Source organism: Nomascus leucogenys, chromosome 18 (genome assembly GCF_006542625.1).
Source record: "Nomascus leucogenys isolate Asia chromosome 18, Asia_NLE_v1, whole genome shotgun sequence".
NCBI classification, from domain to species: Eukaryota; Metazoa; Chordata; class Mammalia; order Primates; family Hylobatidae; genus Nomascus; species Nomascus leucogenys.
Genome location: NC_044398.1, coordinates 25270596 through 25341516, shown reverse-complemented (window position 1 = coordinate 25341516; position 70921 = coordinate 25270596). Strand labels below are relative to the sequence as shown.

The 70921-nt window shown below is 48.0% G+C and overlaps 2 protein-coding genes across 3 annotated transcripts; one reads left to right on the top strand and one right to left on the bottom strand.

Moving 5' to 3' along the window:
* Positions 1 to 42724: 42724 nt before the first annotated feature.
* COMTD1 (catechol-O-methyltransferase domain containing 1) lies at positions 42725 to 44829 on the top strand. 2 transcript variants are annotated; one of them, XM_003271286.4, is made up of 7 exons: positions 42725 to 42954; positions 43075 to 43202; positions 43448 to 43553; positions 43642 to 43760; positions 43828 to 43882; positions 44073 to 44206; positions 44575 to 44829. In XM_003271286.4, exons 1-7 carry the CDS (start codon positions 42861 to 42863, stop codon positions 44725 to 44727), a joined length of 789 nt encoding a protein of 262 aa, XP_003271334.1. In that variant the 5' UTR covers positions 42725 to 42860; the 3' UTR covers positions 44728 to 44829. The 2 variants fall into 2 exon arrangements, with proteins under 2 accessions (XP_003271334.1, XP_030653464.1); XM_030797604.1 differs by lacking the exons at positions 42725 to 42954; positions 43075 to 43202 and having other exon boundaries at positions 43214 to 43553; positions 44073 to 44829.
* Positions 44830 to 47631: 2802 nt separating this feature from the next.
* Positions 47632 to 68456, bottom strand: VDAC2 (voltage dependent anion channel 2). Its single transcript, XM_003271284.3, has 10 exons — positions 68054 to 68456; positions 67803 to 67858; positions 66694 to 66762; positions 64916 to 64965; positions 59756 to 59908; positions 59613 to 59665; positions 57999 to 58226; positions 56570 to 56720; positions 49325 to 49382; positions 47632 to 48189 (listed from the first exon to the last, which is right to left on the bottom strand). The coding sequence occupies exons 2-10, from the start codon at positions 67831 to 67833 to the stop codon at positions 48098 to 48100; spliced, it is 885 nt and encodes a 294-aa protein (XP_003271332.2). The 5' UTR covers positions 67834 to 67858; positions 68054 to 68456; the 3' UTR covers positions 47632 to 48097.
* Between the last annotated feature and the right edge of the window lie 2465 nt (positions 68457 to 70921).

Genomic DNA, 70921 nt, shown 5'->3' with positions numbered 1-70921 from the left:
GGACAACTATGGGCACAGAGATGTACATCCTGTCATATAAAGTGACTCTTCTTCCAGCCACCTCAGTCTCCTCCAGCACAGCTAGCCTCTCAGTTTATCAGCACTATTGCTGAAAGCAAAAGAGCATCAAGGGCCTTCCATTTATATCAAGGAAGAGTAACAGACTGATTCCCCTTTCCCTCCCAGCCAAAACAACTAAAACACCATACAAAATATAGGAAATCATTTTCTTATCTTTTCTTTTCTTTTTTTCTTTTTTTTTTTTGAGACTGGGTCTCACTCTGTCACCCGGGTCACCCAGGCTGGAGTGCAGTGGCACAATCACAGCTCACTGCAACCTCCGCCTCCAAGGCTCAAGTAATCCTCCCACCTCAGCCTCCTGAGTAACTGGGATTACAGGGGTGTACCACCATGCTCAGCTAGTATTTTTGTACAGATAGGGTTTCCTGAATATTCCTTTATCTACTAAGGAAATTGAATTTGTAGTTATAAACTTCCCCACAAAGAAAAGCACACACAGACACACACACATACACACAGAAAACTACAGGCCCAGATGACTTCTCTGGTGAATCCAACCAAACGTTGAAGGAAGAAATGACACCAATTCTACGCACTCTTCCAGAAAATCGAGGAGGAGATAATACTTCTAATCTCATTCTATGAGGCCAGCATCATTCTGATACCAAAAGGAGAAAAGTATTGACCAATATATTAATACTTCATGAACCTTGATGCAAAAATTATTAACAAAATTTTAGATAATGTAATTATTGTGTACAATCATTGTACATACTGTAATTTTAGCAAATTACAATATATAAAAATGATAATACATTATGACCAGGTTTTATTCCAGGGATTCAAGGTTGATTTAACATTCAAAAATCAATTAATGTAATATACCGTATTAACAAAAGGAAGGACAAAAGCCAGCTGATTACCTTAATAGATGCAGAAAACAAATGACAAAATTCAACACCCAGTCATGATGGAAATTCTCTACAGAATAGAAATAAAAAGAACTTCCTCGACCTGATGAAGGGCCCTGTAAAGCTCACAGTTAGCATCACACTTCGTGGTGAAAGACTGAATGCTCTTCCCTTAAGATCTGGAATCAGGGCAGGGCACAGTGGTGGCTCACACCTATAATCCCAGCACTTTGGGAGGCCAGGGCAGGCGGATTACCTGAGGTCGGGAGTTCCAGACCAGCCTGGCCAACATGGTGAAAACCCATCTCTACTAAAAATACAAAAATTAGCTGGGGGTGGTGGCAGGCGCCTGTAATCCCAGCTACTCGGGAGGCTGAGACCGGAGAATCGCTTGAACTCAGGGGGCGGAGGTTGCAGTGAGCTGAGATCATGCCATTGCACTCCAGGCTGGGCAACAGAGTGAGACTCCGTCTCAAAAAAAAATAAAAATAGGCCGGGTGCAGAGGCTCATGCCTGTAATCCCAGCACTTTGGGAGGCCAAGGTGGGCAGACCATGAGGTCAGGAGTTCGAGACCAACCTGACCAACATGATGAAACCCCATCTCTACTAAAAATACAAAAATTAGCTGGGCGTGGTGGTGTGTGCCTGTAATCCCGGCTACTGGGTAAGCCGAGGCAGGAGAATGGCTTGAACCCAGGAGGCAGAGTGAGCTGAGATCGTGCCACTGCACTCCAGCCTGGGTGACAGAGTAAGACTCCATCTCAAAAATAAATAAATAAAAATAATTTTTTAAAAAAACACTGTTAATGCAACAAAAAGATAAGTCATAGATTGGGAAAATGTTTGCATATCACATATCTGATACAGGACTTGTAGCCAGAGTATATAAAGAACTCTCAAAATTCAATAATAAGAAAACAAACAACCCAATATGAAAATAATCAGCAAAAGATTGGAACAGACACTTTATGAAAAAATATTTACAAACGGCAAATGGTTATTAGAGAAATGCAAATTATAATCTCAATGATACCACTACATACCTATTAAAATAATTAAAATGTAAAAGACTGACCATACCACGTGTTGGTGAGGATGTGGAGGAACTGGGCCTCGTACACTGATGCTAGGAATGTAAAACGATGCCATCGCCTCTAATTGGGACTCTGAGCCCGGGCGATTTCTGGTGCTGGCGCGGCTCCAAGAAGGCACCCGCATGAGCCTCAGAACCCAGCACGGTTGCTCCCAGCACCGCAGTGCGCACCTCAGGGAGGGCAAAGCTGGCGCATCCCCGCCACCACTCTTCCACCTGCTCGGTGGAGAAGGGCAGATGAGAGGGTCCAGGTCGAAATCTAGCTAGCCCTGGGCCTCCAAGCAGGAAAAGGACTACACTGAGCAGGGGGGCCAGGGCAGGCCGCAGGCAGCCTCCGCAGGAGCCCGGCCAACACCTGGGAGACCCGGGGCCACCAAAGGGCAGCAAAATCAGGGGCGCTGCCGAGACCCGGAAACCCACCACAACTCCAGGAAGGAAACCAAGGGGCCGACACAAAAAACCGGGAAGGAGGGAGAGGAGGGCATCGGAGTGCTCAGAGGAGGAGCAGCTTCCTCCTGGGCCTGGGACTGCTCTGCTGGCTCCCGCTGCCCCCTCCCTTCCCCCAGGCCCACCTCCCCACCGCTTCACCCTGCCCTCTCACCACCTCCCCCTGCGCCGCGCAGCAGCCGCTGCAGGGCCCCTGGCGGCCGACTGGGGAGCAGTTCTCTGGCCTCAGTTCCCAGCCACCTCGCCCGCCCATGCACACACTTGCGCCACACCTTGCGTCCCACTTAGCCACACCCTGCCCCTGCTGCGTCCCCACTCGCATGTCAGTAGGGACATTGTTCTCTGGGCTTTTGGTTTGGGGACCCCCCCACTCTGCTTCTCCACTGTTCCCTTTGGTTTCCCAGAGAGGGGCCTGGGAGGGCTCCCCTGGCCTTAAAAGGAGCCCAAGCCCCTCTCATTCTGGCGTGCCCTACTCCACTGTCCTGGCAGCAACAGGTGTGGCCAGTGGAGTGGGACGCTTGGCCCCCAGGATGCCCCCAGCCAACTTGTGTCTTTGTCACCACGTGGAGCTCACACCTATTTTTCTTCCTTCCCTCCTTTTGCTAGTCCCTGCACTCCTTTGCACGGCCTGCTTTGGGGTACAGAAAGGAAGGCAGGAGGGGTTTGAGCCACCTACCCTTCTTCACAGGGGCCCCAGCCCCCTTGCCCTCAGTCTGGGATTCGAGTCTCTATTGCAGTGATGCAGATGCAGGGTCACCTATTGTCCAGGTGAGGCCCGGGCTGCCTGTGGCAGCCACCTGAGGTGAGCTGGGGCCACGCCCCAACCCTACCTGCTTCCCCCACTCAGCCTGTTTCTCCCTCCTCAGATGGGGTGCCAATAACAAAGAGCTCGGCCTTCGCGAGCCCCACCCCCAGGCTCCCGTTCACAAACTACCTCTAGACAGTTGTGTTTTTTGTTCAGTGTTTCATTCTTAACATCTATCATGGCTGCTGCTCCCAGCACCAAATGTCCATCCTCATTACCTCTTATTCTGCTCACATTCCCCTCCCCCAAGATACTCTTCTCAGGCAAGAGGGGCTGCATGTGTCAGGCTGCTTATGGACCCCCTCAGTCCCAGGGAAGATGGGCCGGGACCCTCAGATGCTGCAGCAGAGTGACAAAGGGGACTGAACTGAACATAACAGGTACAGGGGCTGCCTTCCCCGGTTCTGTCAGGGAGTGGGTAGGTCCCAGGCCAGGGACCCCCTCTGGTTTCCTATTTGCAGTTACTTGAATTTTCAAAATATCCTTTTCTGGAAAAAAAAAGATACAACCACTTTGGAAAACAACTTAACAATGTCTTTAAATGTACATCTAACAGGCTGGACATGGTGGTGCACACCTGTAATCCCAGTTTCTTGGGAGGCTGAGGCAGGAGAATCTCTTGAATCCGGGAGGCAGAGGCTGCAGTGAGCCGAGATCGCACTACTGCACTCTAGCCTGGGTGACAGAGCAAGACTCCATCTCGAAAAAATAAATAAATAAATAAATAAATATAATATATATTATATAAATATATATAATATATAATATAAATTATATAATATATAATATATAATATAAATATATAATATATTATATATTATATAAATATATATAATATATGAATATATAATATATTATATGAATATATATAATATATTATATGAATATATATAATATATTATATAAATATATATATATAATGATCCAGTCCACTGGTAGATATTTGATTTGCCTGAGAGAAATGAAAACTTATATTCTCACAAAGATTTGTAGATGAATGTTTATAGCAGCTTTATTTGTAATAGACAAAAACTGGGAACAACCTAAATTTCCGTCAACAGATGAATGAATAAATATGTGTGAAAAGAACAAAGTGCCAAAGAGATATTTGTACACCCATGTCCAGAGCAGCATTATTCACATAGCCAAAAAGTGGCAGCACCCCAGGTGTCCACTCACAGATGAATGGATAAGAAAAATGTTGTGTATATATATATATATAATGGAATATTATTTAGCCTTAAAAAGGAAAGAAGTTCTGACACATGCCACAGCACAGATGAACCTGGAAGGCCTTATGCTAAGTGAAATAAGCCAGACACAAAAAGACAAATACTGCATGATTCCACTTTTCTGAGGGACCTAGAGTAGTCAAATTCAGAGAGACAGAAAGTAGAATGGTGGTTGCTGGGGCTGGGGGGAAGGAGGACGGGGAGTTATTGTTTAATGGGTTTAATCAGTTTTGCAAGATGAAAAGAGTTATGTGGATAAATGGTGGCAATGGTTGTACAAGCATGTGGATATATTTAAGTGTATTAGACTAGACACTTAAAATGTTAAGATGGTAAATTTTATATTATCCGTATTTTACCACAATTAAACTTAGCCCTCCACTGGCCGGGCGCAGTGGCTCACGCCTGTAATCCCAACAGTTCGGGAAGCTGAGGCAGGTGGATCACCTAAGGTTGGGAGTTTGCAACCAGCCTGACCAACATGGAGAAAACCTGTCTCTACTAAAAATACAAAATTAGCCGGGAGTGGTGGTGCATGTCTGCAATCCCAGCTACTCGGGAGGCTGAGGCAGGAGAATCGCTTGAACCTGGGAGGCAGAGGTTGTGGTGAGCCGAGATTGTGCCATTGCACTCCAGCCTGGGCAACAAGAGCAAAACTCCGTCTCAAAAAAAAAAAAAAAATTAGCCCTCCACGGCAGACATTTATGCTGCAAATGAGTTAGAGAAAAATTAAGAAGTATTTTACACCAAAAAAAAAATTTTTTGGCTGGGCGTGGTGACTCGTGCCTGTAATCCCGGCACTTTGAGAGGCCAAGGCGGGCAGATCACTTGAGATCAGGACTTCGAGACCAGCCTGGCCAACATGGTGAAACCCCACTCTACTAAAAATACAAAAATTAGCCAAGCAGTGGTGCATGCCTGTAATCCCAGCTACTTGGGAGGTTGAGGCAGGAGAATCATTTGAACCCAGGAGGCAGAGGTTGCAGGGTTGCAATGAGTGTAGATCACACTATTGCACTCCAGCCCGGGTGAAAAAGCAAGACTCTGTCAAAAAAAAAAAAAAAAATTAAATGCCAGGGGAAGAAAGAGATTTCTTACACCCTGAAAGAACCTAGACAGCTTCCTGGAGGAGGTGTCATTTGGTTGAGATTCAGGAAGGAGAGTAGGATTTACCTTGAGAAAAGGAATTGGGTATCCCAGGCAAAGGACGGCTTGAGCAAAGGCCAGGAGGCTGGAGTGAACACTCTCCAGCCCACTCCAACCTCCTGGGGTCAGAGAGCTGGCATCCGAGGAACACCCTGAGTTGGGGGTATGAAGTTGAAAAGTAGACGGGGCCTACCCTCGAGGGCCTCCCAGCCTCTGTTGGAGAAGAGAGACATTTGTAAACATCACTCCCAACTGAGCCAGACCCACAGCGCCACAGCTGCATCATGATGGCCACTCAGGAAGGGAGAGACTTGAGGTCAGCCCTGGACAGTCATCAAAAAATAAACATGTCCCTGGACATTCAGGAAACGCCCAGCCGAAGCTGTGTCCAGGCGGGGCTGTTTGCTTATTTGTGACTTTCCTGCTTTCCATCACCCTGTCAGCAGCCACCCTACCCCCATCCTCACTCTGATGCCCAGTCCAGCCTGGCCTCAGTCATTGGCTTCAGAAGAAAACCAGTTCCTATGTCCAGACATGGTGGCTTATGCCTGTAATCCTAGCACTTTGGGAGGCTGAGGCAGGAGGATCACTTGAGCTCAGATTTTCAAGACCAGCTTGGGCAACATAGAGAGAACTCATCTCTTAAAAATAAAAATAAAAAGAAGAAAACCGGTTCCTGAGAAGATAGGCAGGAGAGGAAGCAGCACAGTATGTGTGGGGTCGGTGGGTGAGTGTTGTGTCAGAGTGCATTTGCACAGACATAGGTCTGGCCATGTGTGTGATGGAATGCAGGTGTGTTTGCCCACATGTGCAGGCACGGGTCTGTGCGTATGTGTGTGCACACGTGGGTGTCGTACTATGGTAAGTGGGGGTCTGGATGAAGCAGTGTGGACCCTGGGCCCAGCTGGACTGGGTTGAAATCTAACTCCAACAAGTTACTTTGCCTTTCTCTGCCTCAGTTTCTACATTTGCTAAATGGGGAAAATAATATTACTGGTCTCACAGTTGTTGTAAGGATTGAAATCATTCAAGAAGGCACTTGATCAATGGTGCTGGTGCATAGAAAGTGCTTAATAAGTGTTAGCATTAACATTTGTCATGTATCCATGTGCATATGCATGAGAGAGACGGGATGTGTATGCGTGTGTGCACACATGTGGGTTATGAGTATGGACATGTGGGCAGCTTTGCAGAGACTGCATGAGCGTTTCGAGGGTACATGTGCTGGGATTCTGGAAACAGCCACCACAAGCAGCCTGGTGCCCTCCCAAGGAGCCCAGGACCACCCTCACCACAGAGGAAAGCCAGTTCTTTGGGCAGCCTACTTCCCCGCAGCCCTCTGCCCTGAGGAGGAGGCCCCAAGAGCTGGTCTGATTTCTTCTTGCTTTGGGCTGCTTAAGTCTTCTGTTGTCTTTCCATTTCCTCAGGCTGCAAGAGTGTGGAGATTTTTTTCTATCGAAGGCCAGTGACCCCCAAAAGAAATCAAGCAGGGGATATATGCAAAAATCAACTTAATCTGGGGTCTGTTTTTCCTTGAAAAATAACAAAGGAACCCAACTCCTCTGCTTTTTAAATCAAGAACAGTAAGTGGCACCAATGCTTAAAAAAAAAAAAAGTTCTCATATTATATATTATGTGAAATTGCTTTATAAAGGGTAAAGCACTTTACAGATGTGAGGAAGTCTTATCCTTTCAGAGGCAAAGCGCACCCCACCAGGGCAAGGGAGGAGCCAGTAAAGGGGGAAAGAGAGATTAAGAGGAAAAGCTGTCAGCCTGGCACTGGGTGGTTCGTTGAGGATCCAGTCTTCAATACTGATAAACAGACAACCATATTGAACTGCTCTGATTCACAAACCTTTAGAATTTAAATTCTAGATGGGGAGCCAGGCACGGTGGCTCACACCTGTAATCCCAGCACTTTGGGAGGCTGAGGCAGGTGGATCACGAGGTCTGGAGATTGAGACCATCCTGGCTAACACGGTGAAACCTCGTCTCTACTAAAAATACAAAAAATTAGCCGGGCGAGGTGGCAGGTGCCTGTAGTCCCAGCTACTTGGGAGGCTGAGGCAGGAGACTGGCGTGAACCTGGGGGGCAGAGCCTGCAGTGAGCCAAGATCACGCCACTGCACTCCAGCCTGGGTGACAGAGCAAGACTCTCTCAAAAAAAAAAAAAAAAAAAAGAAAGAAAAAGAAAAAAAAGAATTTAAATTCTAGATGGAAACACAGTGGGCTTTGGACTCAGGCTGGCCTGGATTCAAGTCCTAGCTTTGCTGTCACCAGCAGGGCCACTGCATTAAACACTGTGTCCCTGGAGTTGTGCAACCCAGGGACCCGCTGACCAGGTATGTGAATTGAGCTGTAGTTGGATCAGTGGTGACCCCCACAAAGGATATGTCTGTGTCCTAATCCCAGAACCTGTGAATATTACCTTCTATGGTGAAAGATGCGAATAATCAAATAACTTAAGAAGAGTTTATCCTGGTTTATCTGTGTGGGTCATAAATACAATGACAAGTGTCCTTATGAGAGGAGGCAGAGAGCAAGTGGAGACAGACAAGAAGAAAAGATGTGGACACACAGAGGAGAAGGTGATGTGAAGACAGAGGCAGAGATTGGAGTAATGCAGCCACAAGCCCAGGAAAGCCAGGGCTACCAGAAACTGGAAGAGCATAGCAAAGGATTCTCCCCTAACGCTGCTGGAAGGAGTAGAACCAGGCTGACACCTTCATTTCAGACTTCTAGCCTCCAGAACTGTAAGAGAATAAATTTCTGTTGTTTTAAGCCTCCCAATTTGTGGCAATTTGTTACAGCAACCACAGGAAGATAACACCAGGGGAAATTAGTGAATTTGTCTAAATCTGGGAATAATGATCACTCCTCTCTCCTAGAGGTTTTATTGAGGATAAAATAAGGAATGCACAGGCCAGGCATGGTGGCTCACAGCTATAATCCCAGCGCCTTGGGAGGCCAAAGTGGGAGGATGTCTTGAGCCCAGGAATTCAAGACCAGCCTGGGCAACATAGTGACACCCCATCTCTACAAAAAAATTTTTTAAGTAACCAGACCTGTTGGCATGCCCCTGTGGTCCCAGCTACTCGGGAGGCTTGAGCTCAGGAGTTTGAGGCTGCAGTGAGCTATGATCACACCACTGCACTCAAGCCTGGGCAACAGAGCAAGAGACCCTGTCTCTTAAAAAAAAAAAAAGAAAGAAAAAAAGATTTTCATTCCTGAAGGGACTTGGGGGAAAATCAAAAGAAAAAGAAAAAAAAGTTAGATAGGCAGATGAATGTACAGTTAGCTGTGGAGCTCGGAGGTCCTGTTTGAAGATTCAGCGAGGCAATGTTGACCCTTCAGTTGTGTCCCAGCATGCTATATGCTGGGGATTCATGGTGAGCAGGACTCAGTATCTGCACCACAACGAGAGTTTTGAGCTTTATGTCTGCCTCTGAGGCCTCACAGCCTGAGTCTCAGCCTTCCTCACCTCCTGACTCCTGGCAACAGTCTAGAGTTGCCCAGTTTCCTTGTCTCAAAATGTCCACCAATATCCATTCTACCCGTTTCTTCCTTTTAGGAACAGCAACTGCTGAACTCAGCAGGACTTACTGCTATCCAACTAGAGACTTCATTTCCCAGCCTCCCTTGCAGCTGGGGGAGGGGTGGCCATCTAAGTAAGTCCTGACCAATGAGGTGTGAGAGGAAGTGATGACGCTCTTGAAAGGAAGCTGCTTGGGGGCCCCTGCCAGAAATCTCCAAGGTGGATGGGGGAGAAGCCCTTCTAGCCTCGCAGATGAAGGGGGTCTAGTGCTGTGCTGCCAGATACTGGAGATACTAGCCATGTGTGGCTACTTAAATTAATAAAAGTTAAATAAAATTTAAGCTCTTCCTTTCTCCGCCATCATGGTGTGTGAAGTTGACTGTTTCTCGCCATGTCTTCTCACAAGACTTTTCAGGGTCAGGTGATTCCTGGCCAAGAAACAAAAGCAAAATCGTCCCATTCCCCAGTGGATTCAGATGAAAACTGGTAATAAAATCAGGCACAACTCCAAGAGGAGACATTGGAGAAGAACCAAGCAAGGCCTGCAAGGAATTGCACATGAGATGGCACACATATTAATACTGGATCAAGGTCACTATCTTACACTATCAAGCTGACAAGGTCACCGCTATCTAGACAGTCAGACATGTTTGACTGGGAAAATGTGTTTTCTCTTTGTTTATATGTGCTGCACTAGTAGGCTGGTTCAGAAATAAGTATGTGAAACCCTTTTGTTTGAATAAATAAATCTATAGTAAAATTTAAATAAAATGTAAACCTCAATTTCTCAGTCACATTGGCCACATTTTAAGTGCTCACTGGACATGTGGCTAATGGCTGCTGTACTGGACAGCCAGATAGAGAACATTTCCATCATCACAGAAGGTTCTATTGGACAGCACTGTCCTAGAGAATGTACAACAGCAAGAAAGAAGGAGGCTGGGTTCCTGGACAAATTTGAGGAGCAGCCTTCCCTGCTCCAACTGCCTATCATCTTATATTTTTACTCTCTTGAAAAGAGAGAAATAAACCCTCTATCAATGCAGCCAAGCCAATATCCTAACAAATACTTCCAAAAAAATTCGACTGGGTGTGGTGACTCAAACACCTGTAATCCCAGCACTTTGGGAGGCCGAGGCGGGCGGATCACAAGGTCAGGAGATCGAGACCATCCTGGCTAACAATGTGAAACCCCGTCTCTACTAAAACTACAAAAAATTAGCCGGGCGTGGTGGCAGGCGTCTGTAGTCCCAGCTACTCGGGAGGCTGAGGCAGGAGAATGGCGTGAATCCAGGTGGAGCTTGCAGTGAGCCGAGATCGCACCACTGCACTCCAGCCTGATTGACAGAGCGAGACTCCATCTCAAAAAAAAAAAAAAAAAGATAATTCAAACTGTGAGAAACTCTTCCTAACAAACAATCCATTTGTTTAACAAATCAACCTCAAGAAGAAGAAAAAAATAGAGGAGAAACTTATAGTTTGAAAAAGAGATATATTAACTAACAATGTGAGGGCCTTATTTAGATCCTCATTCATACATACTAGATTTTTGTTAAAGAATTGTTTATGAAATATTTGGAAATTTGGACAATGCCTGAATATTTGATTATCTTAAGTGCTATTAGTTCTTTTAGGCATAACAATATTTTCAGATAAAATGACATAATGTGCAGGATTTACTCAATATAATCTGGGAAGGGAGAAATGAGCGGGGATGTGGATTAAAAAAGATTGGCCAAGAGTTGATCCTTGTTGAAGCTGGGCAATAAATACACAGGGATTTATTATACTATTCTCTTTCTGTCTTGAAATTGGAAAGCTTCTTTTTGACTTTTTTTAAAAAGAATCCTTTGGCATCTGTATCTATTTGAAATTTTCTAAAAAAAATGTTTTTTTATTTTGAGACAGAGTCACACTCTGTCACCCAGACTGGAGTGCAGTGGCGTGATCTTGGCTCACTGCAATCTCTGCCTCCCAGGTTCAAGTAATTCTTCTGCCTCAGCCTCCCTAGTAGCTGGGATTACAGGCACCCGCTACCATGCTCAGCTAATTATTGTATTTTTAGTAGAGACCAGGTTTCACCATGTTAGCCAGGCTGGTCTCAAACTCCTGACCTCAGGTGATCTGCCCACCTTGGCTTCCCAAAGTCCTGGGACTACAGGCATGAGCCACCACACCCAGTCAAATTTTCTAAAATAATTCAAAAAAATATAATTCACCACTGGCTCAGAGTGGTGGATCACACCTATAATCCCAGCACTTTGGGAGGCTGAGGCATGCAGATCACTTGAGCTCAGGAGTTCAACACCAGCCTGGGCAACATGCAAAATCCCATCTCTACAAAAAAGTACAAAACCTAGCCTGGCATGATGGCACACACCTGTAGTCCAGCTACTCAGGAGGCTGAGGTGGGAGGATCGTTTGACCCTGGGAGGTGGAGGTTGCAGCGAACCCAGATTACACCACTGTACTCCAGCCTGGGCAGCAGAGCCAGATCCTCTCAAAAAATTAAAAATTATGTATATATAATTCACCACATACAAAATTTCAGAGCACAACTCAAGACAACTGAATCAAGGCAGATTTCCATGCCTGCTTTCCCCCACCACCCCTCAGCACCACCTCCCCATGCTGCAGTCAGGCCACTACTCCTATCCCTTTCCTGTGGTGATTTTATTTCAAGGACCTCAATAGCTTTCCCTGTCACCGGGTCTTTTTGTTGTTGTCGTTTTAATAACTGCTCAGTGAGATATAATCCACATATCATATGATTCGCCCATTTAAAGTATACAATTCAGTGGTTCTTGGAGTAGTCACAGATATGTGCAATCCTTACCACCGTCAATTTTTTTTTTTTTTTTTTTTTGATACGGAATCTCGCTCTGTCGCCAAGGCTGGAGTGCAGTGGCTCAATCTCATCTCACTGAAATCTCCATCTCCTGGGTTCCAGCAATTCTCCTGCCTCAGCCTCCTGAGTAGCTGGGATTACAGGCATGCGCCACCACATGCAGCTAATTTTTGTATTATTAGTAGAGACAGGGTTTCGCGATGTTGGCCAGGCTGGTCTTAAACTCCTGACCTCAGGTGATCCACCGGTCTCTGCCTCCCAAAGTGCTGGGAGGCGTGAGCCACCACACCCAGCCCACCATCAATTTTAGAATATTGCCACAGTCTTTATCAGACACACACTCCGAAAGTTCTTAATACCTTCCAAACTTACACAAAAGGAGTTGGAGTCTTGATCCTTTCTCTCCCAGGATACCTCTCTACCTTCAATGCCAGTTTTCTTGCAATGACACACATTCCATGTGCCATCCACCTTACATACATACAGTAATGTCCCCTCACTGGTCACCCTACCACAGAATAATGAATGATGGCCTTCCAGGCGCAGGCCCAGCATGAGCAAAGGCCTGGAGGCATGAAGCTATGAGTGCAGGGGATCTCCAAGAACCTGAAGTCATTCCAAGGTGAAAGAGGGAGGAAGCAGGAGATGGAGAAATCCTAGCTGGCCAAGGAGACTGGAGCCAAGCAAGCCCACAACACTGTAGGGGTTGCAGGTACCCCTTCCCAGGGAGGTGGAGCCACTCCCCTCAGGAGGAAAGCCCCGTGCCACCGGCACCCTTTTCCTGTCCTCGGCCCCTCTCCAGAGGCCCGCACGTCACACAGGCCCAGCAGCCACACCTTTTAAAGCAGGAGTTCTCTTTATTCAAAGAAAAGAGATGTTTTCACTGCGGCAGGCCAGCTAGGAGCCCCTCTCCTTCCCATCCTCCCTTCTCAGGGAATCAATCTTCTTAAACCTCATCTTCCTAGAGACCATCTGGAGAAAACCATTCAGGAAACTCAGCCGGGTACTAAGCCCACAGCTCCCATCCATCTTGCCCTGTCAGAGCCCAGCACTGGGGCCTTAAAGAATCCTTATAGCTGGGGCTGCCACAAGGTTCCTGGCCACAGGAGCAGGCCCTACTTGTGCTCACAGCTGTACCTTCCAGACATCTGCCCCCCGCCCCACCCCTCCTTGCCTCTGAACCCCTGGTCCTGCTCTGCTGGTGTCCCTCAGCTGTAACATCCAGAGAAGTCATGTGGTAGAGTGTGGAACCTGGCTCTCTTGTGTGACTTTGGCCAAGTAAACTGACCTCCCTGAGTCTTGTCCCAATCAGTAAAATTGGGGTTGATAACACCCTCCTTGAGAAGCTGTGGTAAGGATTAAATGAGATAATGTAATTTAAAATGATTCTCCTAATTCGAAAATTAGCCAGGCATGATGGCAGGTGCCTGTAATCCCAGCTACTTGGGATGCTGAGGCAGGAGAATCGCTTGAACCTGGGAGGCAGAGGTTGCAGTGAGCCAAGATCGCACCACAGCACTCCAGCCTCAGTGACGAGAGTGAAACTCTGTCTCAGAAAAATAAATAAATAAGCCAGGTGCGGTGGCTCACGCCTGTAATCCCAGCACTTTGGGAGGCCAAGGCGGGCGGATCACCTGAGGTCATGGGTTCGAGACCAGCCTGACCAACATGGTGAAACCCCATCTCTACTAAAAATACAAAATTAGCCGGGCGTGTTGGTGCATGCCTGTAATCCCAGATACTCGGGAGGCTGAGGCAGGAGAATCGCTTGAACCTGGGAGGCAGAGGTTGCAGTGAGCCGAGATCGTTGCCATAGCACTGCAGCCTGGGCAACAAGAGTGAAACTCCATCTCTAAATAAATAAAATAAAATAAAATGATTCTCCTTGTTTATTCTGCTCCAGCCACCCTGGCGTTGTTGTTTTCAAATTCACCAGCCATCCTCCCACCTCAGGGCCTAGGCACTTGCCATTCCCTGTGCCTGGAAACTCCCTGGATGGCTAGCCACAGCACCTATGTTACCTTCTCGGAGAGGCCTCCCTGATCAGGCTATCTACAATAGATCCCTCCTCCTTCAGGCCCATCCTTTCCTCTCCCTTACTCTGCTTTAACGTTCTTCAAAGTTCCTAATGCTACCTGACACGTTACAGAGTGATGTGCTGTTGCCTGCCCATCCTCTCCACTGGAATGTCAGTTCAGTGAGGGCAGGGACCTCGTCTGTGTTGTTCCCTGCCATAGCCCTAGTGCTAGGACAGTGCCAGGCACATAATAGGTGTTCAGCAGATATTTAACGAATGAAAAAATAAGTGACTGCCTGCATGAACAAGTCACCTTGCACAGTGCCTGGACCATCACAGGGGCTCAGCAAATAGGAGTTTTTTGTTTGTATGTTTGAGACAGAGTGTTACTCTGTCACCCAGGCTGGAGTGCAGTGGTGCAATCTCGGCTCACTGCAATCTCCGCCTCCCGAGTTCAAGCAATTCTCCTGCCTCAGCCTCCTAAGTAGCTAGGATTACAGACGCCTGCCACCAAGCCCTGCTAATTTTTGTATTTTTTGTAAAGACAGGATTCACCATGTTGGCCAGGCTGGTCTTGAACTCCTGACCTCAAGTGATCTGCCCACCTCGGCTCTCAAAATACTGGGATTAGAGGCATAAGCTACAGCACTCGTCCAGCAAATAGTTTTGTTTCTAATTTGGAGGTGCTGAGAGAGACACAGAGCGGGCTTGGACTGGGCTTCTGGGAACAGGTGGAGCTGAAAAGAAGAACTTAGATGAGACCCAATGCTACCCACAGCCTGTTCTGAGGTCAAACACCACAGGGCATGACATTTAGTTAAAAGCGGGGCTTCGCCGTCAGAGAACTCCCTGGCCTGAGTGGGGCCTCCAGCCCTGCCATTGCAAGCCCTGCTCTCTAATGTCCAATGAGCTGGGTCAGAATAGGTAAGGGGATTGGGATGGGCCTGTTCCTGAGACTGGACAGACTCCTCCACCCTCACCTGGGCAAGGTGCCCAGCTGGCCCCAGCAGTGGGATTGATAAGAGGCTCTCTGTCTCTGCTGCCTGACTAGTCACCAGGACAGAGTTTGCAGTAGACCTCTAGGCTGGGTACAGAATGAGATTAGGCCCCAGCCAGAGGAACTACAGGACAAGGTCATGAGTCTGTAGCCCTGAACTCTGCCACTGAGGCCTGGCATATCCCAATTCAGAACAAGATGGGCTCCAGCATTATGGAAGAAAGCCCAGGTTCATCCCCTTAACTGTGTAACTTCTGGCAAATCACTCAAACTCTCTGAGCCTCAGTTTCCCCACCTGTCAGGGGGAAATAACAATATCAACTGTAAGATGTTGATGGGATGATTATTAAGAATAATAATAGTTACCACTTACTAGCTCTTTGCTATGTGTGTTTGGCAGCAGGGGTTGTTACAGTATCTCATTTGATCCTCAAAAACTCCCTAATGTTAGATGCTTCTATTCTGGTTTTTTGTTTGATTGGTTGGTTTTTTTTTTTTAGATGGAGTCTGGCTCTGTTGCCCAGGCTGGAGCACAGTGGCACCATCTTGCCTCACTACAACCTCTGCCTCCCAGGTTCAAGTGATTCTCCTGCCTCAGCCTCCCAAGTAGCTGGGATTACAGATTCGTGCTACCACGCCCAGCTAATTTTTTGTACTTTTTAGTAGAGACTGGGTTTCACCATGCTGGCCAGGCTGGTCTTGAACTCCTGAGCTCAGGCGATCCACCTGCTTCAGCCTCCCAAAGTGCTGGGATTACAGGCGTGAGCCACCGCACTGGCCCTATTTTGTTTTTAAAGATGAGGAAATCAAGCTTCAGAGAGGGTAGTGATCAGCCCAGAGACACGCAGCTCAGAAGAATCAGAGCAAAACTGGACTCATGTCTGCGGGTTGCAAAGCCCTGTGTTAACCACCATCTAGAAAATGTACTAAAACCCCAGCACCTGGCCAGGCACAACCAGACCCCAAATAAATGTGAATATTTTTCTCCTTCCCTGAGCTTCAGGTCTGGGGGCAGGTGAGCACGGCTGTAAGGACTGGAGGGACAAGGAGCCAGGTGGCCCTTACACTGGGTTGAGGCCACAGCAACGGCCCCACCCTAGCCCCAGCCAAGCACAAGCAGCCTGGGCTGGTTTTCCCGGTCTTGACACCTCCTCCCTGGCCAGGGCAGGCTGGGGTCACCCGAGTAGAGGAAGTTCAGCCAGGTCAGCCTGCTGCTTCCTCACAGCTTTTCCACTCACCTTTTGGCCAGGAATTCCCCGGAGCCCCTGCCCAGGGCCTGCGAGGTTACACCACCATCTGAGCTGCTCCCTCAAAAGCGGACAGCCTAATTCACGCATGACCCACACCAATAAATCAGGGAGGGGTAGGGGGTGGGGATATTCATAAATCCATATCAAACAGTCCCCAAATTATGACAGATGACATGGCAGTCATAAAATTGCACAAGCAAAACTCACCAAGTCATTAATTTCATGGCCGTAGAAAATAAACAGACACATTTTTTCGCGGCCCTAATAAATTTTTAAAAACTCAAAGAATGGTCCATCTGCTTCAAATAATTTTTAATTTCCTATTCTGTCTCATTCCCATTAGCTATTCCACTGAGATATTTGCTAAATTCTTTCATTTACCTCCTCCCATCTGTATTCAATTACCCTATTCCCAAATAGAGTGAGTTTTTGTTTCTCCTATGCGCGGGACAAAATACCCCCACCTGTACCTTAAAGCAAATGTTATGTGTGTTTTATTATCTGTTAGACCGTATGAGTCATTCTAACTCGATTGCCTGTGCGGAAAGGCTTGGAGAGCAATGTGATTTTGATGTTTTCTGGCTTGGTTGGAAAACACCTGCCCGATTCTCAAAGCTAATCTATTAACGTGGTAAATGCTGCAGCAGATGTTCCTGAGTGAGCGAGGGGCTGCGCCAGGCTATGACCGGGCCTGACGTGTCGGGTGCACTGTGGAAATGTTCGAAGATCAGAGGCCAGCAGCGCCACTGGGGGCCGAGCTGTCACGAAGTCACATTTTCCGCTGGCCCCCGGGCTCTGGCTGCCTGGAGGCTCCCCGCTGCCTCTATGGGCTCTCAGCAGCCACTTGAGCTGGAAGGATATTTCAAGGTCATCTGGTCCACCCCACCCCCATGTTTTACAGAACACAGACTGAGGCCCAGAGAGGAGGTATGCCTTGCCCAGAGTTACACAGCATACTGAAAAAGGAGAACACCCCTAGAGGTCAGAGGTGGGAACAGAAAAAGCTGAGACTTGTTTTATGGAGCTGAGATGGAGGGAGGAAGAGGAAGAGAATTCTATGGGCACTTCCTTCCCCTAATGCCCTCTACCCAGCAAACAAGATCATTTAGAGATTTTCAATCTGAAATTCTCCAAGCCCATCTTTCCTCATTCTGCAGGAGTTGGGCCAGGCCTGTGAGAGAGCACAGAACCAAGAATCAGCCAAGGAGCCAACGGCTTGCCCAGGGTTAGGTTGGTTTCAACACTGTATGCCCTGGCAGATGCAACGCTCCTTTTGCAAAGCCCCAGGAACACGGGCTTCCAGGCTGAGCTGCAAATCTTAGAAGGAATCATGGTCTCCAATGCTACACATGGCAGGATCCATGTAGCTGCACTATGAGTGCCCACACCCCCTTAGTCCTCAATATTTCCATACACACTGGTGGCTTCATACTATGGGTGCCTACAGTACTGCCTGAGAGCTCCCTCTGGCCTGGGATCATGTTCAGTCAACCCTCAGGACAAGCTAGAGGTGCTAGGGACTTGATGCCCACAAAGCAGCCCTAAAACAATGACGAATGGGAGTTGGAGTATAAATACCCCAGCTCCCTCACCTCATGGATGGGACAATTCTGAGACATGTCCTACATCAGTGGTTCTCAGAGATGATTTTGGACTCCTGGGGACATTTGGCAATATCTGAGACATTTTGGTTGAGTCGTTGCTATTGGCATCCAGTGGGTAGAGGTCAAGATGCTGCTAAACTTCCTGCTGTACACATGACAGCCCCCTGTAACACAGAATAATCCAGCCCAGGCCGGATACAGTGGCTCATGCCAGTAATCCTAAAGCTTTGGGAGGGCAAGTCAGGTGAATCGCTTGAGGCCAGGAATTCGAGACCAGCCTGGCCAACATGATGAAACCTCATCTCTACTAAAAATACGAAAATTAGCCAGGCATGGTGGCACACACCTGTAATCCCAGCTACTTGGAATGCCAAGGCACAAGAGTTGCTTGAACCCAGGAGGTAAATTTGCAGTGAGCTGAGATCACTGCACTCCAGCCTGGGCAACAGAGCAAGACTCTGTCTCCAAGACATTTGGCCCAAAATCTCAGTAGGGCCAAGGTTGAGAAGCCCTGTTCTATACCCTCTCCCAGAGGGACTGAGCCTCAGAGGCCCACAGTGATGCCCTGCTCATTTAGGCACACTCTCCTGATTTCCTCCCACCCCCACCCAGCTCACTTCCCCACTGCCCTACCAGTGTCTCCTGGGCCCACATCCCACACAACTATTTTCCCTCAAATCTTCATCTCAGGGTCTGCTTCCTGGGGGACCCAACCTAAGATCATCCATTACTACAGTCATGGTGACAATCTTAGAAGGGTCTCTAAAGCCTGGGTTTCTATTTCAGCTATCTAGACTCTGAATACACATGTTCAGCCCCAGTAGCACTCACATTGATGGGGCCACTTGAGGACATACACATGGGGGCGTGGCAGACCAACTTAGGCAGAAGGCCCTTTGTCCTCTGAAGGACTGGCTGATTGGAGCTGTGGTCACCCTACACAGTGATGTAAGACTAGAGTCCAGATTCAATGCAGTCCCTATCAGAGCCCCAGCTGATCTCTTCATAGAAATTGACAAGCTGATTTTAAAGTTCATATGGAATTGCAAGGGACTCAAAATAACCAAAACAATCTTGAAAAAGAACAAAGTAGGAGGACTCACACTTTTGATTTCAAAACTTGCTACAAAGCAAGAGTAATCGAGATAGTTTGGTACTGGCACAAAAATAGGCATATAAGTCAATGGACTACACAAATTAACTCAAAATGGATCAAAGACCTAAATGTAAGGGCTAAACTGTAAAACTCTTGGAAGAAAACATAGAGTTTTTTGTTTAGTTTTGTTTTGTTTTCTGAGACAGGGTCTTGCTCTGTCACCCAGACTAGAGTGCAGTGGCTCAATCTAGACTCACTACACCCCCTTGACCTCCCAGGCTCAAATGATCCTCCCACCCCAGCCTCCCAAGTAGCTGGGACCACAGGCATGTGCCACCCTGCCTGGCTAATTATTTAATCTTTATAAACTTGGATTTGGCAAAGGATTCTCAGACATGACCCCAAAATCATGAGCAGCAAAAGAAACAAAATGATAAATTGAACTTAAAACTTTAAACTTTTATGCCCATAGGACATCAACAATAAAGTGAAAATGCAACCCACCGAAAGGGAGAAAATATTGTAAATCATATATCTGATAAAAGACCTCATATATTTTGAAGCTATATTATTGGGTATCCATGAAGTTAGAATTATAATTTTCTCCTGATGAATTTAAATTTTGTTACTCACCCTCTATATTTCTTTTTTTAATTAATTAATTTTTTTTTTTTAGAGACAGAGTCTTGCTTTGTCACCCAGGCTGGAGTGCAGTGGCCCAGTCTTGGCTCACTGCAGCCTCCAACTATTGGGCTCAAGTGGTCCTCCAACCTCAGCTTCCCAAGTTGCTGGGACCACAGGCACATGCCACCTTGCCTGGATTTTTTTTTTTTTTTTTTTTTTTTTTGTAGGGACAAGGTTTTGCCATGTTGTCAAGGCTAGTCTTGAACTCCTGGCCTCAAGCGATCCTCCTGCCTCAGCCTCCCAAAATGCTGGGATTATAGGCAGGAGCACCACATCAGGCCAACCCTCTGTATCTCTAGTAACACCTTTTTGCGCTAAAGTCTATTTAGTCTATACTGATATGTCTATGCTGGTTTTCTTTTGGTCAGTAGTTTTCAGGTTTTTTGTTTTTTTGTTTTTTACTGTTTTACTTAGAATTTTTTAATCTGTCCTCATGTTTTAGATGCATCTCATGTAAGCAGCATTTAGCTAGTCTCTTTTTTAACCCAGTCTGATAGTCTATGCCTTTTAATTGGAGAGTTCAGTCTATATTTCTAGAGATTACAAATGTATTTGGCTTTCTTTCTTTCTTTTTTCTTTTTTTTTTTTTTAAATGGAGTTTCACTCTTACTGCCCAGGCTGGAGTGCAATGGCGCAATCTTTGTTTACTGCCACCTCCACCTCACAGGTTCAAGCAATTCTCCTGCCTCAGCCTCTCAAGTAACTGGGATTACAGGCATGCGCCACCACGCCCAGCTAATTTTGTATTTTTAGTAGAGATGGGATTTCACTGTGTCAGTCAGGCTAGTCTCAAACTCCACACAGGTGATCCACCCATCTCGGTCTCCCAAAGTGCTGGGATTTCGGGCATGGGCCACCACACCCAGCCTGACTTTATTTCTATGATCTTATTTTGTGGTATTTTGGGGGTTGGTTTGGGTTTGGGGTTTGGGGTTTTGTTTGTGTGTTTGTTTTTGGGATGGAGTTTCACTCTTGTTGCCCAGGCTGGAGTGCAATGGGGCGATCTCGTCTCAATGCAACTTCCACCTCCCAGGTTCAAGCAATTCTCCTGCCTCAGCCTCCCAAGTAGCTAGGATTACAGGTGTGCACCAACATGCCTGGCTAATTTTTGTATTTTTAGTAGAGATGGGGTTTTGCCATGTTGGCCAGGCTGGTCTCAAACTCCTGACCTCAGGTGATCTGCCCACCTCAGCCTCCCAAAGTGCTGGGAGTACAGGCATGAGCCACCATGCCTGGAAGGTTTTGGTTTTTGTTCTGCTTTCTACAGATTTCTTTTCTTCTTCGTTGCATTATTTTGAATTGATTCAGGTTTCACACTTATTCCATTTTTTCCCCCATTTGCTAGTTTGGAAGACAGGCATTCTATTTCTTGTTTTTTTATTGTTGACTCTTGTCATTTTATTTCATTTTTTTGAGATGGAGTGTTGCTGTCACCCAGGCTGGAGTGCAATGGTGTGATCTCCGCTCACTGCAACCTCTGCCTCCCAGGTTCAAGCAATTCTGCCTCAGCCTCCCAAGTAGCTGGGATTACAGGCGTGTGCCACCACACTCAGCTAATTTTTGTACCTTTTTTGGTAGAGACTGGGTTTGCCATGTTGGCAAGGCTAGTTTTGAAGTCCTGACCTCAGGTGATCTGCCCACCTTGGCCTCCCAAAGTGCTGGGATTACAGGCCTGAGCCACCGTGCCCAGCCAACTCTTCAAATTTTAAAATGATTACTGAACTTAACATAGTCTAATATTAACCAATATTGTACTCTTCTCCTGGACAATGCAGGGCACTTTGAACACTTTACTTCCATTCACATCAGGCCCAGCCTTTTAGCTTCATCTCTTGCTTAACCCCATGGAACAGACATTCTTTTGGACAGTAAGGGTGTTTATTTAGTTTCACCCATATTTTTATTATTTTCTCAATTCATCTTTTTTTTAATACTTCAGTCTTTCTCCCTGAGATCATTTTTCTTCTCTTCATGTTCATTCTTCAGAAATTCCTTTGGGGGAGCATGGGGTCTGTTGTATACAAATTTTCTCAGTTTTAGCGTAAATGAAAATGTCTTTATTTCCAAACTTAGACTTGTTTTTTGCATTTGCTATTGAGATATAATTCACATACCATAAAATTCACCCTTTGAAAGCATATAATTCAGTGGTTTCAGTATGTTTATAAGGTTTTGCAAACACCAGAAACTTTCATCACTCAAAAAAGGAACTTCATGCCCATTAGCAGTCAATCCCTATTCCCCTCCAATACCCCTGGCCCCTGGCAGCTACTAATTTACTCTCTGTCCCTATGGATTTGCCTATTCTGGACATTTCATAAATGAAATCATACAACATGTGGCCTTTGTATCTTTCAATTAGCATGGTTTCAAGGTTCATCTATGTTGTAGCATGAATTAGAATTTTATTCCTTTTCATGACAAGTAATACTCTATTGTATAGCTATACCACTTTTTTTTTTTTTCCAACAGGTTTTCATTCTGTCACCCAAGCTGGAGTGCAGTGGTGCAATCATAGCTCACTGCAGCCTCGACTTCCTGGGCTCCAGCAATGTTCCCGCCTCAGCCTCCTGAGTAGCTAGGACCACAGGTGCATACCACCATGCCTGGCTAGTTTTTGTGTTTTTTGTAGAGACAGGGTTTCGACGTGTTGCCCAGGCTGGTCTCAAACCCCTGAGCTCAATTAATCCACCTGCCTCAGCCTCCCAAAGTGCTGGGATTATAGGTGTGAGCCACCTCACCCAGCCACTATGCCACATTTTATTTATTCGTTCATTAGTTCATGTACGTTTCAGTTGTTTTTGTTTTGTTTTTTGAGACAGTGTCTTGCTGTGTCACCTAGGCCGGAGTGCAGTGGTGTGATCACAGCTCACTGCAGCCTTGATGTCCCTAGCTCAAGCGATCCCCTCTACCTCAGCTTCCCAAGTGGCTGGGACCACAGGCACATGCCACCACACCTGGCTAATTGAAAAAAAAAAAAATGTAGAGATGGAGTCTCTCTATGCTGGCCAGGTTGGTCTCGAACTCCTGGGCTCAAGCGCTACTCCTGCCTCACCCTCCCTGATATGCTTTGGCTGTGTCCCCACCCAAATCTCATCCTGAATTGTAGCTCCCTTAGTTCCCACATGTTGTGGGAGGGACCTGGTGGGAGATAACTGAATCATGAGGGTGGTTTTCCCCATACTGCTCTCATGATAGTGCATAAGTCTCATGTGATCTGATAGGTTTTTTGTTTGTTTTTGTTTTGTTTTGTTTTGTTTTGAGACAGGGTCTCGCTCTGTCACCCAGGCTGGAGTGCAGTGATGTGATCTCAGCTCATTGCAACCTCTGCCTCCCAGGTACAAGCAATTCTCCTGTCTCAGCCTTCCAAGTAGCTGAGACTACAGGCACACACCACCACGCGTGGCTAATTTTTGTATTTTTAGTAGAGATGGGATTTCACCATATTGGCCGGGCTGGTCTCGAACTCCTGACCTCAGGTGATCCACCCACCTCGGCCTCCCAAAGTGCTGGGATTACAGGCGTGAGCCACCACATCCAGCCATTCTGATGGTTTTATAAGGGAAACCCCTTGCACTTGGCTCTCATTTCCCTCTTTGTCTGCCACCATATAAGATGTGCCTTTTGCCTTCCACCATGATTGTGAGGCCTCCCAGCCATGTGGAACTGTGAGTCGATTAAACTTCTTTCCTTTATATATTAGCAAGTCTCACCAGGCACAGTGGCTCATGCCTGTAATCCCAGTAATTTGAGAGGCCAAGGCGGGCAGATCACCCGAGGTCAGGAGTTTGAGACCAGCCTGGCCAACGTGGCGAAACCCCATCTCTACTGAAAATACAAAAAAAAAATCAGATATGGTGGTGGATGCCTGTAGTCCCAGCTACCTGGGAGGCTGAGGCAGGAGAATTGCTTGAACCCAGGAGCCAGAGGTTGCAGTGAGTGGAGATGGCGCCACTGCACTCCAGCCTGGGCAACAGAGCAAGACTCAAAAAAATAAAAAATAATAAATAAATAAATAACCCAATCTCAGGTATGTCTTTATCCGCAGCATAAAAACAGACTAACACACTCCCTAAGTGCTGAGATTATAGGCGTGAGTCACCACACCAGGCCCATTTTTTGGCTATTATGAATAATGCTGCTACGAACGTGTTAAGTCCAAGTTTTTATGTGGATATATGTTTTTAATTCTCTTGAGTATACACCTAGGATCCACACTTACTCCAAAAAGATAGTTTCACTGGGGTATGTAGTTCTTCACTGGGGTGTATAGTCCTTAGTTTTGTAACTTTTTAAAAGCCTATTGAAATTAATATTCTGTCTTTCATTGCTAATATTTATGCTGTTATTACTAATCAGCCATTAGTCTAATTTCTTCTAATTATAGAAGTTGTGTGGCCAGGCACAGTGGCTCACATCTGTAATCCCAGCACTTTAGGAGGCCGAGATCGGCAGGTCACTTGAGTCCAGGAGTTTGAGACCAGCCTGGGCAACATGGCAAAACCCCATCTCTAGAAAAAATACAAAAATTAGCCAAGCACAGTGGTACGTGCCTATAGTCCCAGCTACTTGGGGGTTGAGGCTGGAGGATCAGTGGAGCCCAGGATACAGAGGCTGCAGTGAGCTGAGATCATACTACTGCATTCCAGTTTGGACAATAGAGTGAGACCCTTTCTAAAAAAAAAAAAAAAAAAAAAAAAAAAAAAAAAAAAACAAGAAGTTGTGAACAAAAAAATACTTATATTTTTGGTTCTTTTAAGATCTTCTTGTCTTTGGTATTCTTCACTTTGACTATGATGTATCTATAGATGTGATGTATCTATGAAGTATGTATGGATTTCTTTCTATTTATCCTGTTTGAGATCATTGGAATTCCTGAATCTGAGGATTCATGTTTTTTAATAATCATGGAAAACTCTCAGGTACTGTCTCTTTGAATATTGCCTCTCTCCCTTTTTACTTATAATTTTCAAAACTCTGCTTAGATGTATATTAAATATTTTTATTCCATCCTTTATGCCTCTTAACCTCTTTCATACTTTCCATTTTTTTATGCTGTATTATGCGTAATTTTTTCAGATCTACCTTCCAGTTTACAAATTCCACCTCCAGCTGTGTCTTTTCAATATTTAACTGTGTCATTGAGTTTTTAATTTCATACCTGATATATTTAAATTTCTAGAAGCTCTGTTTGGTTCTTTTTTAAATCTTCCTGGTAATTTTTATGACCTCTTGCTTCTTTCTTATGCCACAGAAGCTGTGGAGGTTTCAGGCGGCCCAGTGAGGTAGATGTCCTCAGGGTGTGCAGCAGTTTCACAATCACTTACTTCCTGGACTGATGTTTCCAGTTTGCTTCTGGCCTCTGGTAATTCCCTTACCTTCTTACAGGCTCTTCTATTAACTGAAGGGATTTCAAAAGTACTTTTTCTAGCATTGTTAGATGTTTTGCAACTGATAGACTTGTGTGTCTTTAGTCATCATATAGATTTAAAATCCATTTGTTCCTTTTCCAGTGTTCATGCTTTCAGCAAATAACTGTGAACCACCTACTTTGTGCCAAGAACTTCTGAGGATTTAGTGGGGAGCAAGACTGAGCCTGTCGCTCCCCACAGGGTCATTTACAGTCTATAGGGAAGCCCGACACTTAACCAGGCAACTGCACCTCACAGTTAATCAGTGTTCTGATGGAGTAAGCATTAGTAAACAACACCATTCTGAGATATGTAGAGGCCAGAAACACTCTAATATTCAAATTGGTTCTCTTTCTATAAAAATTCAACATTTATTTAAAAGAAAGGACTATCCCACAAAGGAAAACCCAGGTTCTTTTCCTACTTTAGAAGGCATTAGGGAAACTGTCTGTTATTATTCAACTACATGTTGCTATTGAAACATACGCTTTTTAGGGGGAAGATCTGGTGCCCCACCTCAACCCCAAACTACTCAGAAAATAAATTATTCCAGCCACATACAGTAGCCACCCAGAGGATGTGCTGGTAAATTTTTTTCATCTCAGTACCTTTACACTGGTGTTTTAGTTGCTGCCCCAGCCATACCTTACTTCCAGTGTTCTGGGTAACTACTGCTGCATAACAAAGCACTCCAAAACGGTGGCTTCAAATGATAACTCTCTGCTCTGGGTTGAATTGTGTCCCCCCAAAAGATATGCTGAAGTCCTAACTCCCAGTACTTCAGAATGTGAACTTATGTGGAAATACAATCATTGTAGGTATAATGAGTTAAGATTAGGCACACTGGGATAGGGTGAGCCCCTAATCCAATATGAGTTGTATACTTATAAGAGGAGGGAAATTTGTACACAGAGACACACAGAGAACACAATGTGAAGATGGAAGCAAAAGTTGGAGTGATACAGCTACAAGCCAAGGGATGCCAAGCATTACCTACCACCAGAAGGTGAGAGAAGGACCTGGAACAGAATTACCCTCAGAGGCTGGGTGTAGTGCCTCACTCTTGTAATCTCAGCACTTTGGGAGGCTAAGGCGGGCAGACCACATGAAGTCAGGAGTTCAAGACCAGCCTGGCCAACATGGCGAAACCCCACCTCTACTAAAAATACAAAAATTAGCCAGACAGGGTGGTGTGCACCTGTAATCAAAGCTACTCAGGAGGCTGAGATAGAAGAACTGCTTGAACCCAGGAGGCAGAGGTTGCAGTGAGCCAAGATCACACCACTGCACTCCAGCCTGGGCAACAGAGTGAGACTCTATCTCCAAAAACAAACAAAAAACAAACAAACAAACAAAAAGAATTACAAATTACCCTCAGAGCCCTCAGAAGGAGCCAACCCCACCAACACCTTGACTTCAGATCTGGCCTCTGGAACAATGATAAAATAAATTTACGTTGTTTTACCCAATTTGTGTTCCTTACCTAGGAAGGCCTTGAAAACTAATACCCTATCATTTTATTCTGCTCATGAATTTGGAGGTTACCTGGACGCAACTAGGCAGTTCTCACTCTGGACCTTACGCATGGCAGACAGCTCCAGAGTGGCTGGGGCTGGGACTGTATCATTTCAAGGGCTTCTTCATGAGTGTGTCTGACACCTGGGCTAGAAAGACTCAAACAGCAGAGGCTGAATGAATTGGGGCCCCTGGCTGCCTCTTACTTTGTGTGGTCTCTACACATGGAGGCCTCCTCAGGGGAGATGGACTTCTTACAGGACACCTGATGGCTCTCAGATCAAGGGCTCAAGAGAATCTGGGAGATGCAATGTGACCTTTTCTAACCCAGCCCCAGAAGTCACACGGCATCACTTCCACTACATTCTGTTCAAAAAGGCTGTCGTAGAGGCCTTTCTTGTCTGATCAGATTAGTTCAAGGTAAGGGACATAGACTCCATCTCCTCATGAGAGAAGTGTCTAAAAATTCTGTTTTTTGTTTGTTTGTTGTTTTTTGTTTGTTTGTTTTCCTAAGATGAAGTCTTGCTCTGTCACCTAGACTATAATGCAGTGGCGCGATCTCTGCTCACTGCAACCTCTGCCTCCCGGGTTTAAGGAATTCTCCTGCCTCAGCCTCCCAAGTATCTGGGATTACAGACACATGCCACTACGCCCAGCTAATTTTTGTATTTTTAGTAGAGACAGGGTTTCACCATGTTAGCCAGGTTGGTCTCGAACTCCTGACCTCGTGATCCACACTCCCCCCGCCCCCACCCTTGGCCTCCCAAAGTGCTGGGATCACAGATGTGAGCCACCGTGCTGGGCCGAATTCCCTGACATGCCTTAAACCCCCACAACAGCTCAGTAAGGAGACATCTGGCCTGAGGGATTGGGGAAAGCTCTGTGGAAACAGCAATGTCTGCCAGCCTGAAGTCATAGGCATGAGGCATTAGCCAGGTGAGCAGGGCAAGTTCCAGGGAGAGGAGCCACTCCCGTTCTACCCCTAGCCCTGCACCTCCTGACTAGTGCTGGAAAACTGCTCCTTCCTTTCCTCACCCACCAGCCCCAGGCTCAGAACTTCAGCTGAGGGCACTGGCTGTATGCCAGGCCCTGCAGTCATATGATCCAGCCCCTCCCCAGTTATTGCCCAAGCCAAAGGTCATCACCGGGATCCTCTTTACCTGGTACCTAAGCCAAATGCTAACCCCAGGCTCCTCTCTGCCCACTGCCCAGGCCAAAGGTCATCCCTAGGCTCCTCTCTGGCCACTGCCCAAAGGTGGTGGAGGCGAAGCTCAGGTGCTTCCCGTGCCTTCATGAGTGTATCTGACACCTGGGCTAGAAAAAGGACACAGGCCCTTCTTTTTTTCCCTAGTCTAAGGCCATTCCTGCCCCTGCCTTCCCCATGAATCCGGGGCAGCCCTCAGAGAGGGCTCCCTACACACACAGCAACCACCCAGGGTTTAGGGAATCAGTTGTAGGGTCTAGAGCAGTTACTCTCCCCCTGCTCACCTCACTGTGGCTCTCAAATTCTCTGCCTTCTGAATCTCCCTACCCTACTCTGCTTGTTCGAATCTCCCTACCCTACTAGGTCACCTACTGGTCAGTGTCTGGACTGAGATTCAATGTCAGGCCTGTCAAACTCTAACCTGAGATCCTCTCTTCTCCCATCTTCTCACCCTCCTCCTTCTCTACTCTTTCTCCTGCTGCTTTTCCCTCCTTTCCTCTGTCTGTCTGTTTTTGTGTCTCTGAGCTCTTTCTCTCTTTTGCTATAACACCTCCCCGAAAGTGGGGCTGTTTAGAGGCCAGAATTATCTCTGAGTTGGGTTTGTATTTCTCCACAGTCATTGGTACCAGAATCTGGCCACACTTATTAGGGAAAGTCCATGGAGGAATGCACCATGGTGACTTGCTGCCTCCCCCTACTCCACAACGGCTTTTCCTGGGTCTTTAGTCTGAGACCCGGGGTGGGATGGATAGAGAAAGAGAGAAGGCCAAAGACCAGAATGGCAAGGAAGGAGGTTATGCCCCATGGTCAGACTATGATAGGACAGACACAATGAAGGAGACAGAAATTAAATTCTTACCAATAATCAAATCCTCCCAACCTGAAAGCTCCTTCCCAAAGAGTCACTGCCACTTGCCAGCTTGACATTAACTATGTCACTTCATTTATCTGAGCCAATAATAATCCCCTCCCTAGAGGATCGCTATTACGATTCAGTATGATAAGGACAGTTGATTCCATTTGGAATGCTTTGGGCTGCAAATAACAGAAGAGTCAACCAAGACTTGCTTGAGCAATATAGATATTTAATTATTTCATACAGGAAGTAAGGGTCTTCAAGTTTGGTGCAATGATTCAGAAATGCCAGTGAAAACCCAGCTTCTTTTTATATTTCTTCTTCACTATCCTTAGCTTGTTGTTTGCATGACATGTTCTTTCCTCATGGTTGAAAGCTAGCTGCTACAGCCAGCCCAAGATATCACATCCAAGAAAAAGGAGAGGAAGGCTGGGTGCAGTGGGTCACGCCTGTAATCCCAGCACTTTGGGAGGCCAAGGTGGGCAGATCACTTGAGGTCAGGAGTTCAAGACCAGCCTGGCCAACATGGTGAAACCCCGTCTCTACTAAAAATACAAAAATTAGCTGGGCATGGTGTTGCAGGCCTGTAGTTCCAGCTACTCAGGAGGCTGAGGTGGGAGGATTGCTTGAACCTGGGAGGTGGAGGTTGCAGTGAGTCGAGATTGCATCACTGCACTCCAGCCTGGGAGACAGCTCTGTCTCAAAAAGAAAAAGAGAGAGAGAAGAGGGAAATTAATAATAATAATAAACACCCCTTCAGGTGAAGAACTCCTTGCAGGTGATCCAAGAACTCCACACTGAGAAATTCTGCCCTGTGGTGTAATCACCTGATTGGATGCTCATTCTCATCTCAGATGCTTCTGCATTGTGAAAACTCCTTCGAGGAAAAAGCGATGCCCCAGTGGCGGAATTCCATGTGCCTGTGTGGCTAGGCAGGGGAGGGAGAAGGCTTCCTGGCGCCTCAGGTCACGACACAGACCTTCAGAGCTGGAAGGGACATCACAGACCTTCAGAGCTGGAGGAGCCTGAAAGATCCTCCTGCCAACCAATCACACAGATGGGGAAACTGAGGCCCAGGGCAGACCAGTGATTTCCTCACAGTCACGTAGTGGAACCAGGGCCAGGGCCAAGGAGTCCTGGCTCTGAGCCCTGTTGGCGCTCTGGGGCGGTGCTCAGAAGGGAGGCTTGGGCCAGGAAATATGGGGTCTTAGATGGACTCCCAGAAGCAGACTCTGAGACCAAACTCCATTCAAATGATCTGCTGTGGAGGTTTGGAGGAGAAGGGGAGTGACAGAAGTAGGGTAGGAAAGGGGGTGAAGGCGAAGCTGGAATGTGGTCTCAGCTGGAGTCCCACAGTAGCCTTATCCCCCAGGGATTCTGGAGCATAGAGAGCGTCACACAGTTACTCCCGCTCTTGTACCACCATGGAAGTCCACCATCAGCCACAGTGTGCCCAGGTTGTGGCGGGCAGAGCGTGGCCTTCCACGTGGCGGTGGCTCTCATTTGGCTAAGGACACATCTCCAGTGAAGGGGCAGCTGTGGGGCATTAGCAGTGACACCCCCTCCCCCCCAGCAGCTGGGGGACAGATAACTGCAGACTAGAAGGAAAATACACAGGTCTCTTCCCCAGAGCCACAAGTCACCCCTGGTATTGCCAGCACAGAACAGTGTCCGGGGGCATAGGCGGTCCCGCCTGCCACCTCAGTTTCTCTGTTCATGAAATGGGTGTGCAGGACCAAGGGCAGCCAGGCTCCCTTCAAGCTCTGCCTTTCTGAACTCCTGGGATTCTGCTTCCACCTCGCCCCAAAGTTCCACTCAGGCCTCCCCCTGCCCCAGACTCCCCACTTCCCTAAGCAGAGGAAGAACCACTGAGACCGAAGTTGGGTCCCCACTCTGTCAGGCCTGAACCACATGAATAGGCAGAGGCAACAGTTTCTCGGGGTGTGTACCTCCCCTGCCTGCCAGTGGGCCTACGGAGTCAGTATTTCTCAAAATGTAAGTACAGAGACCACACCGGGTTGTCAGTAAATTCATTATCCCATTACTCGGGCCTGAATTATTCAACGCTCTTGAGGCTGCTTCAGTAACCTGCCCAAGCACGGTCGATGCTGGTGTGAACAGACTGGATGGAGTCAGGCTAGGCCCGGGGCAGGATGGGTGCCAGTGTGACGGATCTGGGCCCAGAGAGGCTGCCAGGGCTGGAAGGCACAGGGGGCTCTGGCTGGCAGGGTCTGGGCCCCGGGTGTTCCTGGGGCAGGGGTGGGGGTTGTGCACCGAAGCCCAGTCCTCCTCACCCCCAGGAAATCAGCAGGGTGTGCCTTTGGGGTCCCACTGGCTCCTAAAAGCCCAGGGACAGAAGATCCAGGCTCCACTTCTTCCTGGCTGCGTGACCTCCAGCAGGTCGTGCACCCCTCTGAGCCTTAGTTTCTTCATCCGTGAAATGCAGCAATGATGCTAAAAGTTCTGTCTCCATTCTCCCCTGTAACAGTAGAGCTGATTTTTTCATTGAGCTCATAATCACTGGAATAAAGACATTTTCTTGGCAGAGGTGTTGCTGTGTGACTAAATGCCAATCAAAGGGAGGCAAGCAGGAGCTCCCTGTGAAACATTCAGCAAGGATCCTTAAAGGAATGGGTGAGTCCTGTGTTGTCCCTTGCCTTTTCCCTGAAAACTGGAGTGAGATGTAAGGCCGGAGCTCAAGCAGCTGTCTTACTCAATGAGGAGAAGCCACATGATGAGGATGGCATATCCTCCAGGATAGTTCAGTGGTTAGGAACTGTGGGCCCTGAAACGAGAGGACCTGGGTTCAAATCCCTACTCTACCACTTATAAGCTGTGCAACTTGGGGCAAGTGGCTTAGCCTCTCTATGCTTCAGCTTTCTCCTCTGTAAGACAGGGATAAAAGTGGTACCTCCCCCCTTACAGAGCTGACTTGAGGAGTAAGTGGGTTAATATGAAGCCTCATCCCACAGGGAATAAGGCTTCATAAGATAGTGGCTGGTACACAGGAAGTGTAATATATGTGTTGGCTGTTATGATACCATTTTATTTCATTTATTTTATTTTTATTTTTATTTTTTTCTTGATACAGAGTCTCACCCTGTCACCCAGGCTGGGTTGCAGTAGCATGATCTTGACTCACTGCAACCTGTGCCTTCTGAGTTCAAGTGATTCTCCTGCCTCGGCCTCCAGGGTAGCTGGGACTGCAGGTGTGCACCACCACCACACCTAGCTAATTTTTGTATTGTTAGTAGAGACAGTGTTTCACCATGTTGGCCAGGATGGTCTTGAACTCCTGACCTCAGGTGATTCACCCGCCTCGGCATCCCAGTGTGCTTGGATTACAGGCATGAGCCACCGTGCCCAGCCAATGATCCAATATTAAACATCTGCAGGGCTTCTCTGCATAGTTCAAGGATATGAACCCCCCCTGCCCCCCATGTCTCCCAGAGCTTCCTCTCAGTCTGGACTTTTTCCTCAGGTGAGTGTACCCCTGGGGCAGCAATGCCAGGGAGCTTTATTAAGCCAGGACACAAACAGCTTTGCCTGGAGAGAAAGCCCCTAGCCTGAGCCACTGGGAGCAGGAAGCAGAGACTGGGCCTCTGGGTTGGAGTCCGCAGGAGGGATCCAGATGAAGTTCTTGGGAAGAGAGAAAGAGAAATAAGGTCTCCTGACTGGACACGGACCCCAGACAGGAGTCTCCCCTCTCTGGGCCTCTGGGGACTGGATTAAATCAGAGGTCACAGCTCATATGCCAGCAGCATAAAGACCAATATAGAAAATGAGTGAAGTTGTTTTGGTGCGAGGCAGCAGGGAGTGGTGGGGACTGGGGCAGGGGTCCTTAACCCATCTGAGGGGGGGTGGGGCACCATGCAGCCCCAGCAGACCTGCTCTGCAGCTAAGTGGGCCCCATGTAGGCAAATCTTTCACTGTTTCAAAAGGAATATAAATTAAATCTGAATTCTTTGTGAAATCTGACTGTTCAGGGTTGGCTCCATTGAAACAAATAAAACCCTGAGCAAGGCAAATAAAAATCCGGGGGTGGCATGGAGGAAAGGGGCAAGTGGCTGGGAGTGTGTCCCTCCCGGGAGGCAGGTGCTCAGGGAGGCGAGCCTGACCACTCAGCACCTCCCTGCTGGGCTCAGGATTGCAGTGGGGGTTGAGCAGAGGCAGGGGGTCTGCCCTGCAACCTCCATCCACACCCTGGCTCCCTGAACTTCAAGTTCTTCCTCTGAGAAATAGATGGAGTCTTTGGCTTCCCAGAGCTGATGGGAGGCAAGATGGGAAACCCTGAACCCTTAGGAATTGAGCAAGAATGGATTTGCAGAGGCCCTGGGGCCAGCCAGACCTGAAGGCAGCTCCTGCGTGAGGCAGCACCCCTGCCCCCCTGCCCTGAGGAGATCCTGCCCAATGGTGTAGGTGGGGTTAGGGTGTTACTGTGGCTTTGGGGTCACCGTGGAGCATGTGGGACCCGTTAGATTGGATTGTTCATCCTGACCTTTCACTCAGCCACCTGTAATAGGATTACACAGGTGGCCTTGCAGGGCCACCCCACAGAGGGGGTAGAACACCCCCATTTACCCTGATACTACAGGCTTGGCCAAGTGAGTGGCTTTGGCCAATGGAACTTCAGCAGACTTGGCACGGGCAGGGGCTTTCAACGCACCTGTGTGGTGCACCTCTCGTGCTTGTGCTGCCCACCAGGCAAGAGCATCCCCAGGTCTCTGCTGCTCTCCAAATGATCTGCACCCACAACTTGAAGCAAAACCATGCCAGCTGACTCCTGAACCAGGAGAGAGAAAGTAAATGGTTATTTTGGAAGCCACTGAGGTCCAGGGCTGTTACAGCACTGTTGCAACAGAAACCTGTTTCTCAGGCCCAGGAGAACACAGGCCTCCTCAAGCCCTCTTCAGCTTGCTGCACGGAAGTGCCCATTCCACCTGGTCATCCACTGTCCCAGAAGCCCCTGTGCCCCTGGCCCTGGGGCAAATAGAGAGACTCCCCCTGGAGTGGGACCCCCAAGCTTGGATCCTACAAAACTGGAGCCAGCCCCTACACCCTTCCTGTGGGACCTTGGATAAATCACTTCTCCTGCCAGGGCCTCACCTGCAGAATGTGGGGATCTCACCTCACCCACAGGGAGATCCAGAGGGGCCATGAGATCCCACAGGCCTGCCATGGGGTGAGGGTGGGCTGCCCAGGGCTGGCAATTGGGCTCCTCAGGAGGGGGAGGGACTGGCTTGCCATAAATCTGTCTGCAAGGGGACTGGGCAAACTCACTCCTGAGGAAACGGAGGCCTCACCCATGCAGGGCACGATTCCAAGTTCATTGTGGAATCTGCCACTCTAGCCTGAAGAAAAAGCAAACAGGGTTATCCAGCACCAACTCTACACCATCCCTGTGGGCATGAGCCACACTGCCTGGGGACTGGAATAAGTTAGGACAGCTCTGAGCCTTAACTAAAAGGATATGTATACAGTTAATCATTCCTTAAACACAAAGGGCTCCATTTTCTCCTAGAACACAGTGTGGAGGTAGATGCTGCTGATGTTGGTTCAAGGGCTTGACAATGTCTTTGAGAACCAACAAACCGTATTTCCTCTTGTTTTTTGTTTGTTTGTTGTTAATCCTTAACTTTGTTGCCTCATGGCCACAAGATGGCTGCTATGGCTGCAAGCATTTCATCTTTATACAACTCCATTCAAGGTAAGAAGAGAATAAGCAGGAAAAGAGGATTTCTTATTATCAGAAAGAAAAATGTCCTGAGAAGCCCCCCTTTATCTGTGGCCAGGAACGAACCACACAGTCACCCCTAGCAACTATGTGGGTAAGAAAGTAGCATCCTGGGAAAAGGACTAGGATGGTTATGGCAGCCTGAGACTCATCATAGTTCCCCCACAGAGTTGCACATGTTGCTGCTTAAACAATATCAGGCCCATGTTGGCAAGGCAGGAGGAGGAATGGCTCCGAGGTGAACAGTAACAGTGTGGGCTGGAGGTCCAGGACTCCAGTGAGTTCTATCAAGGGGAGTGTACCGGGCAGGGCTTTTAATTATAAGCCACAGAAGCCACTCAGTGGTAAAGGACAGATTCTACTTTGTTGCAAGCAACAGAATTCACTTTGTTACAAACAGCAGACTCTGGGAAGACCAGAGAAGCAGGCTTGGATGATCCACTACCAGGAACAATACAGCCGGGGAGCCCCCACCCAATCTCACCACAGGACTGTCCTAACTACAACACAGCTACCGCCACAGCCCACCTCTTGGTAGAGGCTCCACCACAGCCACCCCAGTGGAAACAGGCATCTGCACTGCGTCGTACCTGCTTGCCGGGAGATCATGCTCCTCCACGCCCAGCTAGCTCACCTTGCCCACGTTTACTTGCTTCCAAGTCTTGTGCGTCTGACTGGAAGCTAGGTCACGTGTCTGCAGGGGAGTCTGCAAAGTGTGTTTATCTTCTTTGGGGGGAAAGAGGGACTCACAATGTAGTCCCGTGTCTCACTGTGGAGAGATAACTGCTGCAAGGGGGCCGAGCACGGTGGCTCATGCCCGTAATTCCAGCACTTTGGGAGGCCAAGGCAGAAGGATCACCTGAGGTCAGGAGTTCAAGGCCAGCCTGGCCAACATGGTGAAACCCCATCTCTACTAAAAATACAAAAATTAGCCCAGCGTGGTAGCAGGCACCTGTAATCCCAGCTACTCGGGAGGCTGAGGCAGGAGAATTGCTTGAACCCAGAAGGCAGAGGTTGCAGTGAACGGAGATGGTACCTTTGCACGCCACCCTGGGCAACAGAGGGAGACGCCATCTGAAAAAAAAAAAAAAAAACAGAGCTGCAAGACTTTCTTTGTTAATTTTCAAAGAGCCCCATGAAGTCTCCACCACTGGAGGGTGCCTGAGAATCGGCTGAGATGTCCAGCAGAAGCAACGATACCCAAGAGTGGCTGTGATATGCAGCCCTGGCCACCTCCAGGTAAGAAAGAGGAAAAAAACAGCACAACCAGAAAACACACACATGGAAGCCATCTGCTGGGGACTCCCATTAACACCTACATGCCAGGACAGAATTGAGCCAGAGAAGCTGCATCACATGTACATTGCTGGTACATGGTGGATGCCTCCCAGAAGGACTAAATTTCCAAAGGATTCAGGAGCCCTGGACTTGGGCCCATGGTGAGATGACAAGCCTTTATGTGAAGCTGAGACAGAGAGAGGTTCACATATTGGCTCTGCCACTTATGTTCCTTGATGGCTGGGATCTTGGTGTGCACATCTGGAAGATGGAGACCATGCTAGCTCCCTTAGAGGGCTGCTGGGAGGAACAGTCCCACCACCCAGTGCATTATGCAGGAGCAGGGATCATGTATTTAAATGTCTAATACCAGCGCTTCTCAAGCATGGGGGACGGGATGGAGGTGGGGCATTTTCGCCCTTCCAATCATCCCAAGCAGTTGGAGGCTGGGGCAGGCAGAATTTTGACCCCATAATCTCTGCCACCAATGTCACTCCCTTGTTTGTGTTGTTTGGTTATTTTGTTTTGTTTGAGACATTGTCTCACTCTGTCACCCAGCGGGCAGTGCAGTGGCACCATTTCGGCTCACTGCAACCTCTGCCTCCTGGGTCCAAGCAATTCTGATGCCTCAGCCTCCCGAGTAACTGGGATTACAGGCATGCACCACCACGATCGGCTAATTTTTGTATTTTTAGTAGCGATGGGTTTCACCATGTTGCCCAGGCTGGTCTCAAACTTCTGAGCACAAGTGATCTGCATGCTTTAGCCTCCCAACGTGCTGGGATTACAGGCATGAGCCACTGCACCTGGCCTGTTTTTTGTTTTTTGAGACAGGGTCTCGCTCTGTCGCCCAGGCTGGAGTGTAGTGGTGTAGCCACAGCTCACTGCAGCCTCGACCTCCCAGGCTCAAACAATCCTCCCACCTCACCTCCCAGGCTCAAGCAATCCTCCCACCTCACCTCCCAGGCTCAAGCAATCCTCCCACCTCACCTCCCAGGCTCAAGCAATCCTCCCACCTCACCCTCTTGAATAGTTGGGACTACAAGTATGCACCACTAAACCTGGCTATTTTTTATTTTTTTATTTTTTTGTAGAGAAGGGGTCTCACTATGCTGCCCAGGCTAGACACTACTCCTGGCCTCAAGTGATCCTCCCATCTTGGCCTCCCAAAGTGCTGGGGTTACAGGTGTGGGACTTCAAAGACATAACCAAGTTTACTAGGCAGCTCTCTTAAAATAGGGAGATTATCCTGGATTATCTGAGTGGGCCCAATGTAATCACAGGAGCCCTTAAAAGCAAAAGAGGGGCCAGGTGCCGTGGCTCATGCCTGTAATGCCATCACTTTGGGAGGCCAAGGTGGGTGAATCACCTGAAGTCAGGAGTTTGAGACCAGCCTGGCCAATATGGTGAAGCCCCGTCCCTACTAATAATAAGAAGTTAGCTGGGCATGGTGGCGCATGCCTGTAATCCCAGCTACTCAGGAGGCTGAGGCAGGAGAATCACTGGAACCTGGGAGGCAGAGGTTGCAGTGAGCTGAGATTGTGCCACTGCACTCCAGCCTGGGTGACAGAGACACGGTCTCAAAAAAAAAAAAAAGTCCGGGCGCGGTGGCTCACACCTGTAATCCCATCACTTTGGGAGGCTGAGGCAGGCAGATCACGAGGTCAGGAGATCGAGACCATCCTGGCTAACACGGTGAAACCCCGTCTCTACTAAAAATACAAAAAAATAGCTGGGCATGGTGGTGGGCGCCTGTAGTCCCAGCTACTCAGGAGGCTGAGGCAGGAGAATGGTGTGAACCTGGGAGGCGGAGCTTGCAGTGAGCCGAGATCGCACCACTGCACTCCAGCCTGGGCGACAGAGCGCAACTCCATCTCAAAAAAAAAAAAAAAAAAAAAAAGCAAAAGAGGAAGACAGCAATCGGGAGCATCAGAAAGATGCCAGGTGCCTCTGCTGGCCTTGAAGATGGAAAGGTTTCAGGAGAAGGAACTGAATTTTGCCAACAACTGGTGAGCTTGGCAGAGGCCCCACAGCCCCAGGGAAGAACTTAGTCCTGAACTTGGTGAGACCCTGAGCGGAGAATCCAGCCAGGCCTTGTCAGACTTCTGACCTGCGCTCTGCGAGATAACAAGTGGGTGTTGTTTTAAGCTACTAACTTTGTGGCAGTTTGCTGTACAGCAATGGAAAGCGAAGACAGAAGGTTCATGCCCGTTTCCTAGTTTTCTAGAGTTTCTCAGAAACTCTGAGCTTACTCAGCTGCAAAGTGAGTGGTGGGTGGGGCAGATATTTGAACCCAAGTCCATCTGTTCTAAAGCCCATGCTGTAGCTTTCCCATTCAGCCTCTCCAGATGAGGAAAGTGAGTCACTAGGGGCACTGCCAGGGTCAGCTCCCCAGGATCTCAGCACAGAGGAGGTGGGACCAGGCTGTGGCCCCCTCATGCTCCCAGCTCATGTGAGGAGCCCCAGGAACCCCCAAGTCGCCATCTGTCTCTGTCAACCTGTGTCAGTGCACTCGGCCTGAACTGTCCTAAAGCCGCTGGAGTCACAGCCCTGCCTCCCAACGTCTTAGGTAAAAGGTACTGTCCTCCTCGGGGAGCCCAGTAGACCTCACCCAGACATCGGTGGTGGTCTGCTGGCCACTGAGGCCCTTCTCACTCTAGGGGACTCCACTTCATGCCCTAATTTCTCTCATTCATGCTCAGAATCAGAGGAAACTGGTGCCTCATGAGCCAGAACAGACATGAAGCTCAAAGATGTGTTCAGTTTGGCCAACAGTGTTTAAACACATACACACACACACCCTGATGTTTAAAATTGTGAAGTTTCACACTGAAAGCCATATTGCCAACCTCTGTTGGGGAATCGGAAGCTCTGGCCATACTGGGCCCATCTTCCCACTTGGCATCCAAGGCTAAAGCCAAGTGGCCACCATGTCCCCTGGTGGAGGGTGAGCTCTGGAGTGCTCCAGTACCCACCACCCCCTATCGCTTTGCCCTGCTTACTTCACCTGCCTGGCCCCAAAAGGCATCTGAACTCCAGTCCCTTAGGATTGATTCTCTGACCTTACCCTTCTGCCTCCTGCCCTGCTCAGTCCCGGGGATCCTGGGCGACAGCGCCCAGCCTGTGTGATGCTAGCAGGGCTATGAGAAATAGAAGTGGGGCCAGTAGGATGGAAACTCAGGGGTCTCTTCCAGACTTGTTTGTGTGGACAGCTGTTCCCAGTGACCCAGTTCAGCTAAGACTGTCAGGCTATCTGCGTCTGTCTGTATCAGTCTACTCAGCCTGAACTGGCCCCCTCTCTGCCTGGTGGGGGCCTAAGTGCGGGTGCTGATGCCCATTTTCTCTGCCCTGATGAGGCTTCAGTTTCCTTGGTGCTTAATGGGGCAATGGTATTTGGCCAAAACACACCTGAGACAGGTGGAAATGACCTCCCCTGCCCATTCCCTCCCCTGGGGGCTGCTACCCACATCCACAAGGCCCTTTGGGGAGGCTCAGCTCCCCCCCACCCACTACCAGGCCCACTGCCAGGAGAAGAATCAAAACCGACTCTGTCTTCAGCCTCCAGGCTTCTAGGAAAAAGCCCTAGAACAGATTCAGAGGCAACACTTTGCTCCCTTCATGGTGAGCTGAGATGCTGGTGCCACCATGCAAGAGACAAGAAATGAGTAGCAAAAAGGGGAGGGAGGTGGAAAAATTAAATTTTGCGTGATCAGCAAGGTTTCAAACAATCGCTCGCCAACTGAAGTGGGTGCCATGTCTATAAGTCATTCTGTTTTATAGACCATTAGGATCTCCAGAGAGAACCTGCATGGAGACCACTGCTTTTTGTTGAAATTAAAATGTCAGAGAAAAAGAAATAGAACAAAACAGGGAATCTGCAATTAATTACCAGGCCATAAAAATTCAATAATCAGGAAGCAGAGCGGCCGCCTGCCCAGAGGTGTCAGAGCCAGCGTAACAAGAATGGAATACATTAATCTTTTCAAATTAGTTTTTTAATCTGACGGGGATATATGGTGACATGCCTCCCCTCCCCACCCGCTCCCCCTCAACCTCCACCGCTCCGGCCTAAAGCCAGGCTGTAGGAGGGAGTTTCAGTGTGAGCTGGGGGCCTACTGCAACTTGGACCCCCGGGCTGAAGGGAAGGAGCCGTCCACGGCCCCACCTGAGCGCAGGGCCCTCAGGCCAGCTCGAGCTCGGCCCTCGTCCCAGCAGAGGAGCCAGGAAGGCCTGTTCCCCCTGGGTCCCAGGGTACAAGGGAGCGGTAGGCGCATTTCCTCTGTTGGCTGCGGGGTCTGGGCGGTGGTCTCTGAGCTTTCCTGCTCTGGAAAATGGGAACAAGATCACAGCCGCCCCCAGATCCTGGATGCATTGTGCCTGGTGCCTGGCAGGTCCTCAATAAAGGGGCCCTGCTGTTACTATTTTTACTCCTGGCAGCAAGGAGCGCCGGGCAGCGCCAGGACTCTAGTCAAGGGCATTTATTTAGTGCCTGCTGTGTGCTCAGCCCTGGGAAGGAGAGACCAGCAGCCTCAATCCTTACCCGCAGAATGAGGCTCACGGTCAAGTTAGAGGCCAAGCAGGACGTAGAGGGTCAAAGAGTAAAGGGCAAAGAGCTTGTCCTCCAGCAGGGCTGCTGGCCCAGTGGCAAGTCCCAGGCGGGCCGAAAGGGCACCCAGGCACGGAGACAGCAGGCTCTGCCCCACACAGCCGTGTGCTCCGGGTGCTGCCAGCTGGCTGGTCAAAGAACCAGCCCCACCCTGTCTCTGATTAGAGGCCGTGCCCTCCCGCCCGGAGCCTCACCCCAGAGCTCCGCCTCCTCCTTCCTCGCTTCCACTAGGCCCAAGGTTCCTGCAGCTCAGATCACTGCAAGTTTCTGGCCTTCATCCTCAGCCAAGCCACTCTCTTACTAACCCCTCAACAAGCCGGCCTCTGGGCCTCGCTCAGGCTGAGCCCCTGCCTGGGATGCCCCCCAGTGGAGCTCAATGCCTAGTCAGCGTTGCTAAAATGGACTCGGCTGGGTGCGGTGGCTCACGCCTGTAATCCCAGCACTTTGGGAGGCCTAGGCGGGCGGATCACATGGTCAGGAGTTCGAGACCAGCCTGGCCAATATGGTGAAACCCCGTCTCTACTAAAAGTACAAAAATTAGCCAGGCATGGTGGCGGGCATCACATGGTCAGGAGTTCGAGACCAGCCTGGCCAATATGGTGAAACCCCGTCTCTACTAAAAGTACAAAAATTAGCCAGGCATGGTGGCGGGCACTTGTAGTCCCAGCTACTCGGGAGGCTGAGGCAGGAGAATCGCTTGAACCCGGGAGGCGGAGGTTGCAGTGAGCCGAGATCATGCCACTGGGCTCCAGCCTGGGTGACAGAGCAAGACTCCATCTCAAAAAAAAAAAAAAAAAAAAAAGACTCTTACAGCCTCCACCCCAGGGGACATCTGCAGAGCAGCAGGAAGATAACCGTCTGCCCTTCGGACTTTGACTCCTTTTAAAGGCAACATGACAGCTCACTAAGTGCCAGGCCCCATGTAAGTCCTCCGCCTGGATTTTCTCATTTGGTCCCCTGGGAGGTTGGGACTATTCATAACCCCATTTCACAGCAGCAGAAGTCGTGAAGCTTAGGCCACCCGCCAGCTGTGTGTGACCTGCATCTCTGAAACCAGCTTCACTAAGAATACCAACCAGAGGCCAGGCACGGGGGCTCACGCCTGTAATCCCAACACTTTGGGAGGCTGAGGCAGGAGGATCACTTAAAGCCAGGAGTTCAAGACCAGCCTGGACAACATAGTAAGACCTCTTCTCTTTAAAAAAAAAATTTTTTTTTTTTTAATTAGCTGGGCACAATGGTGACCGCCTGTGGTCCCAGCTACTTGGGAGGCTGAGGCAAGAGGATTGCTGATCCTGGGAGCTCGATGCTGCAGTAAGCGGTAATCTTGCCACTGCACTTCAGCCTTGCCAGAGACCTTGCCAAAAAAAAAAGAAAAAAAGAACACCAAGGCCAGGCACGATGGCTCAGGCCTGTAATCCCAGCACTTTGGAAAGATGAGGCAAACGGATCACTTGAGGCCAGGAGTCCGAGACCAGCCTGGCCAAAATAGCAAAACCCGTCTCTACAAAAAATACAAAAATTAGTTGGGTGTGGGGGTGCGTGCCTGTAGTCCCAGCTACTCCAGAGTCTGAGGCAGGAGAATCGCTTGAATCGGGAGGTGGAGGTTGCAGTGAGACAAGATTGTGCCACTGCACTCCAGCCTGGGTGACAGAGCGAGACTCAGTCTCAAAAAAAAAAAAAAGGACAGCATCTTTCACCTCCTCCGGAGTTTGGCGCATGGCAGAGGTTCAATCAGTGCTCTCTGGACAGTGTTTCAGCAGAACAACCTCGCAAGGGAGCTTCACCGGCTTTCTCCCGAAGGTGTCTTCATTCCAACCTACGAACATAACAGCAGCTGCCACTTACATATTGTGCTACTGTGTGCGAAGCTGTGGGATCTGGTGCCTTTTATGGTAAGATTGTGGGCCTCATTTTACAGGAAGGAAACTGAGGCTCAGAGAGACTGGCAGGCCCAAGATCAGACACTCGTATCCATCTGGCCCCCAAAGGCAGGATTTTAACAGCTAAGAATATGGTCTCAGTTCCACAGGTCCACCCCAGGGCTCCTGAACCCCAACTCGAGGCTGCATGCACTCAAACCAGTTCCCTCACTCCTTCAGCCTGATGCTTTGGGGCATCTTGCCCAGGAGGCCTTCCCCCTTTAATCTGTATCTCTTGTACTTGTGACTATTTTGTAACTTACACTGGCGCCCTCCATACACAATCCACATATGCCCCCAATGGCCCTCAGAATAAATGGTGGCGAGGAGAAAAAAAGCACTGGCAGGAAGGGAATGCACGCAGGCACCTGGACTGCGGGCACAGGCGGGAAAATTCAGATCTAAGAGCTTGGCCTGCTCCCGGCAGGGGCGCAGTTCCCGGCGCGGCCACCAGATCGCGCCCGGCTCTCTCGGGCGGGGCTTGCAGTAAGGCTGTGTGGCCGCCAGATGATGCCCGAGACCGCGGCTCCGCGGGCAGCGCCCCGACAAGGTGGAGCCCGGCGAGCCCGCGAGTCCAACCAAAACCTGTCCCAGGAGCTCCAGCGCACGTGACCTGCCACTGCCTCCCGCCGCCTCCTGCCCGCGCCATGACCCAGCCGGTGTCCCGGCTCTCCGTGCCCGCCGCGCTGGCCCTGGGCTCAGCCGCGCTGGGCGCCGCCTTCGCCACTGGCCTCTTCCTGGGTGAGCAGGACCTGGTCCTGGCGGGCGGGTGGGCGGGCGCAGAGGAGGTCGCGGCATGGCTCAGGTTAACCCTGTGGCCGCAGAGCCCCGGACCCTGACCCAACACCCTCTCCCTGGCAGGGAGGCGGTGCCCCCCATGGCGAGGCCGACGAGAGCAGTGCCTGCTTCCCCCCGAGGACAGCCCCCTGTGGCAGTATCTTCTGAGCCGCTCCATGCGGGAGCACCCGGCGCTGCGAAGCCTGAGGCTGGTCAGCAGGGCGCGGGACGGAAACGGGCGTCCCTCTCGACCCCTGCGGGTCCCACGTGGCTGTGTGACCTTGGGCTGGGCCGTGGCCCTCCCTGGGCTTCCGGCTTCCCTGGGCCGGGTGCGGTGGGCGTTCCCGGAGGGCCTGTCCCCAAGGCCACGCCCAGAACCGCGCCCCTGGGGGCTTGGGACCCCCAGGGCGAAGGCGGGTGACCCGCATGGCTGGTGCCACCCTGTCCTTTCACGCAGCTGACCCTGGAGCAGCCGCAGGGGGATTCCATGATGACCTGCGAGCAGGCCCAGCTCTTGGCCAACCTGGCGCGGCTCATCCAGGCCAAGAAGGCGCTGGACCTGGGTAGGGGCACGCGGCCGGGATCCCGGAGGGCCGAGGTTTCCGGGCCGACCCCCACTCTGGGCTGAGCCCGTCTGTGTCCTGGTCCCAGGCACCTTCACGGGCTACTCCGCCCTGGCCCTGGCCCTGGCGCTGCCCGCGGACGGGCGCGTGGTGACCTGCGAGGTGGACGCGCAGCGCCCGGAGCTGGGACGGCCCCTGTGGAGGCAGGTGAGCGCCCGCGCCTAGCTCTGCAACCCCAGGCGGGGGCGCAACGGCTGACCCGCTCCCTCCGCAGGCCGAGGCGGAGCACAAGATCGACCTCCGGCTGAAGCCCGCCCTGGAGACCCTCGGTGAGCACCGAAGCGGGAAGGGCTTTGTGGCCATTGCAAACGAGGCCGCTGTGTGGCCGAGCTGTGACTGGGCCTGCCGGGCAGGTTAAGGGCAGGGCCGGCTGTCACAGCGCCCGGCCCGGCCTAGGAGGGGCCTCAGGGCCGCCGGGGCCGCGGACTCAGCCTCACCTGCCCTCCCATCTCCCGCAAGACGAGCTGCTGGCGTCGGGCGAGGCCGGCACCTTCGACGTGGCCGTGGTGGATGCAGACAAGGAGAACTGCGCCGCCTACTACGAGCGCTGCCTGCAGCTGCTGCGACCCGGAGGCATCCTAGCCGTCCTCAGAGTAAGGGATCCACTGCGGGGGAGGAGAAAGCACCCTCTCGGGCCGGGTCCCCATCTTTTCCCTTGACTCCTCTTATACCCCAAAGCCCCACCCAGTCCAGTCAAGTAGGCTCGGGCCCGGGTACCCAGGCTTTCCTCCGCTTTGGTTCTCAGTCTCCGGCTCTGGTCACCTCCCGCCCGGGCACCTCCCTCCGAGGCCCCGCCTCCCGCCCAGACACCTCCCTCCGAGACCCCGCCTCCCGCCTGGGCACCTCCCTCCGAGACCCCGCCTCCCTCCTGGGCACCTCCCTCCGAGGCCCCGCCTTCCGCCCGAGCACCTCCCTCCGAAGCCCTGCCTCCCACGGCCCGGTTGGCCCCGCCCCCCCGCAGGTCTTGTGGCGCGGGAAGGTGCTGCAACCTCCGAAAGGGGACGTGGCGGCCGAGTGTGTGCGAAACCTAAACGAACGCATCCGGCGGGACGTCAGGGTCTACATCAGCCTCCTGCCCCTGGGCGATGGCCTCACCTTGGCCTTCAAGATCTAGGGCTGGCCCCTAGTGAGTGGGCTCGAGGAAGGGTTGCCTGGGAACCCCAGGAATTGACCCTGAGTTTTAAATTCGAAAATAAAGTGGGGCTGGGACACACGACCTCCTGAGCCTCCGTGTGTGGCGCTGGATGGGGAAGGGAGGGAAGGCCCAGCACAGACAGCTCCTGCCTTCAGTGAAAGGGGCCTTGAGGTTCGTCCCCTCCCTGGCGCCAGGTCTGTGGCCCTACTGCAGGAACCTCCAGCTGGCAGGAGGCAGGTTACAAAGTTTTAACTGGCCTGGCCACGTGTAATGGCCAGAGACCCCAGCACCTCGGGCTTGTCTGCCTCCTACATCTCTCCCTCAGGGCAGGTGAAGCTCTGGTTCCCAGCAGCTGGGACTCGTGGAGGGCCACGTCTGGTGTCTGACAACAGGAAAGAGGATTGCAGGGGACCACGGGTGTCACTTGTGTGCTTTTGTAGGTGATGCCAGTTCTGCTGGCGGCTTGCTCATATCTTCACAGCACAGTAAGCTCCCCAGCCTCACCTCTCCAGTGGAGGCCCTGGTGGGGGAACATCATGAGGGCCAGGCCAGTTGGCCTGGACCTGAGAACCTCGGGGTTGACTTGAGTCTCCTGCTGTCTCCTTGAAATTCTGAAGGGAAGTGAGGGGGATCACTGGCCAGGGAGGCGTGAAGCAGACAAGCCTATAGGTACAGCAGTTGTTACCACACTCCCTAGAGGATGAAGAGAATTTCAGGCTTTCCTGAACCATCTGCCTATGAGGGGAGGTGGAGAAGGAACCAGGCCTCATGGAGCACCTTCGATCCAGGTGCTCTGCTTCTCATTTAAATCTCCCCAACCTCACAGATCTTATCTCCACTGACAGATGAAGGTCAAATTCTTTCCACTGACACTGCCTCAGGCATAAGTGGCATTAGCCTGGAATTCAAGCAGCCTTTGCCACTACCTGGTAAGCCTCGGTGGTGGGAAGTGTCCCTGGAGACCGCTGGAAGCAGGGCTAAAAGAACCACATGAGGTTGGGCGCAGTGGCTCACGCCTGTAATCCCAGCACTTTGGGAGGCTGAGGCAGGTGGATCATTTGAGGTCAGGAGTTCGAGACCAGCCTGGTCAACATGGTGAAACCCGGTCTCTACTAAAAATACAGAAATTAGACAGGCGTGATGGTACACGCCTGTAATCCCAGCTACTCGGGAGGCTGAGGCAGAATTGCTTGAACCCCGGAGACAGAGGTTGCAGTGAGCCGAGACCGCACCACTGCACTCCAGCCTGAGCAATGGAGCAAGACTCCGTCTCCAAAAAAAAAAAAAAAAAAAAAAACCACATGAGCTCACAGCTCCTGGGACAAACTTTGCATTTTGGACACTATGCAAGACCGTGGCTGGAAACCTACCCTTTTCTAACTCATAAAAGCATATTAGGATGCACATGGGGCCGGGCGCGGTGGCTCAAGCCTGTAATCCCAGCACTTTGGGAGGCCGAGGCAGGCGGATCACAGGGTCAGGAGATCGAGACCATCCTGGCTAACATGGTGAAACCCCGTCTCTACTAAAAATACAAAAAATTAGCCGGGCGTTATGGCGGGCGCCTGTAGTCCCAGCTACGCGGGAGGCTGAGGCAGGAGAATGGCGTGAACCCGGGAGGCGGAGCTTGCAGTGAGTAGAGATCGTGCCACTGCGCTCCAGCCTGGGCGACAGAGCAAGACTCCGTCTCAAAAAAAAAAAAAAAAAGGATGCACATGGGTGAATAGGTTCAATTTACTCTAAGCAAATCCTTGACAAACAGCTAACTCACTTGTGCCACACCTCAGTCCAAATTACTGTAGCCACTGCCCAATAAAGGGCCACCTATTAGCTAAGGGGCAGCAGTCCCCATGACTAGGGTTTTTCTCTTTAGAGGACCACCAGCAGTGATTAGTTCACACTGCAAGAGTTGCTTTCAGGCCTAGCCTGCATGGACATCTTTTCATCTGTTTCTCCTCTTACCTGACTCAAGCTGGCTCAAATTCTAACCTTCTGTCAGTTAAGTCATGTCTGGAGAGGGCTTTTCAGAGAACCATGATTCACATGGGCCATTCAAGCCAGTCCCCTAGGAATATTGGGACCACTAGAGGGGTCTTCATGCCCCCAACCCTCCTGTGTGGAGAGCTTGCTTGAGCTCTGGTCTCTCACTAGCTTCTTAACCTGCAAGTTTGTAGCATGTATCATTTCTTGGGTGGTGAGTCCTTCCATTTCCTTACCCGTTTCTTATCACTCAGGCTCTACCATTCTTCAGGTCTACTATTACAGATTTGTTGAACAAATCTTCTCCAACCTTTAATCATATCCTTCCAATTATCTTCTCCTATCAGAAAATGTGCTCTTTCCTACTTTTCCAACCAGAACCACCTATTAATGTCTCATTCATGCCCAGATGAAGGCCAATGCCACACAGCCTAAAGGGGTTGCCTCTGGTCTCCTACCTATACCCACCTTTCAGTGTGTCTGCCTAGAAGGAAATAAGTAATGACCTCTCACAGTCCCTCAGGTTACCCTCACTGTCTACACCTTACTCCTCTTCTATACGCCTAACACCATCTCACCAAACCAGGGCCTACTTTATGCTCCTAGCAGTAGCTCACAGGGGTATGGTGTGTTTGTGTAACTTTTCAGCACCTTCTCTTTTTCCTTTCAATGATGCAGGGCAATTCTGCACAGACTTACAAACTGAAGAGTGTAAAAGCATGTATCCTCTTATTGTAGTCTTAAAAAGCTCGTGGAATTATTCTAGGGACACAGAAGATTCTGTGGCACAAATTTAGGTAAAGAGCAAAATACTCACTGGAAAAATTAAGTATTGGCTAGCTGCCACGGGGATTTGACCCTAGCTGGCAAACGTGGAACTCTGCAAATACTTGGAGCCATTAATTATGTATACTTGTTTTATTCATAATTAGTCATGTTCTGGGATACCAAAAGTAATAATGGCTGAACTTAACAAAATTTGTAACCTCATCTTAACATCCACTGATCCATCTCACTCAATGGTAATAGTCAATGTTTTTCTAAAGGAACATAAAAACAAACATGCACACAACTGCACAGTTTTCATAAAGGTCTATTTCATTATTGGTGGGTAGCGCATTTAACAGTTAAATACATTTAAATAATGTATAGGTGACTGCAGGACTGCAGCATTGGTAACTAGATAACCAATTCAACTAGAAACCAGCTAACAAGGAACTGTCTAAATACTTAAAATACAGCTCTTGTTGAGATCATCCTCTGTTTTGATCATCTTCTTGGGGGAAAAAAAGCCTGCTGCTGGTCACAATGGAAATATATTAAGGCCAAATCTTCTGATATCCATTCCCAAAGGTTTCTTTCAGCTGGATTAAGCCTCCAACTCCAGGGCGAGCCCAAGCTTGTGGCCTCCAGCATTAATGCTCTTCCCATCTACCAGAGCAGAGAGTGTAAGCTTCACACCTATTAAGACAAAAACCACAAAAACAAAAAACCATGATGTACCTGGCACTTCACTCAGTCTGGACCTTCTTTCACAGTCATCCCCAGAGCCTGCCTGTCACTTCCTCAGCCCGTCAGCTGACCTACTAGTGCTGGCCACCAGAGGGCTTGCCTTCTAGGTAACCATTCTAAGTAAGGCACTAAGTCACAGAGAAATGTTTTATAACAAGTTCAAAGTGTTCTAGAATATACTATAATGTTGAGTATACTATCCTGATGAAAAGAGACTAGAGACATAATCATAATTAGATCCTAGAAAGGAAAACCTACAATAAAGACACATTTGGGAATGGGGGTAAATCTGAATATGTATTTGGTATTACATTAATGTTTTCTTAGATGCGACAACAGTACTGTGCTTAGAAAGAAAAATGTCTTACTCTTAGGATATACATGCTAGGAGATGCTCTGTCTGTATGTCTGCAAAACATACATTTTTTAAAAAAACGTATGTGAAGTTTCAGAGACATAAATGTAGTAAATGTTAATAATTGTTAATAAATTGTTAATAATTGGTCAATGCAGGGTAAGGGCATATGATGTTCATTGTACCATTCTTCCAACTTTTCTTTAGGTTTCAAAATCACCAAAATAAACTTTGGGGAGGAAAATCCCTATCTGAAGGGGGAAAAGTCTCCAGTACTTTAAGCAGACTCCAAGATGAGTCATGTGCACTCTGAAGTTGGAGAAGCGCTGTTCTAGACACAGCACGCTTCAAAATATTATATGAAGTTAACAAGACTATAGACAGAACCAAAGCAATCTGAACTTTGATCAACAAAATAATTACTACAAAACATTTCAGATACAAGCGAGGAAACTGACAGGAAGTGGGTATTAAATAATAAGGAATCACTAACTTTCTTAGGTGTGATAGTATTATGGTTATGCAGAAAAGGAAAGACGGGCCTTATTCTGAAGAGAAGAAAAAAAAAAGGAAAAAGAAATAAAAAATTGTGGCAAAAGGTAAACATGTATTTATTGTACTCTTTCAACTCTTCCTCTGTGCTTGAAAGGTCTGCAAAATAAGCTGAAGAATGAAAACTAAATTTTTTTAATACTATCGAAACAATCCTACTTTATCAAGAATACTTACCAGGCCTCAGAGTCTGAGTATAGCCTACTCCAATTAAGCTAGAGTTGTTGACTTTTGCCTAAAATACAAAAACAACTGTAAGAAAAATATTTCAATAGAGACAAAGCCCCTACATGTTTCCCCATCATGTAGTCATGTTCAGTTTTATTCACGTGAGACAATAAAATTCAATATTATGTATTAAGCCAAACAAACCAGGTACTATTTAATTCGTATCCATTCAACTCAAAAATCAAATTCTCAGTAGGACACAATACTCATGATAGCCACTGGAATGTATCCAAAGACCCCAAACTGTCCGTACAGCACAAGAGTCTACGCACTCTCATAAAAATCGTCTTTGTTAATTCTAGTCTAGCACAACAAACCAGACCAAAATGTGGTACAAGTCAGGCTCACTAGAGGTGACACACAGCAGCCTTAAAGTGCAGGGTATAAAGTCTAAATTCACGACTTAGTTACACACATTACTACTTTCAGGACTCTTCCTAAAGAATCAAAACCATCAATGTCAAAAAAAAAAAAAAATCTCCAAACGACAAGTGATTCCTCTGAAGAATCAGATCAAACAATCCTTTATTCTCACATTCTTACACCTCTCATGAATGCCGGTGCCGCTGAGTTCTGGCTGTATGTAACCACTGTGCTTGGGAGGAGGTCCCAGTGAGGAATCATGTACCAATCCAGGCCCCTGCCTTCCTTGCACAATCCTAACATTTTAGGACTTAGTTACTGACTTCAAGGGCTGGAAGGAACCCTGAAGAGTAAGACATAGTAAGGAGTAGATTCTTTCTAGCTCCATTCTGTACCACCCCTAACATTATGAAGCCACACCAGAGGCTGGGAACACCTGCCTTCATTACCAGGGCCTAGGTTGCCTAGACATGCAACTTTGCTTTGCATTCAGCATTCTGAGGGCTACAGTATAAAGGTAACAAACAGCCTGTGTGACCAAAACAGATCTCCAAATGATTCGATGTCTATATTCTATGTGTATCATCCAAAGAGCCCAATCTAGAGAAAGAGATGATGTAACTATACAGACACAAACCACATCCAAAACACCTGTATTCACTTGGCACTACAGCCAAATATTCATGAGCTACCAATGACCATCTAAAGAAAAAAACAGGCCCGGCACAGTGGCTGACACCAGTAATGCCTGCACTTTGGGAGGCCAAGGCGGGAAAATCACTTGAGCCCAGGAATTCAACAGCAGCCTGGGCAACACAGTGAGACCCCTGTCTGTACAAAATTTTTCTAGCTTGCTATGATGGTGCACACCTACCCAACTACCGGGGAAGTGGGGGTGAGATGGAAGGATCTCTTGAGCCCAGGTGGCTGAGGGTACAGTGAGCTGTGGTTGCACCAGTGAACTCCAGCCTAGGCAACAAAGCTCAAAAAAAAAAAGAAAGAAAAAAAAAACCTCACTAATGACCATCTTGTGCCCTACAAATAAGAGCCTCAGACAGCTGGATAGACATTCCTATTACTGGCCGGGCGCAGTGGCTCACGCCTGTAATCCCAGCACCCTGGGAGGCCGAGGCGGGCAGATCACAAGGTCAGGAGATCAAGACCATCCTGGCTAACAGGGTGAAACCCCGTCTCTACTAAAAATACAAAAAATTAGCCGGGCTTGGTGGTGGGCAACTGTAGTCCCAGCTACTCGGGAGGCTGAGGCAGGAGAATGGTGTGAACCCGGGAGGTGGAGGTTGCAGTGAGTGGAGACTGCGCCACTGCACTCCAGCCTGGGCTACAAAGCCAAGACACCGCCTCAAAAAAAAAAAAAAAAAAAAAAGAAAGAAATTCCCATTATTGGCCGGGCTTGGTGGCTCATGCCTGTAATCCCAGCACTTCGGGAGGATCACAAGGTCAGGAGTTCAAGAACAGCCTGGCCAAGATGGTGAAACCCCGTCTCTACTAAAACTACAAAAATTAGCCAGGCACGGTGGCAGGCGCCTGTAAACCCAGCTACTCAGGGGGCTAAGGCAGGAGAATCGCTTGAATCCGGGTGGCAGAGGTTGCAGTGAGCAGAGCAGAGATTGCACCATTGCACTCCCACCAGGGTAACTAAGTGAGACTGTCTCCAAAAAAAAAAAAATTTCCTATTATTTAACAGTAGGAGTTAAACCATGAAACTGTAATAAGGAGTAGAAAAAATAAACTCAGTTTCTCCCTCTATACTCTCACAAGGCCTAGGGAGAATTTCCCACACATAAAGCAAACAATTCTGCAGCGGACTCCAGCTAGATGTTCTCTAATTCAATTCTGATACTATCTACCTGGAGAGATAGCATCGGATCACACAGGTTCAGGGCTCAGTTTCATAAAACTTCCCCGCCCTCATTTTCAATGCCAATTGAAAGCTCCAGGTTGTTTTGCCTCTGCTTCTTACAGACTGGTTATAAATCGGGGTTCCCACAACCCCCTGGAGTTCAAATAATTTCCTAGAACTCAGGGAAACACTTATATTTACCAGTTATATAGGATATTTTAAAGGATATAAATGAACAGCCAGATGAAAAGATACTTATGTATCTTTTCCTTTATAGGTGACGTCTTGAAGGGTCCCAAGCACAGGAGCTTCCATCCCTGTGGAGCTGGGGTGCCCCACCCTCCCATGACATGAATGTATTATTGTGTACCTTCCCGAAGGCCCCCTGGACTCAGTCCTTTGGGTTTTTACGGAGACTTCATTACAAAGGCAAGATTAATTAAATCACTGGCCACTGGCTCAACCTTTAGCTACTATGCCCTCCCCAAGGCAGAAGGTTTGTTCCCTAGCAACCAGCACTCCCTACCGTGTCATCTAGGGACTATCCAAAAATCACCTCGTTAACATAAGTTCAGATGTGGTTGAAAGGGGCCTGTTAAAAATAACAAAATAGCCCAGGGTGCAGTGGCTCCTGCCTGTTACCCCAGCACTTTGGGAGCCAAGGCAGGTGGATCACCTGAGGTCAGGGGTTGGAGACCCACCTGGCCAACACGGTGAACCTCATTTCTACTAAAAATACAAAAATTAGTCGGGCGTGGTGGCAGGCACCTGTAATCCCAGCTACTAAGTAGGCTGAGGCACGAGAACTGCTTGAACCCAGGAGGCGGAGGTTGAGGTTGCAGTGAGCAGAGATGGTGCTACTGCACTCCATCCAGCCTGGATGACAGTGAGATTTCATTAAAAAAAAAAACAAAAAAAAAACCCAATAACCCACAAAAGACTGTCTTTTCACTTTTATGCTCTGGAGCTGTTTCAGGAACCAAGGACAAATGGCCAAATATCTCAACAAAAGACACTCTTACTGCTCTAGTCACTTGGGAAATTACAAGGGTTATAGAAGCTGTGAGCCAGGAACTGGACAAAAACCAAAATATATACACCACAGTATCACAGTCCACCCCCTGGTTTCAAACAGAGATCCCTTACAGCAAAAAGGTCCATATATCTGTCAAGGATGTTTACATTTGTTGCATTTATACAACAGACATATCTACAAGAGTACAAACACAAATATGCCTATCATCTGGAGAAGCTACTGTGGGATAGGGACAGGTTTAAAGAAACAACCAGGCTAGGTGCTGTGGCTCACGCCTGTAATCTCAGCACTTTGAGAGGCTGAGGTGGGTGGATCACCAGAGGTCAGGAGTTTGAGACCAGCCTGGCCAACATGGCGAAACCTCGTCTCTACTAAAAATACAAAAATTAGCCGAGTGTGGTAGTGGGCACCTATAATCCCAGCTACTCAGGAGGCTGAGGCACGAGAATGGCTTGAACCCAGGAGGGGGAGGTTGCAGTGAGCCGAGATCACGCCACTGCACTCCAGCCTGGATGACTACGTCTCCAAAAAAAAAAAAAAAAACTACAACCTAATTGGTCCTATGAAAAAAAATAGCTCAGCAGTATGAGGAATGTGAGGTATGCAAAATTTATCAGGCCCAGAGAGACATGAGAACGAGACTTTAGTCACAGGACACACCCCCATGCCCAGGGGAAATTGTTTAAAAACATTTTGTACTTTTTCTCCTTCCTTGTTTCCAGGCTAGCTCGCAAATATCTAAAGTGTTACCGCAAGTTGCACAATGTGACCCTCACCCATTATCTTCATGTTCCTACAATCTGTGATACAAAGAACAACGTATAGCCAATCACTAATCAATGTTATTTCTGTAAACCAAAGAGAATTCCTGCCAAACAACTTTGTATCAGCCCACATCCTGTCCCGGATTTTTGGCCTTTAAAAACCTGTTTGTAACAAGGGCCAAATGGAGCTCAAATCCACTTGGATCGGAGTCTGCTGGGCAGCTGTCTTCATTATGGTGCAAATAAATTCTTTAAAATTGTATTTTGTGCCTTAGTTTCTTCCTTTAGGTTGACAGAAGCCACTAGAAACATCTTTATCTTCTTGTATCAGCTTTTTTTCCCCTTGATCTACTGTTATTTGTACCTTGTGCGGAACTATTCAGGACAGAAATCAGCTGATAGTGAGATCCAGTTCCTCCTCAGGCCAGTCACTTTCCATAGGTATTACATCCTGAGGAGGCTTCAACTCAATTTCACAATACATATGATCATCAATCAGTATTATAAGACTTATTTACACAAGGGAGTTTAATCTGCCAACAATATTACCATATGGCCGTATGAGCATGGTACAAAAAAATATCAGTTTCATTACAAATCAATAAGAATTAGATATTTGCTTTGCCTTCCCAACAGAAATCTACCCTTCCCCATTTGTCAGCCTTTATCTTGATTAATAAGCCTGACTACTGCCTCAGGCAATTTCAGATCATATTTCTCAACGTAATCTCTGACTTCTGACTTTTTAAATTTCTCCAAACTGGGCAAAATACAGCAAATACAGGTCTTAGGGGTAACTTTTTACCCTTGCAAGGTGGCTTTGAGGCTGGTGGTCAAGGCTTAAACCAAATGAAATCTGAGCTTGGTCTAGCATCAAGGTACAATCCAGCACTCTTTCACTTTGATTTTAGCTATTACAAATAACAATAATCAAGGGACTGTATATTTTGTTTGTTTCTTATTGTTTGTGTTTCCTTATGCACCCAGTGAACTAATTCCCTTGGAGTTGGATCTATCTTTGAATTGCACTGGTAACTTTTAAGTACCTGAACACAGCACAGTTGTGGCTCCATAGCAGGGGTGACCATCTGACCACCCAGGAGTCAAAAGTTCCTCATTTCCCATCCATTTATCCTTTTTCTTCCTAAACCATGCTTCGATGAGCCACTCTAGCTAGAGCCACTCTAGCAAATCCCAATCCTGACATCAATTCTGAGGATACAGAAAAAAACCAACTCAGTTTCTCCTACTATTCTCTCACAACACAGAATGCTTCTGTGACCACGTGTGAGGGCTTTCCCCACACACCAAGCAAGCAATAATTTCTGCAGCAGACACTAGCTAAATGTCCTCTAATTCTACCTGGAGACATCAGATGCCACAGGTTAAGGGCTTAGTCCCACAAGACTGCCGTCCTCCCACTTCAGATGCCAACTGCAAGCCCTAGGTTGTTTTAACTCTGCTTCTGACCTGGCAGCTCTAGAGGTTCCCATGAGCCCCTCCTTGAGTTCAATTAATCTCCTACAGCAGGTCACAGAACTTGAGAAACACTTTATTTACATTTACAAGTTTTAATAAAGGATATTACAAAGGATACAGATGAAGAGACGTATAGTGCAAAACACAGGAAGGGACACAGCTTCGATGCCCTCTCCAGGCATGCCACCTTTCAGTAACCTCAGCTACCCAGCTCACTGACCTCTGTCCTTGTGGGTTTTCATGAGGCTTCATTATACAGGCATGACTGATTAAACCACTAGCCATTGGTGAACAACTTAACCTACAGCCCCTCTCCCCACCCCCTCTAATCACACCTTGGTCTCTCCACTAACTAGCCCCCACCCTCAAGCTACCTAAAGATGGCCAGCCACCAGTCAACTCATTAGCATACAAAAAGATACTTAATACTTTGGGGATTCCAAGGATTTTTTAGGAGTTCTATGCCAGGAGAGGGAAGGAGAACCAAATATATACTTCCTAATATCACAAGGAGCATTAAGCAATGCTTCTGGGTACTGAATTGGAGTGGCAGCTAACATTGCTGAAGTGGGAAAGGCTAGGTACGTTTCCAAACTAATTCCCAGGAGTCACTAAATGACACAGGGGTCCCAAGCTGCCTTCCCATTTTAACTATGAACTCCTAGTAGCTGAGAGAAGCTTCTTCCACTGACATTAAATCTGTTAAAATGCCACAGACATCTGAGAACATCAATGCGAGTAACAGAATAGTGTGCTGTATGAATCTTGAGGTTTTTACTGCTGTAGTGCAATTAGAAATGGAGAAGGGGGCCAGCTGTAGTGGCTCATGCCTGTAATCCCAGCACTTTGGGAGGGTGAGGTGGGTGGATCACTTGAGGTCAGGAGCTTGAGACCAGTCTGGCCAACAAATCCCGTCTTTACTAAAAAATACAAAAAAATTTAGCCAGGTGTGGTGGTGGGCACCTGTAATCTCACCTACTCGGGAGGCTGAGGCAGAAGAATTGCTTGAACCCAGGAGGCGGAGGTTGCAGTGAGCCAAGATTGCACTACTGCACCCCAGCCCGGGCGACAGAGACTCCATCTCAAAAAAAAAAAAAAAAAAACAAAGTGATGATTAAAATACTAGCCAGGTACAGTGGCTCATGCCTATAATCCCAACAGCCTCCTTTGGGAGGCTGAGACGGGATGATAGCTTGAGCCTAGGATGGGCAACATATGGAGATCCCATCCCTACAAAAAAACATCAAAAAATTAGTGGGGAATAGTAGGAGGCTGAGGTTGAACCCAGGATGTCAAGGTTGCAGGGAGTCGTGATTGTGCCACTGCAGTCCAGCCTGGACAACAGAAAGCCTTAAAAAAAGAGATTAAAGCACTATTACTTCTGACACAATAAGAACCACTCAGGGACCAAAACACCAGCTATACCTGGGCTTAGACAGGCCTATGGCTCAAGGTTATTATCAACATTAACTCGGCAGCTTTTGAGGTTAAACAAACTCCGCCGGCCTGGCCTGGAAATAAAACGTCTAACACTGTATCCATCAAAAAAGCAGCATTTCAAAATCTAAAACTAATCTATCTGTAAACTGGGGACTGTGTGAAATCAGTTCAAATTTTCAACATAATTCAGTATACCCAAAGACTCATTCCCACAACCAAAACCCCCATTCTAAGTCCACAAAAGTACTCACAGAAATGGAAGCAGTGGGATCCAACTGATATTTAGCTGCAATGCCAAAACGAGTGCAGTTGGTACCTGATGTCCAAGCAAGGTTTACTGAAGTGTCAAGATCTTCACAAACTTTCTGATAAATTGATCCTCCAAATTCTGTCCCATCATTGCTATAAGATATTTTAAATTAGTAGATCTAGAATAGACAATGTAATAATGTCTAAGGCACAGGCTGATCTGTAGCATTACATTTAAATAAAAACCACAGCTCAAGTGGGGCTTTAGTGTTCCACTGAAAACTTGCAAGTTTTAACAGGTTTTTTTCCCCCAACCCATACCCATACAGGGATTGGTAAAATGAACCACAGAATATCCATTCAGTGGAATTATCACACTGTATTAAAAATGCAAGAGGTTCTAAAACAGCCTTTTGGTTATGATTTTATATATACACACACACATATAAAAAGGTGAACCACAACATTAACAAAGATTATATACCTAGCTGGCATGATTATAAGAAATGTAGGTTTTCTTCTTTGTGCTTCTGTTATTTACCAGTGAATTTTTACAATGGAAAGAAAAACATTTTAAGTACTTTCCGTGTATCTATCTAGTTTGAGCTAGGTAAAAACACCAGGCTGGATGCAGTGGCTCAACGCCTACAATCCCAACACTTTGGAAGGCTGAGGCGGGAGGATCGCTTGAGGCCAGGAGTTTGAGACAAGCCTGGGCAACATAGCAAGACCCCATCTCTACAAAAATAATTAAAAACAAACAAAAAAACAATAGCCGGGCACAGTGGCTCACGCCTGTAATCCCAGCACTTTGGCACGCAGGCAGATCACGAGGTCAGGAATTCCAGACCAGCCTTGCCAGCATGGTGAAACCCCGTCTCTACCAAAAATACAAAAATTAGCCAGGCATGGTGGCACACGCCTGTAGTCCCAGCTACTTGGGAGGTTGAGGCAGGAGAACTGTTTGAACCCGGGAGGCAGATGTTGCAGTGAGCCAAGATCGCGACAGAGCAAGACTCCATCTGAACCAAAACAAAAAAAGAAAGAAAAAAGAAAAAGAAAAAAAAAAACCCCAACAACAAAATACCATACATTTTAGGCAATCCTATCAAGTCAGCATCTCACACATCAAGATAATTAAGTAAAATGAAGGTACTGGTAGCAGTCTGCCAATATCTAATGCCTCTTGTAAAAATACAAGCGCATTAAACCCCATATAAAATGAACATTTACTCTCTCAGCACCAAAGGTCAGACTAACATTCTTCTACTATAAGCTTTCAAGGGGCACCCTAGAAATGACCAAGAATGATTTTGTTTTTAAATGTGATGAGAAATCCTTTAGGGTGCACCCAGATCAGTAAGAGATAACAGACATCAAAATCATCCTCTGAGGGCCTACATCACAGTATCCTATGAAAGAAATACTTACACATTAGTGTGTAGCTGGAAGTCCCCAGTCCTGTAGCCCACTGCAAAGTTATTCCTTGTCAGCTTTGATTTGGCACTGTCAAAGGTCATCTGGTACCCAGCAAGCCAGCCCTCATAACCAAAGACAGCTGAACCATGGATTGCAGGTCCAGCAAAATCAAAGTCAACATCACAACCAAGGTTTATACACTCCCTCTTGTAAGAAGACTTGATTTTACCACTTTTCTTTCTGGAAAAAGAACAAACTGATATCACTGGGAAAAATTTACACACACTTCTGCACAAGAGAGCACAAAACAGACTTAAACGAACTGTAGTATGACCAGGGAGCAAAAACCAGCAATACAATAACAGGGAGTAAAAAAGTCAGCTCAATGAACTACAAGACAAGGACACATGAGGCAACTGGACAGCCATCTAGGAAGACTGCTTTGCAGAACTAACAATCAGTCACAAAAGCCTGTTAGAAACACATTAATTGCCCAAGTTAGTGCAACAACAAAGAAGCAAATATTTGAAGGCAAGCCAAATGATAGCAACCATAGTACTCTAAAAGCAGATATAGGCCAGGCATGGTGGCCCCCGCCTATAATCTCAGCACTTTGGGAGGCTGAGGTAGGCGGATCACCTGAAGTCAGGAGTTTAAGACCAACCTGGCCAGCATGGTGCAACCCCGTCTCTACTAAAAATACAAAAAAAAATTAGCCAGGCATGGTGGCACACGCCTGTAATCCCAGCTACTCAGGAGGCTGAGGCATGAGAATCGCTTGAACCCAGGAGGCAGCGGTTGCAGTGAGCCAAGATCGCATTGTTGCACTCCAGCCTGGGTGACAGAGAATAAATAAACAGGTTGGGAGCGGTGGCTCACACCTGTAATCCCAGCACTTTGGGAGGCCACAGCAGGCAGATCACAAGGTCAGGAGTTCAAGACCAGCCTGATCAACATGGTGAAACCCCATCTCTACTAAAAATACAAAAATTAGGTGGGTGTGGTGGCACATGCCTGTAACCCCAGCTACTCAAGAGGCTGAGGCAGGAGAATCACTTAAACCCGGGAGGCAGAGGTTGCAGTGAGCCGAGATCACGCCACTGCACTCCAGCCTGGGTGACAGAGTGAGACTGTCCCAAATAAAAATAAAATAAAATAAATACAATAAAATAAAATATGAAAAAAAAAAAAAAAAAAAGACTGGGCACAGTGGCTCATGCCTGTAATCCCACCACTTTGGGAGGCCAAGGTGGGCAGATCACCTGAGGTCAGGAGTTCCAGGACAGCCTGGCCAACATGGTGAAACCCCGCCTCTACTAAAAATACAAAAATCAGCTGGGTGTGGTGGCACGCACTTATAGTCCCAGCTACTCAGGGAGGCTGAGGCAGAAGAATCGCTTGAACCTGGGAGGCTGAGACTGCAGTGAGCCAAGATGATGCCACTGCACTCCAGCCTGGGTGACACAGCGAAGACTCCATCTCAAATAAATAAATAAAAGCAAATGCAGAGATTTCACCACCACAAGGTAGCTTAATAAGCTATCAGACAGTAAATGTACACCTTTTCTAAATATACAAAAGAGAAATACTTTTAAATGTAATACAGATAAAAATGTCTGTGCTTACCCTGTGTTTGGTGAGAAGGTAGTATCAAATGTCAGTTTCAAACCTTGACAAATCTATTTTGAAAGAAAAGTAATTTGTTTTTTCTTTTTTGGAAATACAAAAATAAATTAATAAAATTAATACTAAAATTTTCAAAATGTTACCTGGTCTTCAATTGCGATTTCTGTTCCCAGAGTGTTATCAGTGTTCCACTTTTCTGTGAAAGTCAGACCATACTCACACCACTTGTATTTGGTCTCCAAGGTCCCAGTAACTTTACCAGTGTCTGTATTAGATGAACCAGACGTTGAAAATTCCTAACAAGACAATCAATAATTTCATGAACATTCTCATAAGCCCAGAATTCATCACTGCCTTACACACACGCACGCAAAAAAACTCGCTGAAACATTTGGTAAATTCATGAATCCTCCTTTTTCTAGCTTCCTGAACACTCGTATCCCTCTGCACTGTGCTACTCTCTAAGCATATGTGAGAGTGACAAGCCTTTGAGCAACTGACTGCCACTTTACATACACAGGCTGACATTTCCAATCAATCACAAGTTAACCTGTAGTGAATTCTCAAGTGAACAAACTGTACACCTTTTTTTTTTTTTTGAGACAGAGTCCCACTCTATCGCCAGGCTGGAGTGCAGTGGTGTGATCTCGGCTTACTGCAACCTCCGCCTTCCAGGTTCAAGTGATTCTCCTGCCTCAGCCTTCCAAGTAGCTGGGATTACAGGTGCCCGCCACCACACCCAGCTGATTTTTGTATTTTTAGTACAGATGGGGTTTCACCATGTTGGTCAGGCTGGTCTCCAACTCCTGACCTCAGGTGATCCACCCACCTCGGCCTCCCGAAGTGCTGGGATTACAAACGTGAGCCACCGCGCCCAGCTAACTGTACATCTTCTAAGGAAGGTTTTGCTAAGGTGATTTTATTTGGGATTCAAAAATCAATGGGGGACTGAGTGTGGTGGCTCATGCCTGCGATCCCAGCACTTAAAAGACCAGCCTGGGGAACGTAGCAAGACCATGTCTCTACAAAAATTAAGAAACCAGCTCAGCGTGGTGGTGTGCGCCTGTAGGCCCAGCTACTCAGGAGGCCGAGGTGGGAGGACTGCTTGAGCTTGGGAGGTCCAGGCTGCAGTGAGCCATAATCCCACCATTGCACTCAGCATGGGTGACACAGTGAGACCCTGTCTAAAAATAAAATAATAATGTACCAATCCCTGGTTGCACACAAACTGAAAAAGAAAAAATAACGGAGGGCTTATCTGAATTTTTTTGTTTTTTGAGACAGCATCTCGCCTCTGTCTGTCACCCAAGCTGGAGCACAGTGTTGTGATCACAGCTGACTGTAGCCTCAACCTCCCAGGCTCAAGTGATCCACATACCTCAGCCTCCTGAGTAGCTGGGATCACATGCATCACCACGCCAAGCCTAAGGAAGACAGCTGATGTGAAAATAATAAAGAGACTACAGCCAGAAATTGTGATATCTGCAGAGTGAGAAATATCAAAAACTGTATCAATAGGAGGAAAGGCCAGTCATCCTTCTCTCAGAAAACAGAACATTTGTGTAACTATTGCTCTGCTGTTAGAGACAAATCCTTAGGTCTTATATCACTCTCCTAAATTAGATCCTTTCATTAACAGGAATTTCAAGTCAAAGCATAGCCCTCAACACCTATACTAAAAAGCACTGGACTGGCTGGGCGTGGTGGGTCACACCTGTAATCCCAGCACTTCAGGAGGCCAAGGCGGGCTGATCACTTGAGGTAGGGAGTTTGAGACCAGCCTGCCAACATGGTGAAACCCCGTCTCTACTAAACATACAAAAATTAGCCGGGCATGGTGGTGCATCCCTGTAATCCCAGCTACTCAGGAGTCTGAGGCAGGAGAATCACTTGAACCTGAGAGCCTGAGGTTGCAGTGAGCCAAGATGGCACCACTGCACTCTAGCTTGGGTGACGGAGTGAGTGAGACTCCATCTCCAATTAAAAAAAAAAGCACTGGATCATGTTAGGAAAGAACACTAGATATAAAAATTAGGAGTTCTGATGTCCAGTTTGTGTCATTTACTAAATGCAGGACCCAACTTTTTACTGAGCAGGACACAACTTTTTGCGTTTTTTTTTGGAGACAGGGTCTCACTCTGTCACCCAGGTTGGAGTACAGTGCCACAGTCATAGCTCACTGCAGCCTCAAACTCCTGGGCTCAAGCGATCCTGCTATCTCAGCCTCCCAAGTAGCTGGGACTTCAGGTGCCCACCAACAAGCACAGCTAATTTTTAAATTTTTTTGTAGAGACGGGGTCTCACTATGTTGCCCAGGTTAGTCTCAGAACTCCTGGCATCAAGGGATCCTCCTGCCTTGGCCTCCCAAAGCGCTGGGATTACAGGAATGAGCCACTGTGACCAGCCTCACTTAACTTTTTTGGGTCTGTTTCTGCAACTATAATTACAAAGCCTACCTCCAGATGATTAAATTGAATTGACACTGTGAAAGTTTGTACATTTTCATATGCTCCACAGAACAGGAAAGCATTATTAAAACAATATATGGAACAGGTTTTTCTAGCAGATAGTTTCAATGGGGAATGTGTGAGTAGCTATTTTTAATCCTGAATGACATTAATGACTCTTGGGGCCCCACCTATGGCCATCCATCAGCCCACAGATCAAGAGCCAGCCTATATACACATGCCAAGAAGGCCTCAAGAAACAAAGCCAACACCACCCTGTGGGACCAGAGTTGGGCCAGATTACAGCTCATACCCTTTACTCTACCACCAGAAATTTTGGCTTCCACATTCTGGAGTGGCTTCAGTAGCTTTGCTGTTCAGGTAAGAAAACAGAACCAGGTATTAATGGGACTTATCTGGGGCCAGAGACATACTACAGGATCAATACCATGGCTGTTGAGTTACATGTATTAAATGTGAATAAAAACATGCTATATCTAATCCAGCTTCTACATATCCTTCATGCTCTTAAACCTACTTCCATAAAACTTTCCCTAACCCTATACACAATAATCTATTCCTTTCCAACAAAGATTTGCTTTATCAAACGATCTAGTATTTGATATTAATTATCTCAGTATTCTCAGTTTATTTTGTCTCTCCAACTAGAAAGTAAGCATTTTAAACACAAGGACTGAATCTTTTTTAGAAGGCCTTTTGTGTTTCAACAAATACACTAGGGGTCTCAATAGACTAACAATGGGAACATTAAAAAACACACTAAATCACTGCTCTGTAACCTGTTAACTTGGCCAAATAAGTCATCCAATCATAACTAAACACCTAGGCTTCTTTTCAGACCAAAAAAACCAAGCGACAGATAAGATCAATGTAAAACCCCAGAAATCCAACAAGCCTAGGCTTTTAAACAACTACCGGCCTAGCGCTGTGGCTCACGCCTGTAATCCCAACACTTTGGGATCACTTGAGGTCAGGAGTTTGAGACCAGACTGGCTAACATGGCAAAACCCTGTTTCTACTAAAAATACAAAAATTAGCGGAGCATGGTGGCAAGTGCCTGTAATCCCAGCTACTTGGGAGGCTGAGGCCAGAGAATCGCTTGAACCTGGGAGGTGGGGGTTGCAGTGCGCTGAGATCACGCCACTGTACTCCAGCCTGGGCAACAGAGCAAGACTGTGTCTCAGACGGAAAAAAAAAAGAAACTACAATACGATTAGTTTAAATAAATATCAGTTGCATGCACTACATCAAAAACGTCTATATAGGCCGGGCGCGGTGGCTCACGCCTGTAATCCCAGCACTTTGGGGGCCTGAGGCGGGCAGATCACAAGGTCAGGAGATGGAGACCATCCTGGCTAACACGGTGAAACCCCATCTCTACTAAAAATACAAAAAAATTAGCTGGGCGTAGTGGCCGGTGCCTGTAGTTCTAGCTACTCAGGAGGCTGAGGCAGGAGAAAGGCATGAACCCGGGAGGTGGAGCTTGCAGTGAGCTGAGATCATGCCACTGCACTCCAGCCTGGGTGACAGTGCAAGACTCCGTCTCAAAAAATAAAAAAAAAGTCTCTCTGTATATATATACATACATATATCGAAATAACCTATAGTATTCTAATATGCACACACTCATACCCATCCCCAAAATAATCTTAAAAATTTTTAGAGTAAAAAAAATTGCACAAAGTTAAATTTTACTAGCTGGGCATGGTGGCTCACATATGTAATCCCAGCACTTTGGGAGGCCAAGGCTGGTGGATCACTTGAGCTCAGGAGTTTAAGACTAGCCTGGGCAACATGGCAAAATGTCATCTCTAGAAAAACTACAAAAAATACTCGGGCATGATGGCTAGGGCCTGTACTCCCATATGCTTGGGAGGCTGAGGTGGGAAGATTGCTTGAGCCCAAGAGGTCGAGGCTGCAGTGAGCTGAGATTGTGCCACTGCACTCCAGCCTGGGCAACAGAGTGAGACCCTGTCTCGAAAAAAATTAAATTTTAGTTTATCCCCTTTGTAACAGTTCATTGAACTATCAAGACACCCAAATACCAAAATATTAACCTCTTTAAAAAATATTCTTGGCTGGGCATGGTGACTCACACCTGTAATCCCAGCACTTTGGGAGGCCGACGTGGGTAGATCACCGTGGTCAGGAGTTGGAGACCAGCCTGGCCAACATGGTGAAACCCCAGCTCTACTAAAAATACAAAAATCAGTCAGGCGTGGTGGCAGGCACCTGTAATTCCAGCTACTAGAGAGGCTAAGGCAGGAGAATCACCTGAACTCTGGAGGCGGAGGTTGCAGTGAGCCACGATCACACCACTGCGCTCCAGTCTAAGTGACGGAGTGAGACTCCGTCTCAAAAAAAAAAAAAAAAAAGTCAGATCAGGACTCCCTAAACTCACAACATACATGTGGAAATCTTCTCCAGGGAGAACTGCTAGAAAATGGACATTATATAAATGATTAGTACACTCAAATTAATGAGTTCCTGATATTTTTATGCCCATAACTCTGACGAGCATTGTTGACAAAGTGTTACAAAAAGTCTAATAATGGGTTCCCTGCCTTCAAATGTGTAATCTTACTGAGTAAAGAGTACCACCTGACTGATCTTTCCTATGTTCCTTGTGCATACATAATATGACGAAAGACCACATGAAAATGAGAAATCACATTCAAGGCCAAAATAAATCAGGTTACACGCAAATCTCTTAAAACAAAGTTAACTTCTACCTCTTCTTTAAGACAAAACAGGTAGACATCTTTCAGTTATGACCATTTTACAAGTTGAAAAATTATAAAGGTTCAATAGAACTTACTCAACAGTAACACTCACCACGCCACTGCAAGACTTTGTTTTCACATCCAGTTTCACCAACCCAAAACCTTCAACAAACAGACAGCAAAAGAAACAAAATGATTCTTTTGTATGAAAGATGCATAGCAATTGTTGACTATACATAAAAAACAAAAAGATTCCACATATTCAGAGGTGGATAAAACTGTGTTAATATACAATATTTAAATGAAATTGTTACAAATTCATCTTTTGTAAACTGGCTTATAAAGGGCAGAATTATCCCTATGCTGCTTTGTCTAGTTTTCTGGTAGTCGGTACACAAAAGAATGCTTTCAAACTATTCTTTTTTTTTTTATTTTTTGAGACGGAGTCTCACTGCCACCCAGGCTGGAGTGCAGTGGCACGATCTCCGCTCACTGCAACCTCTACCTCCCGGGTTCAAGCGATTCTCCTGCCTCAGTCTCCCGAGTAGTTGGGACTACAGGTGCATGCCACCACGCCCGGCTAATTTTTTGTATTTTTAGTAGAGATGGGGTTTCACTGTGTTAGCCAGGATGGTGTCGATCTCCTGACCTCCTGATCTGCCCACCTTGGCCTCCCAAAGTGCTGGGATTATAGGTGTGAGCCACCACGCCCGGCCCCCAAACTATTCTTAAACTTAAATATCAGATTAAAAAATCATTCAACTTAAATTTCAGAATAGCTAATAACTTATGATATGGCCAGATGCGGTGGCTCATGCCTGAAATCCTGGCACTTCGGGAAGTCGAGGCAGGCGGATCACTTGAGGTCAGGAGTTCAAAACCAGCCTGGCCAACATGGTGAAACCTCGTCTCTACTAAAAATACAAAAAAAAAAGCTGGGCATGGTGGCGTGTGCCTGTAATCCCAGTTACCAGAGACGCTGAGGCAGGAGAATTGCTGGAACCCAGGAGGCAGAGGCTGCAGTGAGTTGAGATCACACCACTGTACTCCAGCCTGGGCAACAGAGCGAGACTACGTCTCAAAAAAAAAAAAGAACAAAAAACAAAAACAAAACCAACTTATCACAATACAGACATTTAGGACATTTATGCCGATGGAGTATTTCCAACAATCTAAATAAAGGGGAGGAGGGTATGGAACAAAATTTTCCAAGAAAACTCAAATTCACCTGAAAAAGCTCCTAACTCTAGATAAAGTATTAGGAGTCACCACAAAAGCAAAACAGTAATATATCATAACTCTAGTCAACCAAGGCCTAAGCTATAACTGAAAAAAATTAAAGCACAAGCCGCTTTTTCTTAAAGGCTCAAATCCTCTAACTAGTTTTAAAAAATTTGGGGAAATTGGGGGAGGGGGATGTAGACTGTCAAAGAACTATTTTCACAGAAGTTTAATCTAAGTATCTTAAGTTTCTAATAGAAAAATTAATACAAGGCTGGGCACAGTGATTCATGTCTGTAATGTAATCCAACCAGGCTTTGAGAGGCCACTGTGTTTACCGGGTAACACAGTGAGACCCCACCTCTACGAAAAGTAAAAAAAATTAGCCAGGTGTGGCAGAGCGTGCCTGTAGTCCCAGCTACTTGGGATGTGGGAGGCTGAGGAAAGATGATTGCTTGAGCCCAGGAGGTCCAGGCTGCAGTGAGGTATGATCGTGCCACTGCATCCAGCCTGGGCAACAGAGGGAGACCCTGTCTCAAAAAAATAAATAACTCTCAATTTAAAGCAGCAAGATATTTACAATTTGCAATGATTAATCTGATTTCGCTAAGCAACCCAAACATACATTTTCACTCTTTATCTAAAACGTTTTAAAAATAAGGTTCTTACCAAATCCTTTGTTGAAAATATCTCTGGCAGCTTTGCCGAGGTCAGCATATGATGGAGGAATACACATTGCTGGTAGAAAAAAAATTCCAGTGTTAATGTCTCTATTCTCCCATCTTCTATCCAACAACTAGAGTATGACCCGCTGCTGATATTAAAATTCAAGCAATCCCATTTGTTAGAATGTTTTTTATGCAGTCAGGAGCTACAATAAAACTATAACAACCCATAAAGGAGATACCACCAACGAATTATTTCTAAAACAGATAACCATGGTTATACAAACTTGGGAAATTCGTTCCAAAACAGAAAAACAGTCTATTACCTACAACCTCACTTCCTAGGACTGGACAAGTACAAAGAATCAAACAAGTATTTGTGTGTATGGATATGTACATATCTGCCAAAATTCACTGACATGAGCTGATTTAACTAAATTAGATAAAACCAAAACCTAAGACTAGGCCCTTTGCCCTGATACGTCCTTTAATATCTTCGCTGAGGTGAAAACCAACATCCTGGAGTGGGAAGAGAATTTAATACTGGGAATTTAAATATTGAAACTTGGAAAAAATACTGCCATCTGTGTTTCACTCGAATGTCTACATCAACTAAATATCAAATAGCGCTTCAAACTTACTAATGTGACTCCCAAGTCCTCAGCCAATGCTGTGCTGCTTAAGGGCAGGCAATCTGAGCTCATTACACCAGCTCATTCATTCCACAAAGCACGTCCACGCCCTTAGGAGCACAAGTAATGACCTTGCGCTATCACAAGAGGGACTGCTACTTCCTCTAGAAAAGTGACTGATCTGATCCTCCAAAGACGGAATCCCCAATTAATAACTTTTTACTTCTGTACGTCGAAGACATGTACAAAAGCTGAAAATCCATGCGGCCACAGACCAACTCCCCGGGCCTTGTTCCCCTATTTGAAATCCAGCAGCCCAGCCCCTCCTCCGCAGAGGAGGTGGTCAGACGGTGGAGCGACCACCAAAAGCAGCCGAATTTCCAAGTTCTTGGAAAGATGGGGGGAAACAAACTGCGGGTTTCTGGTCGACAGGCTTCGACTCCCCGCCGCCCCATCCCGCAGAGATCCCTGCTCTACTTACGACGCGCGCAAGTCTGTCCGTGGGTCGCCATGGCGAGGCCGCTGGAAGAGGGGAATCTGCGGGAGGGACAAGAAGTGCGGTCAGCTGGGGTCAAAGGGCCAAAGGGAGGTCCCCGACAGAGAGGGGAGAGGGGCCGCGGGGCAGCGCGGCCATCTTAGGAAGCCAGGGCCGACCCCGAGTCCGGCGCGGGCCTCCCGCTTGGCCGCCGCGGCCTAGGCCCCTGGGTCGGCGTGAGGCGGGCGCGGCGGTACCTGGTGGTCTCCTGAGGGGGGCCGCCGCCACCGCTCCGCTAGCTGCTGAAGCCGCTCGACACGCTCGCGGTCGGGCTGCAGCTGCAGCGGCTGGAGGGCGAAGTGAAGGAGACACCGTTCCGCCCGCCGCAACCCTGTCCGCTCCCAACCAGGACCCCGCCGCTGCCCCCGGGGCTGTCCGCCGCGCCTGTCCCCGCAGCGCAGCCCGCTGCCAACTCCAACCTGCTCCAGAGCGGCCACGTGGACCGACAGCGCCCCGGTCCTGCAGGTGGGCTGCCTCCGTCCGTCGGTGGGGATCGGGAAGGCAGAAGCTGCTGGGCCTTGGATCAGGCAGCTATCCGGGCAGCCTCAGAGGCGAGGGGGCGGGGAACGGCGGAGGCCTCGTGCTGGGGACCGCCCGGGAGGGGGATGGGGCAGAGGCCCCGCGCGAACGCGTCACGGATGGGGCGGGGCGTCGGCGCGTGGCAGGGGCGATAGGGCGCGGCTGCGCACCACCGGGGTCACGTACATCTCTCCTACTCCGTTTATGCGCTGGTGCGGGTCCCCCCAGAAACAAAGCCCTGCATAGGGCGCCTGCGGGAAGTCAGCTGAGCGTTACTCACGTCCATCCTCAGCTAGCGCAGCCTGCGCTTCTGAGGGACCGCTTCTCTTTCCCAGCCCAGGGAGAACGAGTGGGACACAGGGGCGCCACCTCCAGCCCCTTGCGCTTTTCTGCCCTCTTTTCCCACCTTGGTGTGACTGCCTTGCTGTGCTGGGCTGTGTGCCTGAGAGGTTTTTTGGGACTGCCTCTCCCTGAACAAATGTGAGCGGGTCCCAGCGTGCCCCACCCATTTCCACTCCGCCTTAGGCTTTCTCTTCCGCGGCTCCTCCCCACTCAGGCATGGCACTGCTTCACACACGCACGGAGCCGGAGCTTGGCGAGGCAAGCCTGCTCCGGGCCCAACTTCCTCTGGATTATGGGCCTGGAGAAAATGTGGAATCATGCCGAGCAGGCGTTAGAATGCTGCACCCGCGTTCCCCGGGTGTGCAGGAAGGGTGACAGAGCTATTAGGTAAAATGTATAGGAGGCCGTTAGTTTAGACTGAGCTCCTGCATTAGGCCCATCAGACCAAACCAAATGGGGTTACTCATGCTAAAGTTCCACACTACCATGCCAAAGCTAGGATCTTTATCTGACCTTACAAGAAATCAGGAGAGAAACAGAGATGCTAGCCAGATCCCCAAACAGGCTGGGCGCGGTGGCTCACACCTGTAGTACCAGCACTTTTGGATGCCAAGGTGGGCGGATCGCCTGAGCTCAGGAGTTCCAGACCAGCCTAGGCATAGTAATACCCTGCCTCTACCAAAAAAAAAAAAAAATAGCCGGGCGTGGTGGCTGGCGCCTGTAGTCCCAGCTACTTGGGAGGCTGAGGAGAGAGGATCGCTTGAGCCTGGGAGGTTGAGGCTGTAGTAAGCTTAGATGGTGCCACTACTGCACTCCAGCCTGCCCGCTGGAGTAAGACCCTGTCTCAAAACAAAAATCCCCAAACAGGTCAGTGTTAGCTGGCATAAAGAAGTCCCGTGTTCTTTAACCTTTACAAGAAAAGTAACTTTCTACCAACTAACCCACTTTTTGTTTCTGCTTCCCTCGGCCCTTTTCTATCTGTAATAGCAACACTTCCTCTTCTCATTGGAACATTCATTCCATTTTACAGAATGAAGCGTTGCCCAATTGTAGAATTGGAACTAAAAGCCAGAGATGTTTAAACTAAATTCTTTGTAATTTTTTCTTTCAACAGAGCCAAAGGAAAAAGAAAAATATGAGCAGTCTAATGAAATAGAAATGGGTTCAATTGGAACTCCCAAAGCAGTCATCTATCTCAGTAATTTCGCCGGTAGACCTCAGTGGTTTTTTGGGTTTTTTTGTTTTGCCTTGTTTTGTTTTTTGTTTTTTGGTTTTTTTTTTTGAGACGGAGTCTCGCTCTGTAGCCCAGGCTGGAATGCAGTGGCGCGATCTCGGCTCACTGCAAGCTCCACCTCCGAGTTCGTGCCATTCTCCTGCCTCAGCCCCCCGAGTAGCTGAGACCACAGGCGCCTGCCACCACGCCCGGCTAATTTTTTGCATTTTTAGTAGAGACGGGGTTTCACCGTGTTAGCCAGGATGGTCTCGATCTCCTGACCTCGTGATCCGCCAGCCTCGGCCTCCCAAAGTGCTGGGATTACAGGCGTGAGCCACTGCTCTCGGCCTACCTCATTTTTTTAATCTATGAAATGACAAATGAAGTGATCTTTAGTAGCCATCAGCCATAGTCTCTGAGCAAAGCCTTTTCCCCCTTGACTTTCTCTGGCTTTGAAAGCCATGTCTGCTCAAATGCTCTCAAGGTTCTACCCTCCTCCTAAACCAGAAAAGGATGGGCTTCCACAGTTCAAAACCCAGATGAAAGCTGCAGCCTGGAAGATCTCCCTCCCATGAGCAAGCCCAGCCAGCTGTCTTGCCTGGTCATGACTGGGCTTACTCATGTTGCAAAAGGTTAGCAGAATTTACTTCCAAGAGATCAGGCACCAGAAGCCCTCATTCATTCCTTCATTCGAGCTCAGACAGGTCGGTTTGCAATCATCCTGGCTCTTCTGGGAAATGGTCTGGTATGTTTGATGTTATTGTGAGGCTAATAACAAAGAGCGGCATTTCCATCCTAACTGCACCACAGCACACTACCTCCCCGAAACACCCAGTCTGATAAATGAGTCACCTCCACTACCTGCAGCAGGGCTTATTCACAATGTGAATTATCTGTAGCAATTTGTAGCCCCCTGTACTTCACTTTCTCTGTGGCTTCACCTTCTGCAAACCCAAGGAATGTACACAATACCTAATGACCAGGGGAAGAA

Bases quoted from the DNA above. Each gene is read 5' to 3' on its own strand.
- COMTD1 (XM_030797604.1), top strand. From the start codon at position 43,417: ATGGCTGGTGCCACCCTGTCCTTTCACGCAGCTGACCCTGGAGCAGCC. The intron at 43,761-43,827 runs GTGAGCGCCCGC...CTCCCTCCGCAG, and splicing joins GACGGCCCCTGTGGAGGCAG to GCCGAGGCGGAGCACAAGAT. The intron at 43,883-44,072 runs GTGAGCACCGAA...ATCTCCCGCAAG, and splicing joins GCCCGCCCTGGAGACCCTCG to ACGAGCTGCTGGCGTCGGGC.
- VDAC2 (XM_003271284.3), bottom strand. From the start codon at position 67,833: ATGGCGACCCACGGACAGACTTGCGCGCGTC. The intron at 59,666-59,755 runs GTAACATTTTGA...CTTTCAAAATAG, and splicing joins AAATCGCAATTGAAGACCAG to ATTTGTCAAGGTTTGAAACT. The intron at 49,383-56,569 runs GTGAGTACTTTT...TTTGTATTTTAG, and splicing joins ATCCCACTGCTTCCATTTCT to GCAAAAGTCAACAACTCTAG.